Source organism: Macrobrachium nipponense, chromosome 40 (genome assembly GCF_015104395.2).
Source record: "Macrobrachium nipponense isolate FS-2020 chromosome 40, ASM1510439v2, whole genome shotgun sequence".
NCBI classification, from domain to species: domain Eukaryota; kingdom Metazoa; phylum Arthropoda; class Malacostraca; order Decapoda; family Palaemonidae; genus Macrobrachium; species Macrobrachium nipponense.
In genome coordinates, this window is record NC_061101.1 from 37,347,677 (window position 1) to 37,419,765 (window position 72,089).

Below are 72,089 nucleotides of genomic sequence, written 5' to 3' on the forward strand. Positions count from 1 at the left end.
TGCACTTCACTTTACTCTCTAAACGCAAGCACTTTCGATTCTAAGTTACGAATCGAAGGAGTATCAGAGAAAGGGCAATTTCTCTACAGACACTGCTTAGGGCCCGAAGGCAACACTGCAGGGTTAGGAGTAACCATTACAGAAGTAGCACTTCACAGCAATGACAGGAGAGCGAGCACCTCTCGTAGACATATAGCATAGCCTAGGCCACTACAGGATTATGCAAAATAAAGTCTACAGGAAGGTTAGCAGGTTCACTACCCTGACTTTGTTACTGATTAATTGCATACATACGAATCATACGTCTTCCTTACGGAATTAGACATGTTTACTGATTAATTGCGTACATACGAATCATACGTCTTCCTTACGGAAAAGACAAAGTCTCACCCTCCTTACATGACAAATCTCAACAAAGAAGCAAGACCCATACCCCTCGTACATACCAAGTGCGAATCTACCGAAGCTTTCGGTAGCCACACCCTATCTTTGCAGACAACCCCGTCTGAAACTAGCCTAACTAAGATTCAGATATTTTATGCAAAAATGAATCAATTCAAATCAATTTAAGATAGCGTATGCCTAGCCACAAATCCAAGTGAATAAATCAAAAGACAATTAGGATACTTAGCGCAATGAAGTTTCCAAAATCCTAAGACGGAGGTACTGAAAACAGGTGTTTTCAGCACCGGCGACAGAAAAATTATGAATAGAAAATGGGAATGATTCCTGATACCCGCCTCCCAGCGGCGGGAATGGGTACTAACCACCTGACTCCCACTGCGTGTGTCGTAAGTGTTTAAATTTCTGTCGGATTCGGAAAATACAGCTATATATATATCTGACAGGTAAGTTTCATGAACAAAATAGTCTGTAAAGACCTGATTTGTCTTGAAAGCTACAGATGTTGCCACTACGCTAACTTCATGTGCTTTCATCTCAGCAGTTTGAGATCCGCCTCACTACCTACGAATGAGCTTCCCTTACAAGGTTCCTAATGAAAAAGGAAAGCGCATTCTCTGACATTTGCAGAGAGGGCTTTCTGACAGAACACCCAAAGCCCTCTGAATTGGCACATAATTGCTCCGTTCTTTCCAGGTAATGCTTCAGGGCCCTTACCTGACAAAGAACTCTCTCTACTTCCTTACCTGTGAGCTCCAACATGTTTGGAATCTCGCACGATTTGGGCCAGAGCAGAGAAGGCGTTCGTTCTTCGCTAGAAATTCCAGCTGTAGAGAGCAGATAGCATTGCCCTGTCTGAAGCCTACAGCTTTGCTGAAGGCATGGATTTCACTGACTCTTTCCGCAGTTGCTAGACTAACTAAGAAGAAAGTTTTTATGGTGAGGTCCTTAAATGATGTTTCCTGTAAAGGCTTGAACCTATCACTCATGATAAACTTCAAGACTACATCCAGATTCCATGCTGGAGGGGACTGTATTCTCTCATTAGTAGTATCGAAGGATCTGAGAAGGTCTTGGGAGATCTTATATTCAGACACGTCTAAAATTCCTCTCATTGAAGACATCTGCGAACATGCTTATGTATAGCTTAATGGTCGAGGTCGAAACGTTACGACTTCTCTGAAAGTCTGCAGTGAAGAGTCTCTCATTCTCCTTTCCCCTTGCAGCAAAGATTCTTCTTCTCGGCAAATGGATAGGGACAGCGACATTCCCATGGTGGGTGTCCATGGTATGGGAAGCTGGGACAATCTATTAGGATGAAGTAATGATTGTTCTGGAACAACCTACTAAGTCCACAGCGTAGACCGTAACTGACTCGGGCGCTCTGACATCTGCCTACTGACTGCGTTCGTTAGTAAGGAAAGTTGTCCAAGCATCCGAGCAAGTCACATGATTTTTGCCTTTTAAAGGGTTATGCCGAGAGACCATACAAATTGTCTATTTGTTTATCACTGATGCTGGACGGCGAAGTAGTGAATCCCTTAGCGAGGTGATGATTCTCTTAAGGCATGTGCCCAATAGGCCAAAGTCAATTGCCTCTAGAGGACCGAGGTCCTTTATGGCAAGAGATTCCCATAGTAGTTGAATCTCAGCTAAGAAGAAAAAACAACACTATGTTTTCATTGAAGACGAAGGTGGAGAGTGAATGCAACCTACGTCTTTACAGCCGAATCAAGAGAAGGATTCTCAAGGTTCTGAACTTGTGCTTACAAAGGACTGAAAACGCTAACAGCTATTTCATTGCTGTAAGGTGAGGGGTTGTAGATGCAATGAAAGTGAATGAAAACACAGGGAAGTACTACTTCTCATGGGCTGATCATTTGGAAGTAGAGCTGGCAGGTCGGGGAGAAGGCGATGTCTTTTGTATATATCTGTCAATTCGGGGTGAACAATGAACAATTGCACCCCTCCGAATATGAGATATTTTGAAGACAAACTCGGATGTCTGAAGAAACATTCCGCATAATCGCAATGCGATAGAGCGGGAGAGTAGAAAAGACCTTCTGTTACTGTGCGGTAAACATAAAGATGAAAGAGTCCAGAATATATACTCTGTTGAAAATTCTCGCAATATCCAAGGGGATGCAGACGATGTCATTCATGTATGCGAGAATCCCCGTTAAACAGAGACATAAGTCCGATATTGTTGTACAGAGAAAAGGTTCGGGAGTCATTGGTTGTCTTCTGTAGTCCCGGCCTACTCAGTTATTGCTCACTCGTTATCCTGAGTTGCTAGGTAATTCATTCCTCGAAGGAATGCGTTCAGCTAGAATAATCGAGCGTTAAAAAAGGATCTACGTATTATGCTCGAGCAATTATATTTTTAAACGAAACGTATTTCAGTACATATAAAAAGTGAGGTGGTGTTGTCGTGACCATACCATAAGTATTTAAAATCGAAACTAGGTAACTCCTGGGAAGATGCAGACAGTCCCGAGTTGCAGTTCCATTTGGACCAAGTCGTCTCGATCACAAACCGTAGACTTAACTATGGTATGCGACAGAATCATGTCTCGAGGGTATATACGTCGATATTTGTAGGTTTCTGTACAACGACTTCCATCCTAAATTCTTTTCCCTTCGAGGAATGAGAATAAGGATTGGAAATCAATAACCTTCCTTCTCTAGTCAAGAGAGTGAAGGAGAAGTCTTCCCCTAAGAAAAGCTTCAATAGTAAACACAGAAACCCCGAAGACGAAAGTTCAAGACAAACTGGATGTTCGCGTTCGTTCTTGTGTATTCCAGGGTTTAGTCTTCTACTGAGAGATATTCTTACTTCAGTATCAGTTCTTCTTGCACACGCTAGAAATCCCAGGAATTCGAGCATTCGGCGAGGTTCCCGATTATCGTAAAAACAATTATCGAGGATTCTCGATATTAAGTCTTGCATGGCCTTTTGGGCTAAGGCAGAGGAGACCTCATTCACTGACTTTTGTGCTGAAAGAGGCACATAAAGCAGGTCCAATGAATGGGCGTCCTGCTGTTCAAATACTTCCTGGCTTCGAGAATCTTGACGCCTGGCGTCCTGGCGTCCAGCCTCTCGACGCTCGGCATCCTGGCGTCTAGAATCTTGACGCCTGGTGTCCTGGTGTCCAGAATCTCGACGCCTAGCTTATGGTGTCCAGGTTCTTGATGCTCGGCGTCCTGTTGCTCAGAATATTGACGTCTGTTGTCTAGGTGCTGAAAACCTTGACACTCTACGTTCCCAAAAAGTTAAAAAAACTCGAAAGCTCTGAACACTCCTCTGACGAGTTGTCTAATTTCTGAAGTTCGACCAAAGCACTTTAGTTCTGTTCACAGCTGTTCGACGAAAAGAATCCACAAAACTCGAGAAGTCCCCTTGCGCTGAAGAAGAAGGTAATTCCAAGGCCAAGAGCTTCTCTCGTCTCATACCATACACTCGACTGGATGCTAACCTTGCTGGGAAAGGGGAAACGAGAAAACTGCTATTTCTTCTTCGTTTGCATCCAGTTACCCATCACCTTTAGAGCTCTCTTGGAGGAGGGAGACAAAAACCCCTCTTTGTAAAGTTTGTCTATTAGAACGATTTCCAAGCGTAACTCTGAAGGAGGGAATGAGGTGTAGCTGGAATAAAGCTCTCTGGGAAAATCTCATTACAGACCTTTACAAGTCTTTTCAAATCTGATGAAGCATGTTGTTCCTTTGAATCCTCTTCGTCTGAAACAAGCTCTAAGGTACTCACAGGAAAGAAATGGGACGTTATCAACTTCCCTTCCTCCTGAATGTCCTCGAATATAAGTAGCGACGTCTTGCTGACGTCCGGCGTCATGATGTATATGATCCTGACACTCAAGCTATTGACGCTCTGCGCCATGATCCTCTTGACGTTTGTATATGATCCTGACATCCATGGATCTTTGATGTCCAGCGTCATGATGTTTATGATCCTGACGATCATTTATGATCCTGACGCTCAAGATCTAGAAGGATTGATCCATGATCCCCTTGACGCTTGTATATGATCCTGACACCCCTGGATCCTTGGTGTCCAGTGGTCATGATGTTTATGATCCTGACGCTCAAGACCTAGACGGTCGGCGCCATGATCCCCTTGACGTTGGGATCCTTGGTGCCCGGGATCATGCTGTTTATGATCCTGACGTTCAAGATCTAGGCGGTCGGTGCCATGATCCCCTTGACGCTGGGATCTTGGGTGTCCTGGATCATGATGTTTATGATCCCTGACGCTCTAGATCTAGACGGTCGGAGCCATGATCCCCTTGACGCTGGGATCTTTGGTATCCCGGGATCATGCTGTATATGATCCTGACACTCAAGATCTATACGGTCTTCGCCATGATCCCCTTGGTGCTGGGATCCATAGTGTCCGGGATCATGCTGTATATGATCCTTCATCATGTTTATGATCCTGATGTTTAGGATCTTGATGCTCGCGCCATGATCCTCTTGACACTCGACTCTTCGGTGCCAGCCGCCATGATGTTTATGATCCTGACGCCCAAGCTCTTGACACTCAGCGCCATGATGAGCTAACTTCTTTTTGCTTGCAGGAAGCCAGACCTTCATGTGTGAAGAAAGTTTTTCTGCATCTGCTGAATTATAGTCAGATTCGGAGCATCTCTCCGCATCAACCAAGAATCATCCGGAAACGAAGACCAACCCAAGGAAGGAGGAGGAGGAGCATGTACAGAAGGCATAAAAGCGTCTGACATCTGTCTATCCTCTACTGAAGCAGATGGCCGCCTGTGCGACATCTTACTGCCTTACTGCTTTCGACAAAAGGACCAACCGTGTCCGACGTCTTTCCGCCTGCCACCGAAGCAGATGGCCGCCTGTGCGACATCTTACTGCTTTTGGTTGGGGAACTGACATTCTCCAACCTCCCTTTGTCTTCGTAATCGGACGAAAATCGCTCCAGACTGCTGCAATGACTACATCCTGGCAGTTCTTGATGCTTGGCGTCAGCCATGATCTCCTTCTTATGAAGGGTCTAGATTTCGAAGTCTGACGCCCGCCCCCATCTGGGTACTGCATCGTCACGCGACGAAGAAAACACTTTAACCTCGCCTTTCCAATGGCGAGGATGAGCTCCTGGGGATCGTCACAGGTACACTCGAGGGGACGGCTGCTCGGGAGCTAAAATCTCTCGTCTCTCTTGTCGGTCGACTTTCCTTTTCACAGAGGTTGGTGGGCTTGGAAGAGGTATAGGACTAGGAGCACGACAGATCCGAGCCGTATCAACAGAAAAAAACGTAATAATTTTACCTCGCCTTTCTATGGCGAGGGTGAGCGTCCTGGGGATCGTCAACAGGTACGCTCGAGGGGACGGCCGCTCGGGAGCTAAAGCCTCTCGCCTCCCTTCGTCGGTCGACATTCCTTCTCACAGGGGTTGGTGAGCTTGGAGAGGTCTAGGACTATGAGCAAGACAGGTCCGAGCGTCGCACTTCACATGCACTTGCACTGATTATAACACTGTAACGTTGTGATTCTAAGATCTCTCACATTCGACCATGATTTCTCTCCCTGTTTCTACAGGGGATTCTAACCTTTACTAAAGGCTTGAATGGTCGCTATCATGTCCTATAAAAGTAGGTACCAAACACCTGTACAGTAGGGGGAATAGGAACTCTTACTATGAAAGCAGGATCAATAGGATCACTAGCAAGGGAAAGAGAATCGTTAATTCCCTGACTATCTCTATAAGAGTGAGACATACTACTCTTCGCTCTCCTGATCTTATTATTCTCAAGTTTTCACACATAGCAATAATATCCATCCAGTCATTTTCAGGTAAATGGACACATTACGAGGTTTAACAAACCAAGTATTATCCTCTCACTCACATTCTTACACTCGAAGCAGAGTCAGCCATGTTTGGAAAATGCAAAAGAGAGATCAAGAATAAGCAAGAGTCACAATAATATTTAAACATTCTCTTATCATCATCATTCATTACGATTCATTATCATTATCAAGATGATCGACATACGTACACCCAACAACAAGTGAAAGCCAAAGCCAAAGTGTACTTCACCAAATCAATTGCAAAAACACGGGTGTGGGAAACCGAGCAAATTCCACGATGTTCACCGAAACGGCGGCAGGGAAGATCTAAGGAATAGTTGGAATGGTTCCAGGTACCTGGGTAGAGGGCGCACAGGTGTACACCTGACTACCCAATCAGCGATTGCCGCGAGTTTTGAAATTCTGCCGTGACGTCACAGGGACTTAAGCTATATATATAACTACCAGGTAAGTTAATGTTTAAAACCTGGAATTTTCTGTTGTGCCAGGTGGCATACAGATCCACGACTGACGCCCCCACAGGTTGAAGAGCCTTTCCACCACGTCTGGATGAAGGGACCATTCGGTTCCTATCACCTGATCCCGACAGCTAGCTTGTCAGCAACCACATTCCTCTTGCCTGGAATGTAGCCGGGCCGACATCTTCTACTGAGTGGTGCCATGGCCCACTCGTGCACCTAACAACGTCAATGGTGCAGCGGGAGGGACACTAGGCCCCCCCTGCTTGTTGACGTACACCACTACTGTGGTGTTGTCGCTCATCAACACCACCGAGTGTCCCACCAGACGGTCCCGGAACTCTTGGAGAGCGAGGAACGCTGCTTGAGCTCCAGGACGTTGATGTGAACGGTGCTTGTCGTGATGCTCTCCCCGCACGCCTGCAGTCAGCAACTCCTCCAGGTGTGCGCCCCATCTCTCGGAGTCGATGCGTCTGAGAACAGTAACATCTCCGGGGGGGGGGTGTGTGTGTGTGTGTGTGTGTGTGTTGTGTGTGTGTGTGTGTGGTGTGCTAAGAGGCACTCCTCTTACGAGGTTCCCCGTCATCCAGCCACCAGGCTAGGTCCTGCCTCACCTCCTCCGTGAGGGACACGGGGAAGAAGGGAGGGTCCATTGCCTGTGACCAACACTCTTTAGTCTCCACTGAAGAGACCGCAGGTGAAAACGCCCGAGAGGGACTAGCTTCTCGAGAGACGACAGGTGACATGACCTCCACCCTGCTGAGCTGGTTGCTCCTGTAGAGACAGGAAACTGTCTTTGTGCTGCCTCCCTGAACCTGCTGATCTGCGAATCTGCGGGGAAGACTCGCCCTGCTACCGTGTCGATCAGCATGCCCAGGTACTTCATGGCCTCTGCTTGGGCTCAAGGTCTGACTTCTCGTAATTCACTACGATCCCAAGTTGCGGCAGAATTCGAGGAGTCTATCTCTGTCCTGCCGCAACTGCGAGCAAGAGCTCGCCAGGACTAACCAATCGTCGAGATACCTCAGAAGACGTATCCCTACAGAGTGGGCCCAGCCGACACCAGCGTGAACACCTGTGGGGTGGTTGAGAGACCAAAACCAAAACAAAGTGCCCTGAATTGATACACCATACCGTCGAGGATGAAGCGGAGGGTGCTTCCCGGAGGATTGATGGATGGTATCTGGAAATACATGTCCTTCAGATCCACCGAAAGCATGAAGTCGTTCTCCCTGATGGAATCAAGCACTGAGCGTGCTGTTTCCATCGTGAACCGAGTCTGGCGAACAAATCGGTTCAGGGGAGAGAGATCTATCTCCGGGTGCCAGCCCCCCCGAGGACTTCTCCACCAGGAAGAGTCGACTGTAGAAGCCTGGTGACTGATCCTGTACGATCTCCACAGCACGTTTGCTCAGCAAGGCTTGGCTTAACTATTACTGCCGAAGCGTCACGTCCTTGGTCGAGCCAGGAACGTAGGTTTGCAGATGGACCAGGCTGGAGGTGAGGGGTGGCCAAGACTCGAAGGGTAGTAAATATCCCTCCCGAAGGACGTTTACTATCCAGGTCTCAGCACTGTAGCGCTGCCATGTAGCCCAATGGCTCGCCAGGCACCCCCCCACTTCTGGCAGCAGGTGAGGGGGAACGCCGTCCCTAGCGTTTCCCTCCTCTCTTCGACTTCTTCCCAGATCCTCCTCGAGAGAAGGACTGGGAGGAGGGCTGGTTGCGATCACTCCTTACAGCATAAGTCGAAGGCAGAGTCTTTCCTCTCGCTTTGACGAGGCGATCGTCTTGGCCGCAGAGGAAGCGCTAACTAAACTCTTGGGCTTAGCCGCAGTCGTCCGAGGTTGCCCAGCCACCTTGGAGACTGCCTGGTGGACAAGACGGTCACTGTCATCAGTGTGCCGCTATTCCACCGCAGCGTCCACCATCTCTCTGGGGAAGAGAAAGGAGGAACTGCGCACCGGTCCGTTGCAAAGACCAGGGCCGCCTCACGCCCAGCCGCCCTGGTCACTCGGGTGAGAACAGCGTCTCTACGCCAGAGAACCAGGTTGGCCCACAAGTTAGCTGTCTGGTGGGCCGGGTAGGAGATGGCCTACCTCCAGACTGGCACAGTCTCACAAAACCGGGTCCCCTTCAGGAGTGATGTTCCCCAAAGAGGCCGCGGCTTTCAACACTATGAGGGACCACAGGTCGATCCAGGAGACTGCTTGGAATGCTGCCATTGCAGTAGATTCCAAAGCAAGTGCCTCTTGCTGCGAGACCAGAGGTTCTCCGACAGGAGCTGCGGCAGAGACACCCCCTGAGTTAGCCTAGCTAGCTCCGGGTTAACCTGTTTGGGCGGCAGAAGGTCCTCTGAAGGCACGTAGAAGCGCCTATGTCGCGGTAGAGGTGGAGGAAGGAGCTTGGAAGACCTACCGGACCGAAGCGAACCCTCCTGTCCAGAGATGAGAGCGTCCACTTGGCTCAGCATGCTGTCAGCCAAGGCCGATCGCGGCAGACCCGCCGTCGTCCTGGGTTCCTTCTTAGGTCCCCAGGAATGACCCCAAGCCCGATGTGGGCTCGGAAGGTGGGAGCGGCGATCCTTCCCGAGGTCGTGCTGACGAATCAGCGCAATAACCTCCACGAACGACCTCTGGACCTCAGGAATGACTGCAGTCCTGTGGAGACGGACCGTCAAGCCCGTCCAGCGAGAATGCCTCCCAAGACCATCCCCCTTCCACAGGAGGAACCACGACAGACCCCTCCTGGTCTCCTCCTGCCACTTTGCGCATACGATCTGGTCGGTCCTAAGACCATGTCAGGTTCGTAGGGCATCATGCGGGATCGTCGATCACTCCTGATCACCTCGCTCTTCCCTGTGAAGCCAGAAGTTGAAGAAGGGATCAAATAGGAAGATCCATGATGCTCCCCCCGAGCCCACCAGCAGAAAAGGTGCCGAAGGGTTGTGCTGAGGGGACTGGCAGGCGATTGGGAGAGAGGCTGGACCGAGAACGGTGGGCGACGGTCCCGAACGTCAGTAAGAGCTGCTGCTGGTCCCCCTCTCCGCCCGGTCCCGGTAGGAGCGGCAGTCAGGGGACCTGCAAAGTCCACTGTCCAAACGGTGGGAGCGAGCCTGTCCTCACGGCGCATCACACCGCTTTGGCACCCCAGCCGAGGCTGGTTCAGGTGACCGAGGGGACACTTCCTCGCCTCAGCCCACGAGCGGTCTGGGACCGTCGCGTCAACCCTGGGTACCAGCATATCGCCGCAAGAGCGATCGCTGGTCTAGTGGGAGTCGCCTGAGCGACCCCTGCCAGTCTTCCGCTCCGTGCCTGGATCCTGGCGCCGAGCGGACTCGGTTGCCTGGGTCTTGGCTGCATAGTCACCCACAGGTGACCGCAACAATTGGTGACTCTCGCGAACGAGAGGCCCGAGACGGTACCTGGCGCCGAGGCAGAACCTTTGGCGCCAGGTGAGGAGTTACCGGTTGTACCGTGTCGGCACTCCTCCGGTTCCCCTCTTCTTCTTCCTTGCGGAAGGAGAGATGGGCCCCGTTCCCGAAGGAATCGGGGGACCGGCAGAAGTCCCAATCGTCCCACCGGAGTGGGACGGACCCTTAGAAGTCTCAGAGCGAGCCTTCTTAGGGGGGGAGGAGGCAACCTTCTTCTTCTTCGGCTGTGGGGCCTTGGAAGTTGAAGGGAAAGCGGCGGCAGACGATGACGACGAAGAAGACGATGAAGACGCCGACGACACCTTCCTCTTCTTCTTCTTCTTCTTCTTCTTCGTCAGCTTCCTCAGCACCACCGTCAGGTCTTCCATCCAGGACGGAGCCGGGGCAGTTGCCGAAGCAACATGGCCCGACTGCAACCTGTCCAGAAGGCCCTGGGGTGGGAGCAGCAACACCACAGGCAGGAAGCGACAGGCGGGCGGGAACTGGTACTGGAACTGGAGCGGCAGCATACTCAGGAACAGGAGGCGGGGCAGGAACTGGCAGCATCCTCTGCACAGAGGCAGGTCCAGGGAAGAGCTCTTGGGTACACCGGAAGTCTGGGGCTGCAACAGGAGCAGCAAAACCAGGTGGCGGCGTCACAGCGGGCATCATAACCTCGGGCAGCGGCGCCTGCACAGCAGCTGCAGGGGCTACCGTGGCTACATGCTGGGTGTACACCAGGTCGCGGCGGAGCAGCGTAGCCAGTCGTGGACACCGTCGTGGTAGTCGCCCCGTGTGTTACCGGCATGGCCCCTCTCGCCAGGTGACTCAGCGCCCCTGGACCGTCATTGTCCTCTCGCAGCCCCAGCGAGTACCAGGCCCGTCCAAGATCAGCCTCCCGTGGCAAGCAGATCTGAGGAAGGAAAAGTCGGGTTAGTGGGGGGGGGGGGGGGTATCCCCTCGCCCAAGAGGGGGGGGGGGGGAGGGGGGGGGGGGGGGGCAGTTCCCACCCTGAGCGAATGGAGGACCCCGAGTACAACTGGATGTCGGGGTATCTTGCCCCCCCTCCACACTCTACTGATCAAGAGAGGAGGAACCATCCTCCCCCGAAGGAGAAGGAGCCCATACGAGGGAGCTGAGATGGGAGGGAGAAAAGAGGAAGACGTGGGGTCTGTACCAAGGGCGTAGCCAGAGAACCCTCCGACGACTCCTTGGCCAGCTTAGGTGGCTTCTTCCTCCCCCATAGCGCTCCCACTGCTCTCCGACCAAAAACACCACAAACATCACATGTCTCGGTGCAAAAGCATTCCCGCCCTCTACACCGAGTACAAAACTCATGAGGATCAACCTCAACAGATGATCAGAAGGCCCCACACTTACGGCCTTCCACACCAGGCTGATGGGGGGGCGAGGGGTCTCTCCAGGTCTTGGGAATCATAATCACTTGCAAAATTCACTGAGAATGAAATACAAAACACAGATATGTACTTACGCAGGCTTTGTACATTCACACTGAGTAAAAGAAAAAGATAAACAGCCTTCACGAAGTGAAGAAAACAGAGCATACGACTGAAGTGGGCAGAGAGACAAGCAAAAAACCGTCCATCCACTAGCGCGGCCGAAAGCAAAGTGATCCTCTCCTCGCAGTCGAGCTGACCTCCAACTGCCGGACAAGTAGTTAACTACCGAACCCCCTTGTTCAAAGCTTACGACCGGTTCAGCTGCCGCTAAGTACCTTCCTATTGTTAAAGGACCGAGGGTTTGTTTACGTATTGGAACAAAGTGGATTTTATGATGAAACTGATAAAAAACCTGGAATTTCTGGATATTTATCATAGAAAAATTACAGCGAATAGGCAAATTTTCCGCAAATAATGGGGGGAAATGTTCCCGAGAGGAATCCACTAATGGTTGAGTCCGGGAATCCGGAAAACGCAAATACGGGGGATCCACTGTATACTAGTGGCTTAAAAATAAGCCCACAGGGTCAATGACTTGTAATTCAAGCTTCAAAAAGATATGGTGTTCATTAGAAAGAAGTAACAGGTAGTAAAGGGAAATACAGAAAAAAGTCATTAGTACATACTTATTAAATGAAAAATAAAATGTTAAATCAATTAATAAAAATAAAAATTTACATAAATAATTAAAATGCAGGGGGATGTATTAGGGTTGTAATGGATTTGATCTTCACTTGAACTTATGAAGTTCCAATTGCACGACATCCTCAGGGAGACTGTTTGCACAGTCCAACAATGTGGAATAAAGGATGTCTGGAACTGAGAATTTTGACAGAAAGGGGATATTTACTGAATCTGGCACTGCAAGTTCAACAATCTCATTGTTCTCAGCAGAAAAAGGGGATCATAGGTGTATGAAATAACTTGGAATATCAAAATAAGAAAAATTCAGAAATTGGCTAGGTCAGGTTTCCACCTTGGCCAAAAGCACCCTGTGATTATCTTTGTGCCATTAATACTTTGTACTGATGATTCTCCACTACCCCACTTTTTTTTTATTACCACATGTCTCAGTCATGATGTGGCATCCATAGTATGAACAAGTGTTTCCTAACTGAATCACATTTGCAGCTCTGTCTAACTTCTTTGTCCAAAATTTAGTTAATATGCCCCAAAATCATTAAATTAATAAGAATGACACTTCTGCCAAACCAAAAGAGTTCATACCACTAGGAGATGAGTTCTTGATGATGTGCACTAGTAGAAAAAGACTACTATTCCCAATGTGTTCAAGAATATACTTGGGTACATGAAAAAATCACTAGGAATATTAACACCTGTGGAGTGTCCAATTAATTACAGGAACAGCTACTTTCTATTCTTCAGAAAAATCAAACTCCTCCATTATTGCTGACAGACTCTGAGCTAGTAAAAAAAACTTTTTAGATGAGAATTGCTCAGGATAGCTAATGCTGTATCTTCCAAGCTAACGGGTTTAAAGATACTATTAGAAATTCAATTTATTTTGCTTTGCACTCTTCATCTATTGAAAGTTAAGTTCCGAAAAAAAAAGATAAATCTCTGGATAAAAGAAAAGGCTTTTATATTACAGCTTAAAGCCTCAAAAAGAACCCATGTCTTGGTTAAATAGCAACATGTTATACAAAAAAAAAAAAAAAAAACCTGCAAAGCCATACACAAAATCAAATGATGCCAAAATACAGTTTTACCCCCCCCCGTATTCACGGAGGATATTTACCAACCCCCACCCCCAAATATTTAAAATGCAAACATGGTAAAACCTCTACAAATGCTTAGAACTCTAACTCTAAACGTCCAGGCAGTTCCCGGTTATCGGCGGGGGTTCTGTTCTCTCGGCAGGGTGCTGATAAGTGAAAATCGCCATTAACTGAAACATGGCCATTTATGGCGCTTTTGGTGCCAAGTTCGGTAAATGGCGCCGATAATCGGTAATTGGCACCTCTTTTAGGTATGTTATGGCATCATAACTCTATTATTGGCACCTTGTGGCACTGATACTGAAACTTGGCCCGTTATGGCACCATAAATTCCCATCCGACAGCGTTTAGTCTGAAAGTATGAAATACAGTAATGAGTGAATATTTCTGTGAAAAATACCATGAATGGGCAAATTTTCCATGAATCATGTGCATATATCTTCCACAGAGAAATCCATGAATCAGCAAGTCTGCGAATCCAGAACCACGAATGGGGGGGAGGGAGAGGAGGACTACACTGCCTGGTACTGCTCAACGTGAGGTTGACACAAAAGCTTGGGCAAAGGAGGAATCTCTCCCGGTGGCTCTAAGAGCACAGTTAGCAGGTTGGGATACTAGGAGCCGACAGAATCATCCTGAGATTTGGGGGTGATCAACACTTCGTTGATCTCCCTGCAAATCAGACAAAACGAAGGGAAGGCGTAGATGTCAAGGTTGTCCGACGGGTGCTGAAATGTGTCCTCTGCAGCGGCCCATAGGTCCGGCACAACGGAACAGAAGACCTGAAGTTTTCTGTTGTGCTGGGTGGCGAACAGATCTATGACTGGACGCCCCCACAGATCGAACAACTTCTCTGTGACGTCCGAGTGAAGGGGCTGCTTTGTCCCTATCACTAGATTCTGGCAGCTCTGAGGCTTGTCTGCCACTGCATCCCTCATGCCTGGAATGTCCCAGGCTGACAGTTACTGAGTGAGCCACTGTCCACTTGTGCACCTCCACTGTCAACTGGTGGAGCATTAGGGATACAAGACCCCCTGCTTGTTGACATATGACACTACTGTGGTGTTGCTCATCAGCACCACAGTGAGTCCCATCACTCAATCCTGAAACTCTTGGAGGGCTACAAAAGCCACCTTGAGTTCCAGGATATTGAAAGTGCTAGTCATTTCGGTTCTACACCCCTGCATTCTGAAGTCAGCAACTCCTCCAGTTGTGCCCCCATCCCTTGGTCGATGCACCTGAGAACAGAGTCATGTCTGGAGAAGGAGTATGTAGGCATACTCCTATCAAGAGGTTCCTGTCGTCACGCCACCAGTCTAGATCCTCTCTCATCTCCTTTGAGAGATGAATGAGAAGAAGGGATTGAGGGTCTCGAGACTGGGACCAATACTCCTTCAGTCTCCACCTCTGCTTGGGGATGAGATCAGACTCAAGTTTTACTACTACAATCCCTACATTGCAGCAAATTCTAGGAGTCGATCCCTGTCCTGAAACAACTGTGAGCGAGAGCTCACCAGGACGAGCCAATAGTTGAGGTACCTCAACAGACATATCACATGCGAATGAGCCCAAGCTGACACTAAGGTGAACACTTGCATGAACACCTGAGGAGTTGTTGAGAGCCTGAAACAGAGTGCCCTGAATTGGAACTGTCTCCCCGAGGATAAAGTGAAGGTACTTGCAGGAGGGAAGATGGATGGGTATTTGGAAATATGCATCCTTCAAGTCCACCGTAAGCATGAAGTCATTCTCCCTGATGGAGGCAAGCACAGAGCACACTGTCACCATCATGAGAAAGTCTGGCAAACGAATCAGTTCAGGGGAGAGAGGTCTACGACAGGTCTCAAGCACCCTGAAGCTTTCTCCAGAAGAAACAAATAGCTGTAAAAAGGCCCCGTAGACATGTTCGATACGACTTCCACAGCATCTTTGCTTAGTAGGCTTGCACTTCTTACTTGAGTGTGAGATCCTTAGACGAACCAGTAACATACTTAAGGAGACAGACTAGAGAGTAGGTGAGGGGTGGCAGAGACTCAAAGGGAAGTAGATATCCCTCCTGAAGGACATCTACTACTCAGGTCTCAGCTTCATTTAGCTGCCATGTTGCCCAATGGCTCAATAGGCAACTGCCCCCTCCTCCAACAATGGCAACAGCTGGAGAGGAATAATGCCCCTAGTGTTTCCTTTTCTTCTTCTCCTTGGCCCCTTTTCCAGATGGGAAAGCAGACTGAAAGGGGTGCGATTGCAACCCCTTGTCAAAGGAATAAGAAGGCTGTGTGTTCCACAAGCACCCTTCAAAATCTGGGACTTCCTTAGGGGTCCCGAGGAAGAGGTAGCCTTTTTGGGGTTAGGCCCAGGGGCACGAGAAGACCCGGATGTCTTGGTCACTGCCTGGTGACAAGGCTGTCTTTGGCCTGGTGCTTGTCCACCGCAGCATCCACCAACTCCCTAGGGAAGAGAGAGGCAGAACCCAGTAGCCTTCTGTTCCTTAGGGTTACTGCCCACTCAGGATTGATGCACTTGGCAATCTGATTCAGGACAGCATGCCTCCTCTTCAACATTAGGTCGCGCACAGGTTTGCCATCTGGTGGCCAGGTAGGAGATGGCCCTACCTCTAGACTGGCATAATCTCCCAAAGGCCAATTCTTCCCCAGGAACAACAGCTCCTGAGGAAACAGTATCCTTAGATACTGTGAAGAACCACAGCTATAGCCAGGAGACTGTCTGAATGGCTGCCATGGTGGTAGCCTCTGAGTTCGCTGCTTCTTGCTGAGAGAGGGAGATCCCATCGGCAGTAAGATGATGCAACAAAAGACAAGGGCCAAGACAAAGATTGTCCACCTGGTTGATCACCCCTCCAGCAAGCGGAGACCACAGCAGCCCCACCAAAACCTTGGGTCCCTTCTTAGGTCCCCAAAAGGATTAGAGGCACGAAGGACAATCCACAGAGGAGGCCGTGGCCACTTCCCCGAGATCATTGTGCTAATGAATCAGCATCATGATCTCTGCAAAGGTCCATTGTACTTTGGTGGTGTTCCTGTCCTGAGGAAGAGGCCCCTCAAGTCCTTCTAGGGTGCGATCCTCCTGATCTACTCTCCCGGCAGGAGGGAGAACCCCGACAGACCACTTGGATCCATCCTAAACTACTTGGTTGTACGACCTGGTCGATCCTAAAACTGAACCAGTGATGTAGGCCTTCATTGGCGAACACTGAGGAGAAGGCTCCTCAGAATCCCCTCAGTTAGCATCGTGCCTCCCAGTAAAACCCCAGGAGGTTGAGGCAACAGGTGAGGAGGATCGGGCACTCCCACCTGTCTTGCTGGCAGAACCAGTAGACAAGGCGGGCCACGCGCGGTCACTAACAAGTAGTGACGACAGCAGCGAGGGTCTGGGAGGGCGCTTACACCTCAGCAAAGCGCTCCCCTGAGGAGAGCGTAGAGGTTCTCACAAAACGAGCGAGTGCTTGCCTCAACTATGCCTGATTGATTGCGTGGGAAAACGCTCAGAGGCAGGAAGGAGGCCGAGCGAACTGCTGGCTTGGCGAGAACATTCGCTGTCCTCGCACCCCAGTCTTCTATGAGGTCTGAACCTCACGAGAAGACTCACGAGGGACCTCCTCGCTGTCTCTCCAGGTGTTCGTTCCAGTGGGATTGAGATACTAGGCTGGGAAATTGACCGAACACTAGCAACAGGAAGGGGTGGGACACCTGCATGACTTCTCTCTTTCTCTCACCGTTCCTGAACTGGGACAGTGAGAGGTCTCTCCAGCACCACATCTAGATGCTCGCGATTCCTTAGAATCTTGAACACTTAGAGCGATTCTTAGAAGCAGAATACTCCTAAAGCTGGCAACAGGGACACAAACTTAAGTCTGCATGCCAGCGGTACCCAAAACCCAAAACACAAGACCCCTAGGTTAAAGTGTTTCGGTTCCCCAACCCGAAGGCTGGGTCGAGCAAATGAAATCCACGTTTCCCCTCCCCTGTGGAGGGAGGTAGCCCCTTAAGAATCCCATGATGGGACTGCTGGTGGTGGAGGGGGAGACAGCCTTCACCTTCTTCAGCCAACAATGAAGATGAAGGCAAAAGTCGATGAGATGACGGCAATGACACCTTCCTAGACCTCTTCTTTGACTTCATTATCTTCTTCAGGATGGTGTCATGTCACCCATCCAAGAGGGAGCAGTACAGTAAAACCCCCGTATTCTCGGATTTCTCTCTGGAACATATACCCCAATTATTCCCAGAAAATCTGCTTATTTGCTTCAGAGAAATATCTTCAAATTTTTTTTTTTTTATCAATTTCACCATCATGAAATGTACTTTTTGTTATATAACTATTAAAAAACCAGTTATAATAATTTTTAGTGAGTTTTTCTTGAGTTTTACCCAATAAAATAGGCAGTTTTAAGCATTTTTATTAGTTTCAACTATTTGCGGGTTCTAGCTATTTGCGGGGGGATCTGGTACCTATCCCACGCAAATATGCAGGGAACACTGTAGACATTACTGGAACACCCAGGATAGCTGGAGCAGAGATTCTCTTTGTGAGGCGCATAGTAGTCATATCTAACGAAAAGGATCTCCTGTCACGCCCAACAAGGGGTGACAAATCATGCCCTCACCACCCACCAAGACACAATCTCCCCCCCCCCCCCCACACTATTATTAGTAATACCAGAATAAGAGGGAGAGCAACCAACCCTCCTGGAGGAGCTACTCATCCTGGAGCAAAAGTCCTCCATGAATACTACACAGACTATACAGGAAGCCTTTTCTGCTCCCGCCTCCCTCATGCGAAGAAACACACCCGCACTGGCAAAAAACACCATATCACCACCCAAAAATACCACAATATAAGAGAATACCACCAGAGATGACAGCATGAGCCTTGCCTCTAGTAATAATAATAATACTAGCAGTGACATCACTGAAGTCACTAGCCAATCAAAATGCAGCCCACCGTAATGTCACCCAGCTGCGAAGATCTGTACAATTGCAACGCACACGCCCTAGACACTAGCTTGAGCCAATAGCCCAGGCACTAATGAAAAAGCGCCAACATGAAGTGCATCCCCGCTGCACCGCCAGTACATAAGCAGATGGGCTCACCTTCCACATTCAGTCCTTCCACAACCTCCGCCTAGAAAATGTCTGGAGCCCCAGATGAATCGTTGGCCTTATTCCATAGAATAGCTGAAATTCAAACTGAACTTTAAATTTCAATTAACGCCCTAGGCGTTGTAATAAAACTGTCACTGTTTCCTCGTATTTGACATGCCAGCCTTCGGTGCGTTGCTCACCAGTTTAATCAACAAGAAAACCCCAATTACAAAAATAGAGAAGAACCTCTATAAAATTAATGCAGCTGATGCAGCAATAATTTCTAATAAAACATGTTTAAAAGAGGGTTCACTTCCATCATATAATAATAGTAATAATAATAATATAACTGTAATGACAAAACGATGCATATAAAGAATTCTTTCCCTCATCTTTCTTTTTAACTCTACTTCAAAGGCTCGAAGCCAAAAGCTGTCAAATATGTCAAGTATTGTGACAGGAGGGAGAGTGTTGCCGATTAGTGATCAATGATTTTTTAATTCTCTCTCTCTCTCTCTCTCTCTCTCTCTCTCTCTCTCTCTCTCTCTCTCTCTCTCTCTCTCTCTCTCTCCGTACATATGAAAATCTTCACACACTCCTTTATTTCTATCAACCATTTAGTATTTCTTTTTTTAAGGGTAATGTATTAAGCTAACTTTTCAATGAAATTACTGTAACTTTCATTTCATTTATAAGTTAAGTATAAGTTGAGTATATCTCAGTTCAACCAGACCACTGAGCTGATTAACAGCTCTCCTAGGGCTGGCCCAAAGGATTAGATATTTTTACATAGCTTATTGTGAGATCCGAACCACATCGAGAAATAAATTTCTATCACCAAAATTATAAAAAGTTAGCTTCATACTTATGTAAAGACAACTCTCTCTCTCTCTCTCTCTCATACTTAGCGTAGTGGTAGATCATTTATAATTTATCCATTTTCACCTTTATCTTCTAGAACTTTAAAGGCCCTGTTCAAAAACAGACACTAACTGGGAGTTTGTATTAGTCCAAATAAAAAGCACTGTTCGTTCATGAAAAGGAATTTCAGAAACAAAGAGAAAGGGACAGAACAAAGAATTTCTTATAAATGGTTGAGAGACTCTAAATATAAATCGGTTGGTTGGAAGAGAGAAATACATTGTGCATATGTATTCACACACTACTATACTTTTACCAACCATTTATTTTCTTTTTAAGCTAACTTTTAAATGAAATTACAGTAACTTTAATTTAATGTAAAAGTTAGCTTAATATTTAGGAAGCATGATTAGGGTCATATTTAGTTTTCAAACTCGAGAATTAAGCCTTTATTAGCATTTTTAAAGATCATGCCAAACTTAAGCAAAAATTCCCCTTGCATGAGGGGGGGTCTGAAACCTAACCTTGCTTAAGTTCGGGGTATTAATGTACAGTAGTACCTCGAGATACGAAAGGCTCAACTTACGAAAAATCCAAGTTACGAAAGCCAATACGAAAAATTTACTGCTCTACATACGAAAAGTTTTCAGATACGAAAGGTTGTTGCTATAAAGTCCCGAGATTTGCCCGGACCACCGAGAACAATTTTAAAACTCCCGCGCCGCCAACTGAGTAAACTCGCCACCATCCTCCCGCTCTCCCATTGGTTCTGATGCTAGTCACCCCATAAGGTCCTGCTCTCCTATTGGTCAGCATCTACCCCTTGTGCTTTAAGTATTCTATAGGTAAAAGGTTGCTGTAAATTGAAAAACTTAGTATTCATGCAATACATTTAATAAAAAAAAGAAAATTAGATAAAGATAGAATAAAGAATAGAAATGAATGGTTATTATACTGTTGGTAGTTTCAGTACTTGAAGAGAGATAATGAAAATTTATGGCTTACTGTGTAAAAGTGATTGCTTGGCGATCGTATTCGATACTCGTAAGTGCTGGATGTAAACAGACGTTTGGAAGCTTTGTTTTTTTGTTTTGTTTATTATAGTTAATGGTTACTTAATAATTATTTGAAATGAGTACATGCAATACATTTAATACAAAAAAAATGTGAATTAGATATCATAAAATATAAAATAAATCAGACTGCCAACAAATACGCATTTTTTAGAATTCTTCTTCTGTTTTATTATTACGTTACGTATACGTACTGCGTATGTTTCATTATAGCTGTCAGTAACTCGGTATCTCCGTTAGGTAAAGTAAAGATAGAATAGAAATAAAGAAATGAATGGTTATTATACTGTTTGGTGGTTTCATTAGTTGAAGAGAGATATTAATGACAATTTATGGCTTACTGTGTGCTAGGAAAAATGATTGCTTGGCGCTCGTTCGATACTCGTAAGAGGGTATGAGCTGAGAATGTAAACAATCGATTGGAAGGTTTGTTTTTTGTTTGTTTGTGTATTATAGTTAATGATTAATTAATAATTATTTGAAATGAGTACATACTGATTATTTATACATTTTATTGGCATATTCTAAGCTTTTAGCTCTTAGGTTTAGATGTCAGAATCATAGACTAGGCTACAGCAGCAACGGTAACATAGGCTAGGCGTTATTGCTAAGGGACATATGCTAAAGTCCTAATATATGCAGTAAAAATGGGGTTGAACAGTTGAACATTACATGCAGTTGAATATTACTCAAGTATGTACAGTATTTTGCCTTTTTGGAGTCATATTTCTTCTGTCGTAACCTAGAACATGTGTTTTAGGCCTGGAAATATAAATTTACTGGGTGTTTTTTGGAGGGCTTGGAACGGATTAGCCATTTTACATGTAAAATGTGTTCCAAGATACGAAAAACTCTTGATACGAAGGCCGTCTCGGACGGATTAATTTTGTATCTTGAGGTACCACTGTACATTAAAAAAAAGACAATTCTTCATCTTGGACTTCTCTGAGCACTGGAACCATTTGCTGAATTATATACATACAAGAATCAAAATAGATTATAGAAAATTAAAAAGATAATATTCACATCAGCACACAAAACAAATTATTGAATTATGGCTATAACTATAAACTACACTTCACAACTTACCATCAAGCATCTGGCATCCTCATCATCACTAAATGCCATCCTGTCATCTATATTGTATCATCAAGTGTTTTCCCTCCATGAGTAAGGAAATCCTCATCATTAAGGTTGAACATTGACTTTCTGAAACAACAAAAAGATACTAGTACTGTATTTTTTCCTCCATCATTTCCATAAAGAAAGAAAATTTAAGTAATTCCAGTGTCCTCACTCTAGTTTATTTCCACAAAATATATCAATAATATTGTTTCAACTTTTAAAAATTAAAATTATAATGATAACGTACCCTATTAGCATGTTTGGTCTTCACAGCAGCCAATCTGAGAGCTATTTTCTTCTCTGGGTCTAAGGTTGGGTCATTCTCACCAATACGCCTATCCACAAATAAATTACTTTTGTGACGAGTTTTATATTCCTGCAGGAGTGTCTTCTCTCGCTGAAATCAATCATAGTAATTAGTGAAAAGGAAAAATTATTATTTTACCTTTAAAAGTTTTTATTTCAACAATAGATTAGCCACCAAAGAGGAAGTACATTAAGAATTACTTTATGGCAATACATTAAGAATTACTTTATGGCAAAGCTGGTGCACAGCCATTAAAACTCTTGAACAAGGTCGTTAGGCAATAACTACCGTCCGGTAGGTGGGGATCTGGAGTTTCTTATCTTGCAAAGTGCTCGGAATTACAAGAAACCAAGCAATCGGCGAGCACTCGAAATTCCAAGGAATTCAAGCCCTCAGTAAGACTCCCAAATCTCGCAAGACGATCATCGGGAGTAGTCCCCTCTCGATTTCTGAAGAAGTCAAGGAGGATCAGGGACAGAAGCAGTCTTAGATACAAGCATCTAAGAACTGGATCGAGAGTGCAATTAACCCTTAAACACCGACTGGTCGTATTGTACGTCAACTAAAATTGTCTGTTGGGTGCCAAGTGGACGTACAGTACATCAACTACAAAGTTTTTTTTAAATATTCGCGGAAAAATAGTTATAGGCCTAGTTTGCAAAAGATTTTAAATCAAGCGCCTTGAGGGATGCTGGGAGTTCACGGATCACGCTGTTGTTTTGTTTACAAGCATTACCCAGCCACCCATGCGCGAATTTCTTTCTTCTCGCACTACAAAGCATCAGCGACACATCGTCAGAGAGCAATTTCTTGACGGATTCAAACGAAATGGTCGAAAAATGCAATTGTAAGCTCAAACCCTTACATTCTAGTAACATTCCATCATTTACCTTCATTTAGCAAAAAACGGGAAGTCTCTAGCACAATATTTCGATTTATGGTGAATTTTTAAAAAAACTTTTTCCTTCCCTCTGTGTGCGGTAACTCTGCTGAAAATCTCAGAATTTCTTTAGTTACCTTGTCATAATTTTCGCACCGTTTTCTATTAGGCCTTACATAAAGTGTTATTAGTACATGAAAATGTCCGCAATTTCTTGTAGAATAAAACAAAAATAACTCATGTTTGTAGCTTTTATCAGTTTTGAAATATTTTCATATAAATCAAGACAAGTGCCAAAAGTTAAGCCTGCGGTCAACATTGACTCGACCGAAATGGTCGAAAAATGCAATTGTAAGCTAAAACTCTCACATTCTAACATTCAACTCATTACCTTCATTTTGCAACAAACGGAAGTCTCTAGCACAAAATATTTTTATTTATGGTGAATTTAAAAAAAAAAAAATTTCCTTCCCTCCGCGCACGGTAAACTCAGCTGAAATCTCAGAATTTTCTTTAGTCACCTTATCATAATTTTCGCACCATTTTATATTAGGCCTTACATAAAGTGTTATACATGAAAATGTGCGCAATATGATATTGTTAAACTACAATAAAGTTTTGTACATACTTACCTGGCAGATATATACTTAGCTATAGTCTCCGACGTTCCGACAGAATTTCAAATCTCGCGGCACACGCGACAGGTAGGTCAGGTGGTCTACCTTACCCGCCGCTGGGTGGCGGGCGTATGAACCAATCTATCTCTCCAGCCAGATTTTTTTTTCTTTCACCTGTCTCCTGAGGGGAGGCTGGGTGGGCCATTAGACGTATTATCTCTGCCAGGTAAGTATGTACAAAACTTTATTGTAGTTTAACAATATCAATTTTTTGTACATGAACTTCCCTGCCAGATATATACTTAGCTGATTGGCACCCTTGGTGGAGGGTAAGAGACAGCTAAAGTAATAAGGAGAGATAGAAAACAACTGATGTTGTAGGATATAAATACCTTGGTTCTTACCTGTTCAGGCAGAAGACTTCATTGATACTGTCTCTGAGTCTGCGTTGCCTGGAGAGCTACAGCTAGGACGTGACCTGATGCTGAAAGACTCTCGGATCTACCACTGGGATATATGATCACTTTGTGTGGTAGAATCCAAGTCGGATCCTGTTAAAGGGAGTCGTCCCTATCTTAACAGGTCCTAACCACTACTACTGCAAGGAGCCACACTCATCAGACCACCTAACCAAACTACTAAAGATTAGTATTACGATCTAAAGAGATGCCTTCGTGCATCCTCTTTAAGGCAAACAACAACAACAAATACAAGGGGGAAAAATTTATGCTACTAAACAGGATGAGTTCCAGCTCCCTGCCCAGCACTGAATCCGCAGATACGTACGGGCCCAAGGCGAAGCATTTTTCGTAAGTGATTCTCACATCACGTAAGTAGTGGTTCGCGAACACTGACTGACATCTCCAGAATGTTGTCTCCATCAGATTCGCACGGACATATTCTTGTTGAAAGCAAGAGAAGTTGCTATGGCTCTTACTTCGTGTGCTTTCACTTTAAGAAGCCTAAGATGTTCTTCTCTGCAGGATCCGTGTGCTTCTTTGATGAGGCTTCTCAAGAAGAAGGACAATGCGTTCTTCGACAATGGACGAGTAGGCTCTTTTACTGAACACCACAGGACTCTCGGTTGGCTTTCAGTTGCTCTTTTCTTCTAAGGTAGTATTTCACCATTCTCACTGGGCAAAGAGTTCTCTCGGGTTCTTCTCCTACCAAAGAAGATAACCCCGAATCTCGAAGTTCTTTGGGCCATGGACTTGATGGGTTCTCATTCTTTGCAAGAAAACCAGGAAGGAAAGAGCAAATGAGAGAGTCCTCCTTAAAACCCACATTACCATCAATCGCCTGAAGCTCACTCACTCTTCTGGCGGAAGCTAGAGCCATCAAAAAAACAGTCTTCCTGGTAAGGTCTCTGAATGAGGCTGAATTAGGGGGTTCAAACCTAGAGGACCCAAGGAATGAAGGACTACATCCAAATTCCAGCTAGGTGTCTTAATAGACTGCATTTTCGTTGTATCAAAAGACCTAATAAGGTCCTGTAGGTCCTTATCTTCCGATAAGTTGAGGCCCCTGTGCCTGAAGACATTCGCCAACATACTACGATAGCCTTTAATCGTCGAACGACTAAGCCACATTCTTGTCTTAAGAATAAAAGAAGTCTGCAATTTGATTCACAGAGGTACTGGAAAGAAAGGAACTTTGTCCTCTTGCACATCTTCTGAAGACATCCCACTTTCGACTGGTACACTCGAAGGTGGAAGACCTCCTCGCTCTAGCGATTGCTTAGCAGCTGCTGACGAAAAGCCTTTCGCTCTGACCAGTTTCTGGACAGTCTGAAGCCAGTCAGACTGAGAGCGGGGAGGTTTTTTGTGGTACCTGTCGAAGTGGGGCTGTCTGAGTAGATCGCTCCTTAGAGGAAGCGATCTTGGAAATCACCTAGCCATTCAGCACCTCTGTGAACAATCTTGTGCTGGCCAAAAGGGAGCTATCAAAGTCATCCTCGCGGAATCTGACTCTGCGAACTTTTTTAAAGTCAACCCCAGAATCTTGAAGGGTGGGGGGAAACGCGTATACATCGAGTCCTTTCCAATCGAGTAGGAGAGCGTCTATCCCTATTGCTCCTGGATCCGAGATGGGCGAGCAATACAGATCCAGTCTTTTGTTCTTTGAAGTTGCAAACAGGTCTAAGAGAGGCCTGCCCCACAACTTCCAAAGGCTCTGGCAAACATCTTGGTGCAGAGTCCACTCTGTGGGAAGGACCTGATCTTTACCTGCTGAGGAGATCTGCCCTTCCCTTATTCCTTTCTCCCTGCACGAATCTGGTGAGAAGTTTTATACCCCTTTCTTCTGTCCACGAGAAGATCTCTTGCTGTTTCATACAGAGAGAAGGAATGCGTCCCCCCCTGTTTCCTGATGTATGCCAGAGCCGTGGTGTTGTCCGAGTTTATTTGCACAACTGCTCCTGTCACATCTGACTCGAACTCCTTCAGAGCAAGCCACACGGCTATTAGTTCTTTCCTGTTGATGTGCCAGGAAGACTGGTCCCCCACCCAGGTTCCTGCACCTCCTTGGTTCCCAGAGTCGCCCCCCAACCTGTTTCCGACCGACATCGGAGAACAACACCATGCTGGGGTTCTGGGATTGAAGAGGCAGTCCCTGCGAGAACTTGTTGGGATCCGCCCACCATGCTAACTCCTTCTTGATTTGAGAGAAATTGACAGGGAGGAAACTTACAAATCCTGAGAAGGACGACTCCAATTCCGATGAAGAAAGAATTGGAGCGGTCTCAGGTGCAACCTTCCTAGGGAAACAAATTGCTCCAGTGAGGAGAGCGTCCCCAGCAGACTCATCCACTCCCTCACTGTGCATACTTCTTTCCCTAAGAAGGTTGTTACTTTTTCGAGTCCCCGGGCTATCCTCTCCTGTGACGGAAAAGCCGAAAACTCAAGAGAGTTCATCTGGATCCCAGATAAACGTTTGCACTGGCTTGAGCGGGAATCAGACTTGACTTCTGCAGATTGACCAGAAGTCCTAAGGAAAAAGTCAAATCCAGGGTTTTCTTCAAGTCCTTCAGACAACGATCTCTGGAATTGGCCCTTATAAGCCAATCGTCGAGATAGAGCGAAATCCTCACCCTTCTAGGTGAAGCCATTGTGCCACATTCCTCATGATGGCCATAAAGACTTGGGGGCCGTGGAGAGGCCAAAACACAGGGCCCTGAATTGGAAGATTCTTCCCCCCATCATGAATCTTAGAAACTTCCTCGAGGAAGGATGGATTGGTACGTGGAGTAAGCGTCCTGTAAGTCCAAGGACACCATCCAGTCCCCTGGACGGAGTGCTGCTAACACCGAGGCACTGGTCTCCATCGTGAACTTCTTTTCGACGAAGAAGTTCAGGGCGCTTACATCCAACACGGTCTCCATCCCCCTGAGGATTTCGGAACTAGGAAACAGGCGTTGTAAAAGCCTGCCGAAAGATGATCTGCCACTAGTTCGATCGCCTCCTTTTCCAGCATCTGATCTACCGCTAGTAGGAGGGCTTGATTCATGGTGGGTCCCTGTATCTGGCCGTCAACTCCCTCGGGGTATTCGTCAAGGGAGGCCTCGAAGAGAACGGGATGAGATAGCCCTTCCTCAAAATTGACAGGGTCCAGGCATCTGCGTCTTTCTGGGCCCAGACTTCTGCAAACTGTAAAAGCCTGGCGCCTACAGTTGTCTGAAGGACTTGAGTCTTACTTGGGAGGTTTGATTGACTTCGTAAAAGTCCTCCCTCTTCTATTTGGTTTCCGACCTCTGAACGAAGAGGATCTAGAGGTAGAAGCCCCTCGAAAGGGTTCCTGAGAGGTCGGCTTAGCTTTCTTCGTCTTAGTCTGGAAGGTAGGGCGCGGCTTCCTTGCAGACTGCACTAGAAGGTCCTGCGTAGCTTTGGCAGAGAGAGCCTTCGAAATGTCTTGAACCAGGTGTTTAGGAAACAGCTGCGTAGAGAGAGGGGCAAAAAGCAAAGACGATCTCTGAGCATGTGAGACAGACTTTGTTAAAAATGAGCAAAATACTGATCTTTTCTTCAAGACCCCTGCTCCAAACAGTGAAGCTATTTCGCTGGCCCCATCCCTCACCGATTTATCCATACAGGATAAGACACAATTCAAATCCTCCAGAGAAAACGTGTCGGTCCTTGAGTTTTCTTGGCTAGGACTCGAGGGACCAATCGAGAAAGTTGAAAACTTCCAAGACTCTAAAAATGCCTTTTAGAATGTGATCTATTTCATTCATTGCCCACGTAGTTTTGGCCGAATTCAAAGCTGATCTTCTAGTGGAAGACGGAAGGCCCAGTCCCAAGGGTTCTCCTGTCTCTACCAAAATCCTGTCCGTCCTGAAAGCTTTGACGGAGGGAAGGCAAACATAGTTTTCCCCGCTTCTTCTTTAGTACGCATCCATGAACCGCAAACTCTTGAGCGCTTTCTTCATAGAAAGAGTCGGTTTCATTCTACACACGAAGATCCTTTCGTTGCTTTCGCTGTGGAGAACAACAGAGTGTGGAGGAGGAGGAGCAGTAGGGCTCAAAGACTCTCACCGAAATCCTGAAGGAGAAGCTCTGTGAGCTTCTTGTACGAAGAAACTGTTGCCGATGTATTAGTTTCTTCCTCAGAGGCTTCCTGGTCTTCTTGAAGAGGAGAACGAGGATGAGGATCCTTATGAGAATCCTTTAGATGATTTCCTAGCTGGGGTACAGTGCGATGAAGGAGACAAAACGTTCTGAATGGAGGAAGAAGATTCCAAAGTAGAGAGGCGTACAGGAGAACGAGGAGTCGTAAAAGAAGGACGCTTATCCGAAAATTCTTGTCTAATCTCGCATTCCTTCCTAAACGCAGACAAACTCTTAACAGCAAAAGAGGAAGGACTCCTTTCCCTAGAAAGACCATGTCTATCCCTAGGGAAACTACGAGAGGGAGAGCGCCTACTAAAATCCTGGCGCCGATCGTGAGGAGAGCGGCTACTAGGCGCCGAGCGCCTATCTGTCACAGGGCGCTTAGGGGAATCCTGGCGCCTACCAAGCGGCGAAACGTTGCTAAAAATAGGGCGCCTATCAGGAGCAGGGCGCTTGAGAGGCTCTTGATGCCTACGAAGCGAGAGCGGCTGCTATTGCTCCGAGCGCTTAAACGGAACAGGGCGTTCGGCGAGATCTTGGTCCTTACCAAGGGGAGAACGTCTGTAAGGCTCCGAGCGCCTAACAGAAGCAGGGCGCTTGAGGCGTTCTTGACTTCTAGCAAGAGGAGACCGATCAGGAGTAGGGAGTCTCGAGAACGAAGAGCGCCTACTAGGAGAACGAAGCAAACGAGGATCAAGGCGTCTTTCTCCAGGAGAACAGCTACTAAAAGAAGGACGCTTACCAGGAGCAGGGCTCCTACTAGACTCTTGATGTCTTACAGGGGGGAGGAACGAACTCCATGCGATAGCGCCTACCAGTCACGTTATCCGAACGCCCGACGACAGTAGTCGGAAGGAGAAGTGCGCCTACTTTCAGAAGGGGCATTCCCTAGGTTCTGAGAAGGCGAGGAGAAGAAAGATGAGACGGAGACGACGAAATAAGTCTTCTATGACCTGAGCGACTCTCTCTTCTTGCACGAACTCTAGAAGAAGGAGAAACAGAAGGGGCTGAGCGTCTACCCGAGGCAGGAATCCGATCTGGGGAAATATCTTCATAGTCCAAGGAGCGCCTATCCAGACGAATGGAGTCTCGACACCTCCGAGCGGGAGTGGTGTTCCTCTCGTGAAATGTTACGATGTGTAGAAGTATCCTCAAAAGAAGGAGATCGCCGATTACAAGGAGAGCGCTCTTCCGACGAAACGCGCCTCGAATCTCTTGATAGGGAGAGACAAATCCTTCCTTCTACGCGATCTCGATGCCAAGGAGTCCGCCAAGGCTGTGATCTGAGCTTGTAGGCCCGCTAGCACTCGAGAAGGAGAGTCCCCAGGATCTTCTTCCGAAGCAAGCTCAGCGCGAGGAGCGGGAGAAGGAAGGAGGGCGATCACTGGATCTCCTAGGCTTCTTTGCTTGCAAGGAAGCTACATCAGAAAAGTCTTCTGGGCTGGACGCTAACGTACCTGAAGGGAGCCTCCGCAGCCCTCTTCAACAGCGTGACGCCTCCTTAGAGCTCCAACCACACTTCGGCGAAGGAGAAGAGGATGACGAAAAACACTGACGAAGAATATTCTTCTTCTTACGATCCAAGGCAGCCTGGGAGCGAACTTCAGGATCTGCGAGGGGGACGTCCTGACCGGTGGGGGTCTCTCCCTAGCCCTCCTGCGGCTTTCGACTTTCCTCCTCCACTGGAACTGGGAGTCTGGAAGAGGTCTAGGCCTGGAGGCACTAAGGAGCCGGTCAGACGCACCTCCACATCACTGGGTACACTGCACTTATCATCACTGACACTCTTACCTTGATCAGTACGAAGATTCTTGTCTTCCTTAGAACACAAGGAAGCTTTTGAGGCCGCCGCACTTCGAAGACGAATCTATTGGCTTCGGTGCGGGGAGCAGGAGCTGAGACCTGGGAGGAAGGTTCTAAAAACTAAATTAATGTTAGTTTCATTCTACTCATTCTCGACCTGCATCGAACTCCTTGAAGAAGCTTTACGTACCCTATCCCGCTTTCAAGTTTCCTAATATAAGAAGAAAGAGCCTTATATTCATCTTCGTTCAAAAACCTCACACTCTTGACACGGGTTACTAAACGAACATTCATTCCCCCTACATTTAACACAGAAAGTGTGAGGGTCAACCGCAGCTTTCGGTAACCTCACCTTACATCCATCGGTCAAACATACTCTAAACAAAAACCGGAGTTTTGGAAACAGAATCAAATCAGACATTCTACAGGAAAATCCAGCACAAAGTCAATAACAGTCCACAATCAGCGTATGCCAAGCCAAAATAGAGCGAATACGTCACCAAAATGTCCAAATCAATCTCCAGGCAAGCGAGAAATGAAGAATATATCGGAATGAAACGACAACAGTTGTTATCGCTTCAGCGACAGAAAAAAATCTGGCTGGAGAGATAGATTGGTTCATACTCCCGCCACCCAGCGGCGGGTAAGGTAGACCACCTGACCTACCTGTCGCGTGTGCCGCGAGATTTGAAATTCTGTTGGAACGTCGGAGACTATAGCTAAGTATATATCTGGCAGGGAAGTTCATGTACAAAAATCATGCACAATACAACAAAAAATTACTCATGGTTGTAGCTTTTATCAGTTTTGAAATATTTTTATATAAATCACAATAAATAGAAAAAATTCGACCTTCAGTCAACTTCAACTCAACCGAAATGGTCGAAAACTGCAATTATAAGCTAAAAAACTTAGTTTAGTAACATTCTATCAATACGTACCTTCATTTTGCAACAAACGGGAAGTCTAACACAATATTTTGATTTACGAATTCATGCATCATTTTGTGATAATATTTTCTCTGTGTGCTTTGATCGTTTTACAATTGGATGTATACCAAAATCATCGCATTTAGTGTACAATACAATTAAAAAAATAAGTCATTAGCTTTAACATTTTGCTCACAGCGCAATTTTATATATGAAATTTTTTTTTGCGCTGTGATAATATTCTATTATTATACATGATAATTATTTTTTTTTTTTGTTTTTTTCATTTCTGATGGTTGCATACTAAACTTCAGGCAATGACGAAAAAACGGAGCCAAAGTTAACTCTTAATCTTAAAAACTAAGCATGCTATGATTTAAAAAAAAAAAAAAAAAAAAAAAAAAAAAAAAGTTTTATGCTTCGACGCTAACTCCCGAACACCGCCGGCATACGAGACACTTAGTAAATAGAGGCTCGGCATTTAAGGGTTAAACAGAATGCGCACTTGAGGCTCCCAACACGCAACACCCCATAGGAGAATGCGAATTGGATCCAGCCCCCAAGGCGGGAAGAGCCACACAGAGAACCACTGCCTTCTTGGAGAGAGACATTCCCTTAGAAGTTCTGTAGAACTTTCAAAGGGAACCTTTCCTGCTTCTCCAGATTTTTGAATACCCCAGAATCAGGACACCAGGGAATCCTGCCAAGCACTGACGAGCACTCAGCAAGTGCTAGCAGTAGAACTAGCAGAAGAGACGAAACGTGTGTCTCGTCCTTTCTCTCGCCCCGTGCCTGGATTGGGATGGTTGAAAGGTCTCTCCGTCAGCAGTTCAGGATGCTCACGAATTGTTAGAAACATGAGCACTCAGAACAACTCATGAACGAGCATCCAACACAGCACCCGTCTAGAGGCAAACCCCTAGACTGGTGATAGGAATGCAAACTGAAGCCTGCACTCCTCCCACAGCTCCAGAAACACAAGAGCCAGGGATATGTGAATCGGTTCCCGAACCCAAAGATTTGGGAAGAGTTGACAAGAGATCCCATTTGGCTTCCTCTGGAGGCAGCCCCTTAGAAATCCTGCAGGAAGACTTCTTAGGGAGAGAAGCTGCCTTCCTCTTCTTTGGCCAAAGGGGTAATCCAGTTTCCAGGGACCTCCACGAGCCTCAGAAAAGGAAGGAAGGGCAGTGGAGGACAATATTTCTTCCTCAGGGCTTCTGCTAACGGATATGATCATACATCAGCAGCATAGGCAGAAATCACAGGGCAGCTGGGAGTAGAAGCTGCCCCGTGAGAATTTGTGTAGGGCAAACAGAAGCAATCTAACATGTGGCACAACAGGGGTACAGCACACACACAAGGGCAGTGCTGCAGCATTTTGGAGTGTCACAGGTACACTCCCGAGGGTTATGATCAACCAATACAGTGAGATATCCTACAATCTAATGCTGTGTACTATGACTGTTAACTGTCAACCTAAATAAAAAAGAAAATATTATTATAATAAAGGATACTCCTCTCGTTCCGAAGGCCCCTGAGAATAAGTCACCCAATCGACCAATGGGGGGGGCCCTGGGGGGGGCCTCCGCCCGACAAACGAACAAAGAGGGCAAAGGAGATAATTTCCTGAAGGAGAAAATACCAAAAGATAGATATGTACCGGGAGGAAAAAACGGAGGGCGAACGCTTCAAAGTTTCCTCCCAGAAATTCTTAAAAGCATAAGCCGCAAATAACTACGTATTCAAAATAAATAAAATATAGTCTCGCCCTAATATAAAAAAGGTGTAAGGATGTGATAAGGGTGTATGTTACACCCTTGCCGCCAATCCCAACAAACACACTCTGAGGTAAGGCAGCTTGCAAGACTATTATCATAAAAAGTGAGTTTGAATATTAATAAATATCAAGCAGGGTTGAATATTAATATCAGACCCATTATGTGTATTCAATAAAAAAGAAAATAACAAAAGAAAGATGGCATCAGGAAATAGAAGAATAACGATGGTCAACAAGAGCTCACAAAAGATACATCGTCATTGGAAGATGGCCGAAAGCAAAGTGGAATTTTTAAATCCGGGTAGGCAGGTCTTTCCGCCTACCAATCGGTATTTACCACCTAACTACCTTGTTCAAGAGTTTTAATGGCCATGTTCCAGCTTTACCATAAAGTAATTCCTAATGTAAAGGACAGTGGGTTTGTATATCATGTACAGACAATTAGACTTCCTTATATGAATTTCTCACATGCAGTAAAACTCCATAGAAGAATTAATGCAAAATCTTCAAAACTACAGTATGTACTCCAAAAATTTAGTATACAGTACAGGCAATCCACAGCTTACAACAGGTTCAGCTTACGACGTTCCCGAGGTTTACAACGCTTATGCATATTTATCAGGAATTATTTCCAGGTTTACAACGCATGTTCCAGGGTTACAATGCCAATCTGGCAGAAGAGATATGTATGTCTCCAAAAATGCAAAATAATCAATATTTGAAGTTTTTTTTTTAAGAAAAATGCTATTAGAATGCAGTTTACATAGTTTTTAATGCACCCAAAGCATTAAAAAAGGTGTTCTTAGGATTTTTGATGATTACCTGGTTTACGAAAATTTTCTGCTTACGGCGCGTCTCAAGAACGGAACCCCTGTCGTAACCCTGGGGACTCTCTTAATACTGTATATGTTATACAATTGTGTGTGTACATGGAAAATTACAAAATCAAAATACACAAACAAGATAGCAGCCTAACATGAGAATACAGTGCGGCACTTACTTTTTTCAGAGCTTTTGCTCTTGCTATTCCAGGCAAACCTCGGTCTTCTTCCTTTTCCTACCCAAAACATCATGTTTCGATCGATTAACATGGATTTTTCAAATGGGTTTATCTTTTCAGCTGACTGATTTTGTGCCTTTCCTCCAGTTTTTGGCTTGAATTTGCTCTTCTTGGCCATGGTCTCAAGATGAAAACCTCAACCTGATTAATTTTAGAACATAAGATTACAGCATTATTGTACTTTTGTATAAAAACAATTACAAACAAAATTTTCCTTGGTGAAAAACCTATTAGTACAATGAATTGCAAATAACTAGTCTTTTTTAATACAAAATGCTGTCACTGATTATCAATTATACAATAACAAAAACTTATTTAAAAGAGCATTACAGTACATAATGGTGGCACTTTTGTATATAATGCACATCACAATTTTTGAGCAACTTGTATTTTTTCCTAGGTATACAATTCATAGCCTTCTATGTAAGAGCACTTTTCAGCACAAGCCAAAATTGGTTGCTGAAACTTACAGTAGTAACAGAGTAGTTGATGGGTGAATGGGGAATCCCCCTCCCCTGCTGACTTTTCGTCGTTCATGCACTTTCCATCAGGTGCTAACTGGGACATGTGAAGTAGAATTTTGATAAAATGCTCTGGTTTGTGTACCTTGGAAACATACAAATTATACTTTAAAAAAATCTGTGATTTGTTCCTATGGAAATATTAATCATTACCTTTTAGTATGTAAGACTTACTCCTTCAGAGGTAAAGGAGTCTCTAAACTGACTGGCAAGTTGAATCTCCAACCAGAAATGTCACATTCCCATTCACAATATCAAGTAAGGATTCTGTGACCCTTAAACCTCCTACATGACCTTACATAATGGATGCCAGATCAAACAGAGCACTGAGCCCAAGTGAATTTTGACTGTATTCTCACTCATTTAGACAACTCTTCAGAGAACAAAGTGCAATCCCTAACAGGAATAACATAGGTCAAAAGATAATAGCTCTTTACTTCCCACACAGGAATACATAACTGCAGAGCCTATCCCTAAAGGCTGTACAAAACAAGAAGTGTGGATATATTGCAAGAGTGGACAATAAGTACCTACACATATGCTCACACCTCAACTGTTATGCTAACTGGAATGATTTGTCAAGATTGGGACTGGAGGAACAAATGGGTACCTTTTAGCTGCACCTCCCAGCCTAAGGTGAGAAATATGCTATATGCCAGTGTTGTCCAAACATTTTCACTATTGTACCCTTTACTACCTTCTCCTATTGTTACGTAACCCCACCCCCTTCGCCCACCATGGCTGACCAAACTCAGTTTTATTTAGGATAATCATGCAAATAGTATGTATATTAATTATGAAAAGACTGCATTATAGGAGTGTTGATCAATAAATTCAAATTTATTACACACAAATAAAAAATGATGATCTAATAACAAAATGCTAGAAAATTACTTACACAACTTAATGTGAGATGTGAGGCTGATGTTCACTGATGGATGTTTCTGTTGTTGTGTGTGTGTTCCATTGTTTGTTCATGTACCCTCATAATCTATGTTGCAGGGTACGCAGACCCCAGTTTGGACAACACTGGTATATGCAATGGTAAAATGGATACAGAAGACCCTTTAGGACCAGTGTGCAAGGTTGGGATGAATTTCAGTGTTTCACTTTTAAGATGTCTGGGGCTTTATTTAAAACTAGGATGGCAGTCCAAGGGGGAAAGGTTCTCTACCCTTACCCAATCAGGTAGGGCCAGTGCTGTTTAGAATAAGGAAGGAAGGGTTATGATGCATCTCTTGTAATCTACATGACTTAAGGCAATCTAGGTCACCCCCAAATCAGATACAACACAGGGTACAAGGTTAGGTTAGGTGAAGGAAGGTAAGACAGTCCCAATAAGATGCATCAGTAATTGGACTATAGTCTGTAAACATTCGAAGATCACTAGGATGGGGTGAATAAGGAATTTCCCAGTTGACAAACATCGCACTAATGTATAGGCTTAGAAGAGCCTACTTAAGTGAAAATTTTTCTCAGTACAGCCATGAGTTTCAAACTGGCACCAAAAACACTTTGGTTCCATATATTTTCATTAGAAGTCTAATTTTGTTTTTAAAAAACAAAGATATAGCATAATACTGGCAATGCCAGACTTGAGTTTCCATAACACAGTCCACAATACATGGTCAGCATTGGGCTATTAGGTCAGCAGTCACTTTAGTGGCTTAAAACTTACCAAACATCTACTAAAGAGCAATCACGCTCGCCAGCCGCCATTGTGGTAAGGCTGTATGGAAGACCAAAGCGGAAACAGCTCTCCCCATCTACATCTCCTCTCAAGCCAAGTAGTTACAATATTTTAAAATAAACCTGCTTTAAATTTTTGAGATGCAACAAGCAGGTCCCATAACTGAAATTGCAAGGTCATAGCTCATCCAGCTGAAGCAACATAAGTTTCATCTTAAAAAAAACTGCTAAAGGGAAAATAGATGATTAAACTGCTTGAAAAAAGATACGTACTACTGAACACACCCACATAAAACTTAATTTTTTTGTTTGTGTATAAATTCAGGCACTGTTGGTGTTGTTTATTATTCCCACAAGTACTGCAACGAAAGCAAATAAAAGCCAAACCAAAATTCCCATAATGCTACTCTTAAGAAAATTACTTATAGTAAATGACAGGTCTCAGGCAAACATGAAAAGGTTAAGCATTGAGGGAAAGATTCAAGTGGCTAAATAGACATGACTTCACTGCTTTTCCTACCTGGTCACACCCTAGCCGTTTATGGTGACAGCATTCTTCAAGTGATACGATTATTATTATACTTTGAACCATTACTGCATTTAGGACTGAAAACATATAATGACAATTTGTCGAAAATTGCATTTTCCTAACTATACAAACCTGAGGTCCTTTAACAATAGGAAGTAGCTAGCGGCAGCTGGGACAGTCGTAAGCTTCGAAGAACGGGAAGGGGAGAACGGTAGTAAACTGCTTGTTTTCCGATCGTGCTCGCGCCCGCGCGCCTGAGAGGTGAAGAATCGCTTTTGCTTTAGGCCCATGCAAAAATTTGCAGAGTGAGGGGTGGCATGAGGTGGGACTATATGTAAAGGACCTCAGGTTTGTATAGTTAGGAAAAATGCAATTTTCAACAAATTGTCATTTGTTCCGATACGTAATACAAACCCTCGGTCCTTTAACAATAGGAAGACTCACTTATTGTGGGAGGAATCTGAGTCTTTTTGGTGAACAGACTGGGTCGTCAACAACCTGGAATGCCTCCCTGGTCGTAAGAGCGAGGGAGGGATCCAAGCCTCTGTCCGATTGATCGGGGTGTGCACCGCAGGATCAATGGTCAGACCTCTAGGCCAAGTACTAAGAGAGAGGCAAGCGTATCTCTTCATACCAGCAAGCAAGAACTTGTTCCTGTTTTGCAAGAGACAATCATAAAATTATGGGTTTGTCTCAAGTTGGCATCCACTTCCTCCCCCTTGTTGGAGGAAGTGGTGGATATTTACTCCTATCCCTACTGAAAGGGATAGGATGGTGCTCTATTGAGTAGCTCACCTGCATCTCGTCCTTACCCAGCAGGGTGACGACCGTATCCCTCTACCCACAGGTAGAGGGGAGAAAAGATGGGAAGAGGAGCCAGTCACACTCTCATTCACTCATCCATTCTTACAGTCACACCAGGACTCGATGCTGTTCAGCCTGCGAGGTCTGGGTTTGCTACACAACGTTGAGCAGCCACCACGGGTCCCAAGGAAAAGATACAAGGACCTGTGGGCAATATCCCGAAGGTAGAAGGAGGTGCATGTGGTCTGGTTGGACCAGACCCCTGCCTTCAGTACCTGCGCCACGGAGAAGTTCTTGCGGACAAAGCAGCATCTCCTTCACATCGAAGGCGGTGAAATCCATTAGGGAGGGGATTGTGAAGACTCGAACCGATCGTTCAGAAGGACTGAAGTGGTCCGATACTTCGCTACGAAGTTCGGTATTCAAAATCGAACGTTACGGATCCCCATCCCCTGGATGCTTGACTTCGCAGGAAAAGTCATGCAGTTCCCTCAGAGGAAAAGAAGGGAATAGTTGCATGACCTATCCCTCTTCTCTACTTCGGTGATGTCCAGTACCCATACTGATCTATCCGTCTGCAGCGAAGTGTCTCGCATCCTCCTATCCCCATGCAGCGAAGTTCTTCTCGGTAGTGGATAGGACACCGCCACTCGATGGTGGGTGTTGATGGTATGGGTACTGGGACAAGCCATTAGGACGAAGTAATGATTGATCGGATTCACCGAACTAAGTCCACAGCGTAGTTCGTAACTGACTCGGGCGCTTTGACAGCTGCCGACTGACTGGTTCGGTAGTAAGGCAAGTTGTCCAAGCATCCGAGTAAGTCACGTGACTTTCGCCCTTTAAAGGGTTATGCCGAGAGACCAAACAAATAGTGTATTTGTTTGTCACCGATGCCGGACGGTGAGGTGATTATTCTCTTAAGGCATGTGCCCAACAGGCGAAAGTCAATTGCCTTCTAGAGACCGAGGTCCCTGAAGGCAAGACATTCTCATAGTTGTTGAATCTCAGCTAAGGAGAAACAACACTATGTGCCATTGAAGACAAAGGTAGACATTGAATGCAAACCTATCGTCTTCACAGACGAATCGAGAGAAGGATTCTCAAGATTCAGAACCTGTGCTTACAAATGACTGAAAACGCTAACCGCTATTTCATTGCTGTCCGGTGAGGAGACGTCGTTTGCAATTGAAAGCGGGGCGCTTTTCAGTAATGAAAACACAGGGGAGAGCTGCCTGAAGAACTGCTTCTCAATGGGCTGAACATTTGGAAGTAGAGCTGTTTCAGGTCGGAGAGTAGGAGATGTCTTCTGACACATCTGTTAATTTGGGGTGAACAATGAACAATTGCACACCTACGAAATAAGAGATATTTTGAAGACAAACTCAGATGTCTGCAAAATCATTCGCATTATCGCAGTGCGATGCAGCGGGAGACTAGTACAGACTTCTGTTACCGTGCGGTAAACAGAAAGATGAAAGAGTCCAAGAGATATCTCTGTTGAAAATTCTCGCAATGTCGAAGGCGATGGAATCGAGCGTCACAGCAGTAGATGGTCCTTCATTATTGCGAGAAGCAGTTAACTGCCGTTCTCCCCTTGTTCGAAGCTTACGACCGTCCCAGCTGCCGCTAGCTACTTCCTATTGTTAAAGGAACGAGGGTTTGTATTCGTGTCGGAACAAATACTTACTTCGAAAGGAAAGTAGAGGTCTTTAGCTCCGTTTCTCACCAACAACAGTCGCGACTGATGCCCATCTCTGATGTCAGGACGGGTTATAATGTACTTTTTTTGGGGGTTGTTCACGTTGATCGTACATGGTCCACTCCTGTACCATGCGGTTTTTTTACCCTAACAAACCATCAGTACACAGATACCTGCCTCTGTCAAGTCCTCACCAGTATTAGGCTGGCTAGCTTAGGTAGCTAGGTATAGGCCTACCTATGGGAGGGGATAGTAGGTAGGTAGCCTAGTTACCTACCTTGTAGGTTGTACTAGGTATAGGGCTAGCTAGTAGTAGTAGTAGTAGTTATGGGTCGAGGCAATGCCTTTGCAACGGCGCCTCTCAATCTTGGGTATTTTTTGTGTATTTGTTTTGTTAGCTCTTTCCTTTTTCCTCTTCTTTTTTTTTTTTTTTCCACATCAAGTATGGATGGTTTCTTTTCTTATTTCGGTGTTACCTGAAAATAGAAATCTTCCAACTACGTCACTTTCCTTCTCTTCATAGGGTTGTTGTAGCCCTATTGCTTTAACACGTTCTTCTCTATAAGTACCACAGTATAAAAGGAAAATGACAATTTGTCCAAAATTGCATTTTTCCTAACTATACAAACCTGAGGTCCTTTTACAATAGGAAGGTACTAGCGGCAGCTGGATAGGTCGTAAGCTTCGAACAAGGGGTTCGGTAGTTAACTGCTTGTCCGACAGGCGCGCGCGCGCGAATGGTAGGTAACAAATCACTTTTGCTTTTGGCCCAAGCAAAAACTGCAGAGTGAGGGGTGGCATGAGGTGGGGCTATGTGTAAAAGGACCTCAGGTTTGATAGTTAGGAAAAAATGCAATTTTGGACAAATTGTCATTTGTTCCGACACGGCATACAAACCTTCGGTCCCTTTTACAATAAGAAGACTCACTTCTTGGTGGGAGGAATCTGAGTCTTTTGTGAACAGACTGGTGTTCGCCAACCTTGGAATGCCTCCCTGGTCCGTAAGAGCGGGAGGGATCCAAGCCTCTGTCCAATTGATCGGGGTGTGCACCGCAGGATCAATGGTCAGACCTCTGGACCAAGTACTAGAGGAGGCAAGCGTTATCTTCTTCGTACCAGCAAAACAAGAACAAGTTCCTATTTGCAAGAGGCAACATAAAGTTATGGTTTGTCTCTTGTTGGCATCCACTTCCCCCCCCTTGTAGGAGGAAGTGGTGGATATTCGCTCCCATCCCTAGTGAAAGGGATAGGATGGGGCTCTGTCGAGTAGCTCACCGGCATCTCGTCTTATCAGCAAGGTGATGAGCGTATCCCTCTACCCACAGGTAGAGGGGTAGAAAAAGATAGAAGAGAAGCCAGTCACTCTCTCATTCACTTATCTATTCTTACAGTCACACCAGGACTCGATGCTGTTCAGCCTGCTAGGGTCTGGGTTAGTAGACAACGTGTTGAGCAGCCACCACGGGTCCTAAGGAAAACGATCCAAGGACCTGTGGGCAATATCCAAAAGGTAGAAGGAGGTGCCAGTGTCTGGTTGTACCAGGACCCCTGCCTCAGTACCTGCGCCACGGAGAAGTTCTTGTGTAACTCGAGGGAGTGTACTTCCTAGGTCATCTTGGTGCTGACGAAGAGTCTTCAACACTCAGCCTGGGATGTCGAGTTTCTTCAGAAAGCGCGGTCGCGCTTTCAACAGGACAAAGCAGCATCTCCTTCGCATCGAAGGCGGTGAAGTCCATTAGGGAGGGGATTTGTGAAGGACTCTAACCGATCGTCAGGAAACCGAAGGGTTCAGAGTCTTCGCTACGAATTCGGTACGAAATCGAGCGTCACGAATCCCCATCCCCTGGATGCTTGACTTCGCAGGAAAAGTCATGCAATTACCTCAAGAGGAAAAGAAGGGAATGGTCGTATGACCTATCCCTCTTCTCGACTTCGGTGATGTCCTGTACCCATACTGGTCTATCCGTCTGCAGCGAAGTTGTTGTTCTCGGTAGTGGATAGGACACCGACACTCAATGGTGGGTGTCGATGGTATGGGTACTGTGACAAGCCGTTAGGACGAAGAAAAGATTGTTATGGAACAACCGAACTAAGTCCACAGCGAAGTTCGTAACAAGACTTGGGCGCTCTGACAGCTCGCCTACTGACTGCGTTCGGTAGGAGGCAAGTTGTCCAAGCACCCGAGCAAGTCACGTGACCTTCGCTTAAAAGGGTTATGCCAAGAGACTAAACAAATAATTTGTTCGTCCACGATGCCAGAAGGCAAGGTGATGACTCTCTTAAGGCATGTGCCCAACAGGCGAAAAGTCAATTGCCTTCTAGAGACCGAGGTCCTTGATGGCAAGATATTCTCATAGTATAGTTGATTCTCGGGTAAGGAGAAACAACACTATGTGACGTTGAAGACGAAGGTGTACAGAAAATGCAACCTACGTCTTCACAGCTGAACCGAGAGAAGGATTCTCAAGATTCTGAACCTGTGCTGCAAAGACTGAGAACGCTAACCGCTATTCATTGCTGTCCGGTGAGGATCGTAGTTTGCAATAAAAGCGGAGCGCTTCCAGTAATGAAGACAGGGAACTACTGCCTGAAGAACTGCTTCTCATGGGCTGAACATTTGGAAGTAGAGCTGTCAGGTCGGAGAGTAGGCGAGTCTTCTGACATATCTGTTAATTCGGGGGCGAGCAATGCAATTGCACACCTACGAATACGAGATATTTTGAAGACAAACTCAGATGTCTGCAAAAATCATTCGCATTATCGCAGTGCGATGCAGCGGTTGACTAGTACAGACTTCTGTTACCGTGCAGTAAACAGAAAGATGAAAGAGTCCAAGGATATCTCTGTTGAAAATTCTCGCAATGTCGAAGGCGATGAAATCGAGCGTCACAGCAGTAGATGGTCCTTCATTATTGCGAGAATCCCCGTTAATCAGAGACCTAAGTCCATGATTGTTGGGCAGAGATACGGTTCGGTAGTCAATCCAACCAGGGGAGAGAGAGACGTAACCGACCGTGCATCTCCGAGACCTAGCTGATACTGAGCCGCTATCAGGCAGTTCAATACGCAGTAGCTCTCGGTGACCGTCATCCTGAGTTGCCAGGTAATCCCATTATTCCACGAAGGAAATGCGTTCGGCTAGAACCATCGAGCATAAAGAATACGCTCGAAGCAATATATTTAACCGAAGCGGATTTCGGTAAATACAAAAGCTGATTTGGTGTTGTCATGACAATACCAAGTATCTAAAATCGAAACTGATAACTGCTGGGAGGTTGCAGGCAACCCCGAGTTGCAGTTCAATTAAGATACAATTCCGTCTCGGTCACAAACCGTAGAGTTAAACTACGGTATGCGCTACCCCACGGACAATTTCAACTGTTAAAAGAATCATGTCGCGAGGGTAATATACGTAGTATATTTGTAGGTTCTGTACCACGACCTCCATCCTAAAATCTTTTCCCCTCGAGGAATGAGAATAAGGATTGGAGATCGACCGCCTTCGTTCTCTAGTCAAGAGAGTGAAGGAGAAGTCTTTCCCAAAGGAAAGCTTCAATGGTGAACGAATACCGAAGACGATAGTCAAGCCAAACTGGAAGTTCCCGTCCGTTTCTTCTCTATTCCAGGTAAGCGCCTACTGTGAGATACTCTTCTTTCAGCAGCAGTCTTCTTCCAAATGCTAGAAATTACAGAATTCGAGCAATAAGCGAGGTTCCCGATTATCGTGTAACAATTATCGGGGATTCTCGCTCACTTTGGACCGTGGTCTCGCCTAAGTGTTTGGAGATCGAAATAAAAACTCGAACACTCTGAGTGCGCTAGAAATTCCGTTAGAATTCTAAGCACTCTGCGAACCCCCACCGAATTCGTCAAACGATATCGGCTGGTGGTCCTCTCGATTCCCGTAGAAATCGAGAAAGGGGCAGGATCCCTCCTCAATGACCGGGGCTTACGTCAGGTAGGACCCGAAGGTCCCCCCGGTAGCGCAGCCCCTAACGTGGGATCTTACAGAGAAATCTCTGTAGGATCCCTCTTTCCTCGTAGCCGTAAGGAGAGAGGGAATGGGGGAGGAATTGGATACTGGCTCGCCTTCCCAGCGGAAACTAGCAGTTGGAGAAGAAAAGGAGCAGCCATCGCCTTACGGCGATGGCCTCTCAGAGCCTGGGGAAAACGTATCGTCAGGAGAAACGTTTCCGAGGAGGGTTACGAACTCACTACTGTAGGTAAGTGTCTGCCGCCACTGTGAACGTCGTCTGGGTGGGGCTGATCGACACCTGACAGGAGAGAGCCGATACCAGCTCCGACTCATTCCAGTCCTCGTCGAGGTCGAAACCTCAGGAGGACCGAAGGGGTATTTAAATACGGTGTCCAGAAGACACGTAGAAACGCCTCTGTCGCAGTAGAGAGAGGTGAAGTAGCTTGTTCGACCGGCTAGAACTGAGAGAGCCTTCTTGTCCGGAGACGAGAGACTACCTGGTTCAACACCGTCGACAAGCTCCGATCGCGGCAGACCCACCGTCGATTTGGGTTCCCTCTCGGGCCCCACCCAAAACGACTCGAGCCGAGACGTGGCTCTGCTGGTGGGAGCGCGATCTTCCCCGAGGGTCACTGTGCTGACGAATCAGCGCATAACTCGGCAAAGTTCCTCTGGATCTCGGAAGTCACAGCATCTTGCAGAGTGGGACGTTAAGCCCTTCGAACAAGAGCATATTCCGAGAACCTCCTCCTAAGAAGGGGGAAACAGCGACAGCCCTCTCGGTCTTCCCCATCCACTTGCGCATACGTCCTGGCCGGTCCAAGAAAACCGTGCCTGGCACGTAGGGCGTCGTGGTGGGATCATGAGGGGCGCACCCTCACGATCACTCCTCAATACCTCGCTCCTCCCGGTGTAACCCGAGGAGGTTGAAGGTACGGGAGAGGCAGACCTGACGCTCCCTCGTTGCTCGCTGGCAGAACCAGCAGGCTTGGAGGGCATGCAGGCGATCGTCAACCCGCGGGTGGCGATCGAGCTGCAGGCTGGTCGAACCGTCTCGCTGTGGAGAACGGCTGGACTGAGCACAGCGGCCCCGATCTCGAGTGTCAGAAGAGCTGGTGCTGGTTGCCGTACCCGGTCGCTTTCTGTGAGAGCGACGGTCAGGCGACCTGCAGGCTCCACTGTCCAGTGAGACCGGTGCTTGTCCTCACGGCACGTCACGTCGCTGGTTCCAGCCGTGGCTGGCACCAGGCGAATGGGAGGACCTCTTCCCAGCCTCAGCCCGTGGTTGGTCGTGGACCGTCACGTCCACCCCGGGTAGCCAGCTGTTCGCCGCGAGAGTAGAGAGCTGGTCTGGTGAGAGTCGCATGAGCGGCTGTCACCAGTCTTCCGCCCCGTGCCGTGAACCTGACGCTGAGCGGACTCAGAGGTCTGGTTCCTGGCTGCACGGTCGCTGGTAGGCGACCGTACACTCGGTACCTCCCAGCGAACGAGAGGCCGAGACGGACCCTGATGCAGTGGCAGAACCACTGACACCAGGCGAGGAAGTACCGGTGTTAGCCGGTACCCCTCTGGTCCCCGTAGTCTTCTTCCTGCGGAAGAAGAGACGGGCCCCGCTCCGAAGGAGCAGGAGGACCAGCGAAGGAACCCTCCCAGTCCCCACCGAGGTGAGACGGGTCCCCCGAGAAGCTCCCGAGGGAGACTTCTTAGGAGGGAGGAGGCAACCTTCTTCTTCCTCGGCTGTGAAGCCTTAGAAGTCGAAGGGAAGAGGCGGCAGCCGACGACGATGAAGAAGATGAAGACGACGACGACGACACCTTCCTCCTCTTCTTCGTCAGCTTCCTCAGGACAGACGTAAGATCTGCTATCCAGGGCGGAGCCGGGGCTGCTGTAGCCGAAGCCACAGGGCCCGGACGCACCTGTACAGACAGACCAAAGTCTGGGGTAGTACCACCACGAACAGGGACGACATCAGCAGGTATGGGCATCTCAGGAACAGCAGGCACAGCCAGCACAAGCATCGGTAGGGACAGCCAGCGCAGCAACGGCAGGGACAGCCAGCGCAGCAACGGCAGGGACAGCCAGCGCAGCACTGCATGACAGTCAGCCCAGAATCGGCAGGTACGGCAGCAGCACCGGAAACACAGGAAGTGGAGCAGCAGGCCAGCAACATCCTGTACCGGCGGCAGGTCCAGGGGCGAGCTCTAGGGCAGCGGAAGTGTGGTCGCTGCAGCGTGGCAACCACGAGCGGCGGCAGCACGCCCCCTCTCGGTACGGCGAACGGCACTTCACAGCGGCTGTAGGCAAGACGTTACCACGTGAGGCGAGTACACCAGGTGAGGAGGGACGTCGTCACCTGGTTGCGTGGTCACCACTCCATGGGTGACCGCAGTAGGCCAGACATAGAACCGCAGCCCCTGGACACTAGCACGCCCGTGCAAATGGAAGGACGCCCATACCTCACCAAGTCCACCCTCGTGGCAGTAGCACCTGCGGAAATAACAGTAGTAGCGATTAGTGGGGGGGAAGTCCCCTCGCGCGCGGGGGGTTGAGCCCTCTCCGAACGAGTGGAAGACCCCTAATACAATTGTACATCGGGCACCGAGCGCCCTCCCCCGCGCTCGACGGATCGGGCGAGGAGAAGAACGCCGATACCTTCCCCCCCCCAAGGGGAAGGGCCATCTGTAGCTGAGCGGGGGGGGGGGGGGGGGGGGAGTGGGGGGGGGGGGGGGGGGGGGGGGGTTCTCGTTCCCCACCCCCGCACAGTACCCATGTACCCAACAACAATATAAGAGCCCGAGAGCAATCGTGCCATCGGCCCGAATGCAAGGGCATACGGATCAATCCCTGACTGAGCGGAACTTGAACCAAATAAATATTGATGCAATCAATAATAAGGAATAAAATGAAAATGCATCTTGCATTACGATTCACTTCACAATGAATAACGGGCTCGGATCGAGCGCATTGCGCCCTCGGTACCGAGCGCAAGGTAAAAGGATCCATTCCTTACCTTTATGGATCAAGGTTTATGGAAACCTTGATCCATAATGAATTGATGCAATCAAAAAAATATATGAAAATGAAAAAGAATACTGCGCTTGCGATTTCACTTCATACAAATAAAAAGGGGAAGGATCAATTCCCGGGAAATAGCGGAAACATTGATCCCAGTAAACAATGCAATCTCAATAAAAAATGAAAATGAAAAAGAACTGCACTTGCGATTTCACTTCATTCAAAATAAAAAGGGAAAAGGATCAATTTCCGGGTAAGCTCGGAAACTGATCCAAAATGAGTATTGCTACAATCAAAATAATATATGAAAATGAAAAAGAATACTGTACTTGCGATTCCACTTCCATACTGAATAAGTTTCCGTGCCGAGCGCATTCGCTCGGCAACGGGCATACAGGTCAAAAAAAATATAAATGAAAAGAGCACTTACTTACGATTTTCATCTACACATTTCCAACCCAAATATACGCTCGGAGCGAGCGCTCCCGCCCTCGGCACCGAGCATACACAATACGAGGATCATTTCTGGGAAAATGAATTCCCGCACTTACGCCCTTCAGTCCCGGCACTCGGGTAATCGGAGGGCGTGGTGAAACCAAGATCCTTTAATTCACAATTGAATTCAATGGAAATAAATATGAAATGATTGTACTTACAATTCAGTTTCACTAGATAAATAGAAAAAGAAAAACACAATCATGCGAAAGCAACGACGATGAAGCGGGCAGAGAGCGATGATACACGTCCACACGCCAGCAGGCCGAAAGCAAAAGTGGTTTGTTTACCTACCAGTCGCGCGCGCGCGCCTGTCGGACAAGCAGTTAACTACCGAACCCCTTTGTTCGAAAGCTTACGACCTATCAGCTGCCGCTAGTACCTTCCTATTGTAAAAGGACCGAAGGTTTGTATGCCGTGTCGGAACAATGAAATATGTTATTGTAATGATACAATTAAGTTTGTTCATACTTACCTGGCAGATATATATATAGCTGTATTTTTCCGAATCCGACAGAAATTAAACACTTACGACACACGCAGTGGGAGTCAGGTGGTTATACCCATTCCCGCGCTGGGAGGCGGGTCATCAGGAATCATTCCCATTTTCTATTCATAATTTTTATTTCCACTGTCTCCTGAGGGGAGGTGGGTGGGTACTTGATTATATATATCTGCCAGGTAAGTATGAACAAACTTAATATGATATTGTTATAATACAATAAGTTTCATACATACTTACCTGGCAGATATATACATAGCTATCGACTCCGTCGTCACGACAGAAATTCGAATTTCGCGGCACACGCTACAGGTAGGTCAGGTGATCTACCTGCCTGCCGCTGGGAGGCAGGACTAGGAACTATTCCCGTTTTCTAATCAGATTCTCTCTTCCACCTGTCTCCTGCGGGGAGGCTGGGTGGGTCATTAATTGTATATATCTGCCAGGTAAGTATGTATGAAACTTTATTGTATTATAACAATATCATTTTCATACATTCAACTTACCTGTCAGATATACATAGCTGATTGACACCTTTGGTGGAGGGCAAAGAGACAGCTAGTTACTGACTAGACAGGTAAACAACATATGTTGTAGGTATTTATAGACCTTAGTTTCCTCTGTGGTTCTAGACGAAGGATTGACTTCCTAGCTATTGCATAGGAGTCTGCTTCATCTCAAGAGCCTTAGCGAGATAGTGATCTGTGGCCAAGAGTTCTTGTGGATCTGTCGATGGGGTCTCTTCCACTTACTCGACAGAATCCTAACTGGCGTTTGTCAATGGGAGCACATCCGCTTATATGACAACACGCACTTATTTAAGGAGCGCAACACCGATCCCGATCACCTGTTCCTAACATGAGGGTTCGCGCTAAATTGAAAGAGAGTTATCCCCCAAACTCCTTTCAAACCTCCAATAAAAATCATTGAGTTAAATAAATTCAACTCCTTATTAAAGGATCAGTGTCGGCTCCTTATCCCAGCAACGTATCGCTGATACGTATAAACCAAGAGAGAAGAATCTCTCGTAGGTTAACTTGAAGTCCTTCGTGTAATGAGAAGCCAACCCATAATTGCATCTCCTATATGTTAACGCTAATGTCTTCCTGACATATTGTTACGAAAGAACAAGAATTGCAACAGCTCGCACTTTAGAGCTTTTTAGATTCTCAGCTGTTTGAAGGTATCATCAAGTCACTATTGGAAATGCTCTAGAGATCACCATTGTTTCAAAGAAGACTAGGACTTTCTTTGACTGGATCTCCTCTGGATGAAGCCTAACGCCTGGCTTGCGCCTGGCTGGCGCGAGGAGTATCCTGTTTAGAATACTCCTGCGCCTGACAGTCGTTAAAACTATTCGATACTCCTGCCGTCTGGAAGGCGCATCTTGCTCCAAATACTCCTGGCGCTGTTAGGAGTATTAAGCTCAGCATACTCCTGGCGCCTGGCAGGAGTATGCGCTCCGATCTCCTGCGCCTGCCAAACAGGAGATCGCGCTTCGAATACCCTCCCTGGCGCCTGGAGGAGTAACGCGCTTGAATCTCCTGGCACCTGGCAGGAGTATCGCGCTCGAATACTCTGCGCCTGTTAGGCAGTATAAGCTCAGGATACATGGCGCCTGGCGCCTGGCAGGTATCAAAGCGCTCGAATACTCCTGTCTTTCAGTAGGCGCCTGGCGCCTGGCGGTCAGCGCAAGCAGCCTCGATACTCCTCGGCAGTAGGCGCCTGGCGCCTGGCAGGCGCAAAGCGCCTCGAATCTCCGGCTTTAGTTAGGCGCATTAGTTTTCAGAATACTCTGGCGCGTGGTAGGAGTATTAAGTTCCGAATACTCCTGGCGCCTGGGAGGAGTATAAGCTTCGGAATACTCCTGGCGCCTGGGAGGAGTAACGCGCCTGGAATACTCCTGGCGCTTGCCAGGCGCAGAGCGCCTCGAATACTCCTGGCCTTTAGTAGTCGCATTTTGTTCAGAATACTCCTGGCGTGTGGTAGGAGTATTAAGTTCCGAATACTCCTGGCGCCTGGGAGGAGTATAAGCTTCGGAATACTCCTGGCGCCTGGTAGGAGTAAAAAATCTAGAATACTCCTCCTGGCTCCTGGGAGGAGTATCGAGGTCAGAGTACTCTAGGCGCCTGGCAGGAGTATATCTTCCCGAATACTCCTGATCTATGGAAGGCGCATCTAGTTCCGAATACTCCTGTGACTTGGCGGAGTATCGCTCATGGAATGGCCTTTCGAATGGCAAGTATATTGCGCTTAGCGGGCGCTATACTCCTATCAGGAGTTCTCTCTTCTCCAGTTGGCTCTTGTTGCTTGGATGAAGATCTTGGCCTAGAACGATCTATAGTAAAGTCAGGCTCTTTGCGCCTACTTGGCGCCTGGCCTCCTAGTTGGCGCCAGACGTCTTGCAGGAGTTACTTCCTTTCTCACGTCTCGCCTTCCTAACGCATCGCTCCCCCCAGAGATGGCCGCTTGTGCGACAACTCCCCTGTAGGGTTCGTCGCGCCCGACAGGAGATCGGTATTTGGATCTCTTCATCAGAAGTCTATCATCCTTTTTACGAGTATGATCTTTAGAAAGTACTCCTACTAAAGAGCTAATTGCCCTGCACATTATCACAATTTAGTCCGCTCCATCCCGTAGACAATAGGAAAATCTCAAAATTCCAAGAGACAAGTCTTCCTCCGAGGAGGATCCTTATTGCATACTTCCGTTGCTAACGAGTTCTCCTCCTACATGTTGACGAGTTTTCTCGTTGCAGAAGCTTCCCTATCCTTGCCCGAAGGAAGGGAAGGAGCTTGGACTTTAAGAGATTCTGAGCTGAAATTGGTTGATTTCTAGCTCTTGAATGTATCTCTCTGAACCTTTTTGGGAAGTAGTTTGAGCCCTTCTCGCATTCCAAAGACTCTGTCAGTAAAACGTTTAAACCTTTTCTTCTTCTTTGTAGATGACATTGGTTTCACTACATTACCCGACAACGAAACCTCTATCTAACAGCGTTGATCCAGAATAAAAGGCTTTAGTTCTCTGCAACCTACTATGCTGGCCAGAACCATTGCCGAGTCGTCATAGAATTTGATTCCAGATTCTAAAGCCCAAAATTTCACTTGTCCTCTTGATCGTTTTAGGACCAAGAGACATTGATTAGGAGCAGTTTTTTCATCTTTGTCGGACCACGGAATCTGAGGGCCCAAATTAGGATCCCATTCTAGTATAAGATCTCTTAATCTTATCGTATAGAAGTATTGTATAAGATCCCGAAGATCTTATTCTCTACTATCTCTAATATTCTTTGTCTAGACAGAATATATCTTGTCAATGTGTTTCATGATAGCATAATTACCAAGGGATTCTTCCCTCTGAAGGAAGAAAATCCTTATGTAGTTTCACAGAGGTATCGGAAGAGGACAGTTTTCCCTTTCTAATCTAGCACGATCTGCAGCAACTCTATGTCTTTTCACATATTTAAAGGAATTATCAAGCTTCCCCTTGAAAAATCCTCTCATTCATTTTATTTTTTCTTCTGTCAGTCTGCACGCAGACGACTCAGAGTGAATACGGTTTTTTCAGGTCCAATATTTATATAGATTCCAATCAAATCTTCTTAGAAAAAACCTTCCGACACATGCTGAAAGAAGAACGTGACTTCTGTGAATCCAACCTTTTATTGCCAAATGATGCATTCATCTTCTCATTAGATGCCCATTTATTTTAATATGTGTTAAGAATATATCAACTAGGGAAAAAAAAAACTAAAGTGTTTATTCCCCTCTTAAAATTTAAAGATGGCGTATCTTGCTACCTCTCTTGTTTCGAGGAAAAGGAAGCAATCTATAAGAAGGTCGTTCATTCTTCTGCCTTGCGAAGATATCTGTGAATATTTTCCGCAGTCTGACAACTCATTCCAATGAATGTTAAATCGTGCTCTGCCTAATTAAAATTCTTTATTATCCTATCACATTGTGGTAACAGCATTCATCTAGGAAACTCTTGTAAGGATAGTAGGAGCGCTGTAATTAACCACGGTGTGTGCGTAAGGCTTAAGCGTATCGTTATCTTAAGGTGAATTTTCTACTACATTCTTTCCTCGCCGAGGCAGAGAGATATCCTTAGCAAAAACGAATACGATGTTATTCATGTTTGCCTAAAAAATTCCTCAATTCGTGGTTAAGTCCCTGATTTTATGGGGAATATACGGTGAAGCATTCGATCCTTTAGGAGAGAAAGATGTAACCAACCATTCACGACCGAGAACCGGATGGTACTAGATTGGCTCACAATTACAGCCGTGTCGTTCACTGCCTGGCTGCCTTCATTCTGAGTTGCCAGTTACTCCTTTCAATGAATGGAAATAATAAAATTATTCTCGAGTCTAAGAAAACTCTCAATAATGCAAATTTTAGGCAAACAACCTTTGTTAAATACCGAGGCTGAATAGGTATTGTCGTAATAAACCTTTTAAGCGAAGTCTTTACTAGTAAAATCCTTTAAGGATATGACAATCCCGTAGCGAACCAGACAGGCAACTATGGTATGCGTATTATGACTTGTCCTTCAGTAGTCATATACAGCAAGCCTTCTACGACACTCTTTCCTTTCTGACATGCAGAGAAAGAATAGAAATCTTACTCTCTTCGTTCATTTCGTCAATAATCCCGAATGAGTATTAGTCGAAAGATATTGCAAATGACAACCGAGGATCGAAGAGAATCTCTCCAGCTTTTATTATCTTGGAGATAAGTCCGTATTTTACGCCTTTCTTATCTGGAAGAGCCTCTAATCAATGAATGAGAGCTCGTACGAATCTTGTTCAACTTCCAAACGATTGCCCCTCTTTCTGTAAATGGTTGGTTGCAATCTATTTTGGAAGGAGGAGTGATTTTACTATCCTCTTACTAATACTGAACTAATTCTCACAATTCTGCTCTATCTTCCATTCTCAATTTGGGGCAAGATTGAGCAACCGAAGGAGAGCGCTTCCTTTCGAAAGGTGAAGGGCTATTCGCAGTATCGACTCTAACCTGACAAGGGCTACGGCAGCCTGTGCTACATCTTGAGTCCCTGCCTGGAAAAAACGAACTTGCTCTAGCCTTTATTGCAATAAGACGATCCTGACAAGGGCAACGGCCGCCTGCGCGACAACTCCCGTCCCTATCAGGAAAAGCCTTGAATGTCTTTCACCCTTCGTCTGGAGGACTCTCGCGGTTGTCAATCTCTTCTTGTAGGAGAGAAAGTCTGGCGCTAAGCAGGAGTATCTTGCCTAGAATACTCCTGGCGCCTGGTAGGAGTATCAGGTCCGAATACTCCTGGCGCCTGGGAGGAGTATCATGCTCGTCGGAATACTCCTGGTGCTTGGCAGGAGTATCGCGTTCCGAATACTCCTGGCGCCTGGGAGGAGTATCGTGATCAGAATACTCCTGGATCCTAGAAGACGTATCGCCCTTGGAACGTTTTCTTGTTGGAAAGTTCCGAGCATCTGAAAGGCGATCCTCGCCTGGAAAGTTCTGTACGTCTGGAAGGTTATTTGAATCTGGAATCTTCCGCCTTCTGGAAGGTTCCGCTTGTGCGGAAGGTTTTGTTTTGTGCGGAAGGTTCCGATCTCTTGTATATTTGTTCTTGCTTAGAATTCGACAATACTTCCATTTTCGACATAGCCCTCCCTTTCTTCTGAATGAGAAAGGACTTCCATTTCCGATGAAGATCCTGGTTCATCGTGCTTCAGGCGCTTTGCGCCTCGTTTCAGACGCTTTGCGCCTCGTTTCAGACGCTTTGCGCCTTGTTTCAGACGCTTTAGGCGCATTGAGCCTCTTTACCGGAGTTTCATGTCCAAGGAGCTAGAAGCTTAAAAATTATATATATGTGTAATCACTAAACGAGGTCCATATAATTCATTCGATCAACCAATATCCTTTAATATCTAATTCGATCTCTCAGAATAGATATATTTTCATATACATGTACCGATGAGGAATTTATTGAAATAACTATTTTTAACCCCCCATGGGATAGAGCCCCCCCCCCGTCCAGCTGTACGGGGGGACGAACCCGGATAGGGCAATGCCTCTACCGCAACCTTTCTCCGTCTCTTCTGAGGTTCCGATAGCCAGACGAGAGTATCTTGCATTTTCATTTAACTACGCCGTTGAATGTTTCTTCTCCTTATTCGTTAAGACGATAATAATAAGGGAACACATTGAATTAGGATGCCTTTACAATGGCTATCCCTGGCAGTCTGGGACGTTCTACAGAACCTGCCGAGGGACGCCTGATCGGTGGGGATTCTCCATAACCTCCGTACGGCTTTCGACATTCCTTCTCCTCTGGGCCTGTGAGCTTGGAAGAGGTCTAGGCCTGGGAGCGAGACAGAGCCGATCAGACGCACCCTCTAATGCAATGGGGAACACTATAATCACTTCTTACCTTATAATAGCTCGTATCTGAGCTACATTCCTTTATCTACAAATTGCAAATGAATTTGTAGTTTCTGTGAAGTAAGAAGGTGATGAGGAAACAACACTACTAGTACTGTTAATATTCTAACTGCTTGTCAGAACGAGGGCTATTAAAGCTTCTAAAGAAAGCATATCTAGTTCTATGTTTTCTGACTTCCTCAAATAGGAAGTTACCTTATTTTCCTCAATCAAATTCTAACATTTATTACACTTCATCAATGAATAAATATTTATATTTCCCTTTCTTGCAAACTATGTATTGTCTACCGAACACTTCGTAGTTACACATACTCTTTCTTCGAAAATTTCGAAGTTAATTCATTAAAAGTTATTAAACAGTTATTCAAAAAGTTATTAAAAACGTATGCCAAACCAGCGATCCAGTACTTCCCTGTAAAAGTCGGCCCAGAAGATCGATGGCGATGAAACACGAAAATCAAATCAGGAGGGAAAGCAAACATATGTTTACCTTGCCAGCGACAGAGAGAATCTGATTAGAAAACGGGAATAGTTCCTAGTCCTGCCTCCCAGCGGCAGGCAGGTAGATCACCTGACCTACCTGTAGCGTGTGCCGCGAAATTCGAATTTCTGTCGGGACGACGGAGTCGATAGCTATGTATATATCTGACAGGTAAGTTGAATGTATGAAATGTATCATTACAATAACATTTTGTTCATGAAACTTACCTGTCAGATATATATATAGCTGAATCCCACCTTTGGTGGTGGGAGTAGACAGAATAGAAGATTTTAGGAAACAATATATATGCAGATAATTGATATCTGATTCCTTACCTGTTAGCATAGCTGACTTCGTGGTTACTGCCGCGTAGTCTGCTTGTGCTACTAGAGTGCCAGCGAGGTAGAGACCTATATAGCTGGTGCACTCCAGATGATCTGTCAACAGGGGCGAGACCACGACGTGACTAGACCATATTGACCATACCATGAGGGCTAAGAAGTAAAATAAAATATATATATAAAATATATATCACCACCTGACCCACCTAGCCAAAGTTAAGGTGTGTTAACTAAGGCTTAAGAGTTAAGAAGTCACCGTTGTCGGCGACTCAACTACTAAATTAAGAGCTCTTCCTAACCATTTTCTACAGGATAGGATGAGTGGTACTTCTTGCCCCAAGATTGTGTCTGCAGACACGTATGGCCCTAGCGAGCAGCAGATTCTCATATGCCATCTTCACATCTCGCAGGGAGTGTGAATGAACACAGAGTTGCTTCGCTAAAACATGGTACTCAGGATGTTGCTGAGTGCCATGCTCTGTTGAAATGCTTCCGAGGCCGCGCCCTCACCTCGTGAGCATTCAAATCGAAAGATTTCAAATCTTTGTGCAAACACAAAGAAGGAGCTTTTTTGAAAGACCTCCTTAACAATAAAGCCAAGGTGTTTTTCGATATGGGCAAGTCTGGTCTTTTCGGAACACTGCAGATTGTCCGTACGACTTCGACTTTCTTGAGTTTTATGAGATAAACTTGAGAGACCTGACAGGGCACAGGACTCTCTCTGGCTCCTGCCCACTAACTTGTGCCATCCTTGCTTCCAAGCTCCTGGCCCCAAGGACAAACCGGGTTTCCATTCTTAGGCCATAACGAAAAGCTTAGAGAGCACACCGCCTTGTGTTCTCTAAAGCCAAAACTTGTGACGATGGCTTAAAATCTCACTAACCCTCTTTGTCGTATCTAGGGTGGTTAGAAAAATGCCTTCCTGATCACATGCAAGTTAACAGGTAGATGTTCGAATGCTTTGACATCAAGAACTTCAGACTATGTCTAAGTTCCAATTGAAAGCTTCGATCTGGACATGCACAGTCAGTCCGTCTGTACTAACGTCAGGTGACCGACCAGTCAGACGAATCAAGGACAGCAAGGCTGTACCCTGAAGACCATAAGGCACTATTCTTCGCTGAAGGATGAGTGTTTGGACTGCCTGCCGGGCGATTCAAGCTAAGCAAACCTTGGGGGGTGTATCACGCAACCAAAGTCGTTAGCGAATCAACTCCTGAGCCACTCCTGACTCGAGCTTCTGGTGCCAGGAGAAAGGAGCGAGGAGCAAAAAGGCGATTCAGTCCCGAAGGACGAATGCCTGACAGTCCAACCTGGTCTCATGTTAAACGATCATCGGGGTGTAAAAAACGCAACCGACTTCGTCAACAAGAAACTCAGGGCTACTATATGTCTCCTGATCTCGCACGAGTGTCTGACTCGAGAAAACAGGCGAGACAAAAAGTAGATGGTGAGCGAGTTTCGAGATTTCACAGAACTCAAAGATCGTGAAGGGCTTTGTTGTTTGACAGAAGCAAATCTCTGAGCCCAAAGGCCGTCAAACAACATATTTGCGTATTCTTTAATAGTTGTGACTGCCAGCTTATCCCATTCTTCAAACGGAAAGGGAAGACTGCAATCTTATGCTGTCAACATCTCGATAGTCTGAACGTAGTCAGACTCAGAGCGGAGAGGTTATAGGTACCTTTCGTGTTAAAGGAGACCGACTCTCTCGGAAAAGGTCCTTGGAAGGACGTGACCTCTGTGAATCTAGGGTCTTGAAGGCCACATGGGGCGATTAGCGTCATTGTCGCTCCCTGTGATAATATAAATCATCTTATTACATTTCCTAAGTGATTGAAAAAGGGGAAAAGAGACTAAACATCCATCCCCGTTCAATATCATAGGATGGCGTTTAATGTTACCGCTCCCGGATCGAGAAAAAAGGGAGCAGAGAAGAAGAAGCCTCTTCGTCCTCAAACCTAGCGAAGAGATGAATGAAAGGACGTCCCTAAAGTCTCCACAACTCTCAACATACTTCTAAAGAAAGATTCCACTCGGAAGTCAGTAGTTGCTGCCTTCGATCGAGACGATTCGAACGACTTTTGCAATCCTGTAACGAACCTCTAGAGGATCGTTCCATTCTACGCCTGTTGTTATAATAGGCTCCTTTCTCGTAAACCCGAACCTGGGACCCACGAGAGAAGATACTTCCTAAGATATGAGAGAGCTGTGGAAGATCAGAGTTGATATGGACCATGGTTCCAAAAACTCGTTTCGAGGACTGGAGGGACGACTGAATTGCTTCCACTTCTTTCAGATTATGATCCAGGACATCTGAAACCCTCTCCAGATGTCCGGCACCTTCTTTCTATCACCTCAAGAGATACTTAACGCACCGAGAGATGTTCAGAATCATTCCTAGATCTTTAATAAAATTTCAGTTTCCCGGTAGGAAAAAACTGTAGAGGTCTGAATTGCAGTCTATTCAGGGAAACAAACTTCTTTAGGAGGAAATGGTCCCCAGCAAGCTCATCCATTCCCTCACACAGTATGTTTACTTCCTAATATGGCTGCGCTTTGCCTAAGCAAGAGAGCATAATAATAGTGCAATGTTGTGGTAGACTCGTATCCGTATACCGTGCGGTAACGAGCACCGAAAGGAGTAAGATATCTCTGTAGAACATATTAAGGCCAAACGAATGCAATGTTTATTCATTCATGTAAGAAATCCCCTCAATCTTAGGCTAAAGTCCGTGGATTGTAGGGCAGAGATACAGTTCGTCAGTCAATCCCGCAGGAGAGAGAGAGACGTACTGCCAGCACGAGATACGGTTTAGTCAGTCAATCCCGCAGAGAGAGAGAACTTAACCTACAGCGCAATCGGAGAGAGAGATTAACCTACAGCGCATGACAGCGAACGAGTTGGTACTGGCTCGTTGGACTGGAGGAGAGGAGTCAGAGGACAGTGACAGCAGCAGCTTACGATCGTCCGTCATCGTCGTCTCTTAACTTTATGCCTGGGTTGCCAGCTACCCTATTCTATGAAGAAAAAGGTCCGTTATTTTTAGCATAAAGAGACTCTCAAGCTGGTATATTTAAGCGAAAACAAACAGAAAACGCTAAATATACAGATGCGTTTGTGCGTCAGAACACTACCATACAACGGTAAAAGATAAATCGGAAACTCCTGGAAGGCTGCAGGGAGTTACGATTAAATGTCCTTAAAAGGACCTCATAGGACCTCTCGGTTGCCATCCGAAGAGGTAACTACAGCAAGCGTATATGACTTGAACCAACCAGAAATAAAATAACGCAAGGCAAAATATGAAATTATATCACAATAAAGTTTGTTCATACTTACCTGGCAGACATATATATAGCTGAATTCGGAAATACAGCTACATACATATCTGACAGGCAAGTTTCATGAACAAAACTTAGGAGAATCGAAGCAGTCAGCTCAAGCTTCTTATGTTATTGGACATAAGCGTTCATTGACGTAGTCTACAAGTCTATTTCTTGTACGAGTCTGCGAATGACGAATGAGATCTCTTCCGAATCTTGTCAATAAGAAGCTTATTCGCTTACGCAATATCAAGTTAATGAGATGTTTGTCAATGAGAACTAACCCATTTACGGGACAAAGAGATATTTTGTCAATGAGGGGATACCCACTTACTTGACAAAACGATAGTATATTGTCAATGGGGGAAAGTCACTGAATTGATAGAAAACGTAATCCAGGAAGTCCGAGCATTTTATTTTCCGATTCCCGTCTCAAACGAGGAAGGGGCAAGAATCCTGTTAAGAGACTGGGCTTACGTCAGGTAGAACGACGATGTTCAATTCGGCAGCGTAGTCCCGACTAGGAACTAACAAAATCTATCATCTGAAAAGCCGCCCTTTCAGATGGGCTAAAAGCTGGCAAAATTATCCTGGGAAGAGGAAGAAACTCTCCAACCAGCTTCCTCTCCCGTATCACAACTAATGCCTGCTAAAGCTTAAAATTATTGGCAGTATGGCAAAGGCAGTCCTGTCTTGCGCTTTCCTGAAGAGCGTACTTTTGATGAGTGCCTTTGCAAGAATCCTACTGAACGTTGCCGAGAGTCCTGACGTGCAGGACATCGAGCCTTTATACCCGTAACTGCCTTATCGCAAAGTCTTGACTGCGTAGTGGCAACTTAAATTTATTGGCAGAATGGCAAAGCTTGCGGTAGAGCAAACGAGAACTTCCCTTGAGCTTTCCTTAACTCCATCCACCTATGCGAAAAGCAATATTAATTGACAGAGACCTCTTGAATTCACGAAACCCGATGTCTTGCTGGGTTTCGAAGAAGAAGTTGTCTGTTCACTTTAAGCTTACTCCGAAGCACTGCCTACTTCAAATTCTTTGCAGGTGAGGTAGACGGTATCATCGAAGGTAGAGGTAAAAATTCTTTAAGCCCAAATCTGAAACAAGAGCTTGAAGAGTTCAACAGAAACGTTCAGCCAGGCGACACACTTGGCGTGCGGCTGGAGCAGCTCGGCGTCCACTGGAGGCGCTGCTCGCGGCCATTGGAGCGCGCTCGGCGTCCACTGGAGCGCGCTCGGGCGCGCTCGGCGTCCACTGGAGCGCGCTCGGCGTCCATTGGAGCGCGGCTCGGCGTCCACTGGCGCGCACGCTCGGCGTCCACTGGCGCGCGCTTGGCACCCCGCACGCGCGCCCCTGGCTTGGGCGTCCGCTCTCAAAAGCTTACTGCTACTATGACTTCTTTGACGTATTTCTCGGTGGAAAGACGGACACGAGTTCAGGCGACGTTCGCCTTCTTACTTCTCACTGAAACGCATAACGAGAGAGAGAGAGAGAGAGAGAGAGGACGTGAAGCGTCCCTCTCTCTAAATGCTTCTATTTAGAGGGCGCGAGTCCATCCGAAATCTCCAACCCTGCGCGGGTAGGACGCTTCGGAGGACGAGAAGCAATCTCAGGATTCGTGCACGTGCACGCACTTAGGCAGTCTGGGGATTTTCATCAGAAACTGCCGAAGGCACGCCAGATCGTGGGGGTTCCTCGTAACCCTCCTTCGGCTTCGATGCTCTCTCCCTCGTTCTGGGAGTCAAGCAGAGGTCCCGGCCTAGAGGCGAAACGAGGCCGATCTTGACGCCACCCTCCACTACACAAGGGGTATCACTGCACTTCTGCACTTCACTTTACTCTCTAAAGCAAGCACTTTCGATTCTAAGTTACGAATCGAAGGAGTATCAGAGAAAGGGCAATTTCTCTACAGACACTGCTTAGGGCCCGAAGGCAACACTGCAGGGTTAGGAGTAACCATTACAGAAGTAGCACTTCACAGCAATGAAGGAGAGCGAGCACCTCTCGTAGACATATACATAGCCCGTAGGCCATACTACAGGATTATGCAAAATAAAGTCTACAGGAAGGTTAGCAGGTTCACTACCCTGACTTTTGTTACTGATTAATTGCGTACATACGAATCATACGTCTTCCTTACGGAATTAGACATGTTTACTGATATTGCGTACATACGAATCATAACGTCTTCCTTACGGAAAAGACAAAGTCTCACCCTCCTTACATGACAAATCTCAACAAAGAAGCAAGACCCATACCCCTCGTACATACAAGTGCGAATCTACCGAAGCTTTCGGTAGCCACACCCTATCTTTTGCAGACAACCCCGTCTGAAACTAGCCTAACTAAGATTCAGATATTTTATGCAAAAATGAATCAAATTCAAATCAATTTAGATAGCGTATGCCTAGCCACAAATCCAAGTGATAAATCAAAAGACAATTAGGATACTTAGCGGCAATGAAGTTTCCAAAATCCTAAGACGGAGGTACTGAAAAACAGGTGTTTTCAGCACCGGCGACAGAAAAATTATGAATAGAAAAGGGTGGGAATGATTTCCTGATACCCGCCTCCAGCGGCGGGAATGGGTTACTAACCACCTGACTCCCACTGCGTGTGTCGTAAGTGTTTAAATTTCTGTCGGATTCGGAAAAATACAGCTATATATATATGACAGGTAAGTTTCATGAACAAAATGTCTTCTACTGTATTATGGCACAAAGGGCAACAGGTGTTCTCATTCTGGTGCCTTTTTGCTATATTTAAATTAAGAGAGTTGGTTCTGGCTTTGAAGAGAAGTACTGAACCAGTAGAGGTTGTCATAAATTTCTTCATCTTTTATTTCTCTTTTCACGTTTTATATATGTTCAGTCACTTTATTTCCAAATCTTTCCACCTCTCTGTGTCCCATACTCTGGCTTTGTCCTTTATTTCTGTTCTGGACATTCCTTCTAATTTTCTTAAATTTATTTTAACTTCATGCATGTATTTTTTCCACTGTTTTCCACCATTTTTTCTTTCCTTTTCTTGCATATCTGTAATTATTTTCTTCAGTATCTCTTTCCGTCCATTTAAAGTATTATTTACTAGCTTATCTTCCCACTCATAATTCTACTTTTCATTGAGAAGCTCCTATCTCCCCCCTTAATGTGGCTATACTGTACTTCTACATGTCCCTAATATTTTCCTATATACCCCATTCTCTATTCTTTGTAATTTTCTATTTCTGTGTCTGTAAGATTAACTTAAAACATTGGTTCCGTATAAGACTGATGGTAGAGCTATGTTTTTCCAGAATGTTTTTTTTACCCATTACCTAGAACTTTGGTTGCAGCTTTTTTTCTATCACGGAGTACTAGGTTAGGTTTGGCTAACTTCTGTGCTTTATTCAACATTTCTTTTTCTGTAGCTTAAACAGATTTCTAGAATCATTTATCTTTATTCCTAAATAAGTTAATGTTCTCCCTCCACTTTCTATGTTCTCTATCTCTTCTGGTTTAGCTATCTTTCATAATTGAAAATAGGTAATGATGCTGCTTTTCTCTTTATTTATTTCTAGCCCACATTTGTTTCCTATATCTATTAAAATCTTTATGTTTATTCTTGCATCTTCTAGGGTAGAATATCACAGCAGCCAAGCAGGCCACCTACAATCAACACCTAGCCACCTCCGAAAAAGTACATTATAACTCGTCCTGACACCGGAGATGGGCATCAGTCGCGACTTCTTGTTGGTGAAAAACGGAGCTAAAGACCTCTACTCTCCTTTCGAAGTAAGTATTTTCTCCAAAGTTAGAAATTAAGGCCAAATTTTAAGATTTAAACAGAGGGTACTGAAAAGGGTGGCCTACTGCAGTGGAAATCTCACCAAACGCTTTGAGAAATTTTTACTTACAACTAAAAATGTTTCGAAGATTGACGCTATCTGATGTTTACGGAGTCGCTTGTGTCAACAACTTCCCATTTCATGTGCTAAATCTGCACACCACTTGTACCCATAGACGGCGGGGCAATTTTCATCACAACAATAGGTAAACCCACCCTCTTAACCAGCACTTATTCGTACTTGATTCCAAGGGGTAACTACGGCATTCTTTGCGGCGTTTTGCGCTCTTCAATGTTTATCAGTGTTGTCAATTGGTATGTGTGTACCCTCCAAACTAGGTATAAGACTTACACAAAACCGGGGAAATAAGTGAAATTAGCGTATCTATTTGTAGTATATATACATATTAGAGCAATTTTATCATTACTGCATACTATGACAACTAGAATTCATCGAAACAGTTTTGTAAATGCATCGGCGTATGTGTGACGCCTCCACTAGATTGGCAACGATGAGCCATTTTTCCTCACGTCGTCTGCTCGTAAGTATACATCCGAAACATTTGTAATTTTGGGGGGTTTAATTTGGTTGCAAAAAGGGATAATGGACATGAATTAAATAAACATTTTGAAGTAGAGCTAAACTAAATATTGAGTAAAGTAAACAATTAAGGGAATAAAGCTTTGCATCTCATAATCAGTGTTGTCCGTCTGCTGCTCGAACTTTGTTTACGGAGTGAGTGCTTAGGAAACACGAACAGCAATGTGGTTCGAGTGCACTGTGGAGTGAATTAAGTCCAAAATGTGTATAATTACAATCAAATAAGCACTGTGGAGTTTCAGTTGTGATGGCAGTAAGGATAAAAACCACTGATTACAAGTAAGAATGAATTCAGTTCCAACCATAACCCCGGGAATAACAAGTTTCATACTTTCACTAATATAGGCAACAAAATGTTGTTTTATTGTGCTGATTACAACTGCAATCTTGAGTAAGATCAATAAACGTTACATACATACGCTAACATTGTTCAAATGAGTGCTGGGAAGGCTGGGGAAAGATGGTGGCCGTCACTGATGAGACCGTCCATGCAAAACGTAGCCGCCATATTGGATTTCAAACTGCCTTGAAAACATATTTTACGAAGAGCTCACATGCTTATTTTAATTGCGGTATGGGGCTTTCATATAGCACAATAAATGTTGACGAAACTTCAGTCTTTTAAATGGTAATGCTTAGAGCTGCAATTGTATTCATGTTTCACCAATTAAATATCGAGTGAATAAGACCCGTCCACCGTGATGAGGTAGCCTGTCGTGTATTCTACCCTAGGTATAGGTATTAGCTACTTGCTAGAACTAATCCATCGTCGGCGAGAAAAAGTGTCCTATCTTTACTATACTAGGCTAGGTCATTTTCAAGTCCTGTCCCTTCCTCCTCCATTTTCTTAATTACTACCTAGTAAATACCTACTAGTACTAGGTAGTAGTATATGTCATTAGTTTGAAAAAAGAAGTAGTAGAACCTGTGCAACCTTGCCTAATCCCACTAGCTAGTAATTCCCATTTCCTGTTCGACTCCCTCCCCTAGGGGTCTATTATTGTGCTATCCCCTTCATATTATATACTACTAGTAGTAGGTATAGGTAGTAGGTAGTAGTATTACGTTAACTAGGTACTGCCTCTATGATTTTTGGATGTAGGTATTTTGAACTGTTTCATGACTTCTCGTTTTACTGAGTCAAATGCTTTACTGTAATCGATAGCTAGGTATTACTATTAGGTATAGGTAGGAGGTAATGGTTTTCTATTCCTGTAGCTCTCTTCTACCTAGTACCTTGTACCTACTAGAAGGCTACATTAGCTAGGCAACCTACGAATACCTAAGCAATACAGATACAATACACTTTAAATATTAACTTGCCCCTAGGTAACATATAGGTACTAACCTTTCCGTATTTGCAATTCTTTCCCTGGTAACTAGCTGCCTAGATAACCGTAGACGTACAGTAACTTCGTCTCCGCAGTCCGCACACGTTAGGCTGGATGGTAGGAGTAGGAGTAGTAGTAGTAGTAGTATTAAGAGGCTCTACTCCCTTCATAGCAGCTCTCTCACATTACTTTATTTTCATTCTTCTGGTGGATACTGCATAAAGGTAAGTTTATCATATTATCAACGTATGCTACGTAATAAAGTAGAAACTTTTCCAAACTTTCATTTGTCCCACCAAGTTCTTCTATTCTATGTCTTTCCTATAAGTATCCACGGTTTAAATTTAATTAACTTCTCTTTCTTATTCCTTTTGTCCAATATTTTACTGTTTCTCTTAATTGCCTTCGTCTCTGATAAAGTTGACTAAACATATACCGGCTGGGATTAATTACTTCTCTGTTTAAGTTCTATTTCGTTAATACACATAATTATGTCGTCTTGTGTTATTACACCAGTTCAACAAGTATGACTTTCGTAAACCATTTTGTTAACACGCATTATCAACGAATTTTTTAATATGTCTCCATCTATATACTATTTATCCCGTTTCTTTATTATTCAAACTGCATCGAACATCTACCTTTCGCCTAAAAGTTAAGCTACACAACTCGTTTAACCTAATAGCAACTACTAAAGTATATTCTTAAGTTTAAGGGGCATATTGTGTCATCCATCTCGTATCTTTTCCTAAAAATAAGTTCTAAATTATTTAACCTAGCCATAATGGTTAAGATTGACCTTTTTATCTATTATCATACCAGGATTCTCTTTGTATATTTATATTTTCTACTGACTACTTTTCGTCATACTGTAACCAGCTCATATATATTTCTTATATTTTTTTTATTTAATACGTTTTATTCAGATCTACATTGATCGTATTCTTTAATTTGTATGTAGCCATTTAATATAGAATATGGTTTATATGTTGGACTATAAGTAACACAGCGAACACCAGTTTATCCTCCATAGCTCAACTTGCTCCATGCTAACTATTCGCAATCTCTTAGGAATCCGTGTACAATTTCCTGAAGTACTGTAGAATTAGTTGTCCATTTTTAGAAGACAGAAAGGCCTTTTTTTAAAGCCTATCACCCCAATGACTCATGAATACTAATTCCATTTCAATGTTTCATCATTATCATCCTACTGAAGCTTTTGCTTATTACATTTTTCGTTAAGCTGGCCACTTTTTAAGGAAACAACTGTCAACATTCCTTTAGAGTAACTTAATGTACTGTTCACAGTCAAATACACTTTAATCCTCTACAATCTTTATGTGATTTTTTTCTCGAGATCTCACGCATCAGTGCTGTTCTTTTCACTTAAATTAGTTCTTAACTTCTTTCTTCCTTTGTGACTAATTCATATTAGTAACCGATATTTTCAGGCATATAATTTATTTTTCTTTAAATGAGATTATAGTCCGTCGTTATCAACATTATCGTCATCATATTATCATAAATGATAGCAGCTCTTTTAAACAGACAAACCGTGAACTTCTTGCTTGTTTCGTCTAAATTTTCCAGTCGTAGTTGTGGAGTCTGGTTCAGATTTTTGACATGTTTTAACATTTGTTATATGATTGCCATAAGTTTTCGACGCGTTTTATTACACACTTTGGATCATGTCAAGTCAAGATTAACGAATCCACTCTTTTTCAAAACAATACTATATGCCTCTTTGATACACCACACACACACACACACACACACACACACACACACACACACACACACACAATATATATATATATATATATATATATATACTATATATATATATATATATATATATATATATATATATATATATATATCAAAATAGTATCATATTTTGAAAAATAGTGGGTTCGCTATAATCTTGACATGATCCTAAATCAATTTTTATACATGGGCATGAACCACTTCTTTTTCCAACGATAGTTACTTTGTTTCGTGCGATTCAAGCAGGTAGAGCGGATATTTTCTTTAAAAAGGGACGAAGAAACCTGCATAGAAACTTTTAGTAAACTATTTAAAGTTAAGAGAGTAAGATTGGGTGGGAAAGGGAAGTAAAATGAGAAGATGAACGAAACGTGTTTAATGTGTGGAACTGACGCTGGAGTCAGACTGGTCGATCAGTCCCAGAGGAAAACAAAAAAAAAACAAAAAAAAAAAAAAAAAACAGGTATGATGTGTCTTTAGAGATGACAATTTTAAGGGGGATTTTGCTTCATTTCCTTGAGCGAGGGGAATGGTGAACACACTGCTACTTTTTATCACACCATAAACTACGTGAAGTAGGACAGGAAGTAATTTTTTTTCTTTTTTATGCAAGCTTCTCACACTTGCAAGCTTACGACCCTCACAGACTCTAAAAAAAAAAATCGTCTGGAGGGGGGGGAAAGCCGTAGGGGACGGTTTTCGAAGATGATAATGGGCAATTATTGATAGACGTTTATCAAACGATGTTTCCGGGAACGTTCGGAAGAGTTTATCCAACGTGGTACCACGCCTCATGGTAAAGTTCCAGTTCATGTCTTAAAGTATATTCCATTCCTAGAGAAAATCCCTATTAAATTTATGACTAAAAAAAGATCTTTAAAACAAAGCACGTCATAGAGGTCATTACATCAATATTTGAATTTTCTGCATAACAAAAGATATACAAAAGGCAAATAAACCACTTAACGAGAGATAGAGTTACGAAATAAGGTCTTTTTGTACATATCACCTGATTAAAAAAAGAAACATGATTCATAAATTACCAAAGAATATCTGTTGAATATATATATATATATATATATATATATATATATATATATATATATATATATATATTCTAAAGAATTCTCAAAGTACACAAACTTATACGTGTCACTTATGCTGAGAATAGGATTTTTCATTATAATATAAGTCAGTAATCTGCATATTCGCAAGTTGAAAGAATTAGGCTAATACACTTTAATTAACTTATAAATGATCGTGGGTCTTCAAAAGAAAAAAATGTATAAATATTCGTAATAGCTTACATATGTGTGGAGTTGGACTTGTTAAACCTTGATGATTTACTCCGCACAAACAGTGATTTATTGTTACAAAAGGTTATTTACAATACAGCAAAATGTGGGATCATGTCAAGATTTTAATTGATAACATATTACAATAAAATAACGGGGTTAATCCGAATTTACTACGGACCTGAATAAGACTAAGATGCTGTAATATAAAGGAAACTCACACGGTATCACATAAAAACTATTGTTCAGGGATAAAGAAGAAGTTTCTAAAATATTACGAAGGAGCCGTTACACAAATAAAATTTCTTTGAGCAACATAGCAGTGACTTCAGTGAATCAACCTTGATAAAGACGAATGGAAAATTGAAGAAGTAGTGAGGTTAATTAGGCCACGACTAACAAGGACAAAGCAATGAGACGATAGGCAGATCAAGACCGAGAGCACTTCTAGTGAAACTCAGCAATGAGAGGGAAAAGTGGAACATATTAAAAAGTGCCAGACTGCTAAGGAATGCAAAGAAGGAAATTTACAAGAAAATTTCTATAGTACCAGACATGACTGCTAAAGAAAGAGAAAAAGATAGCATATTAAGATCTGAATTAAAGAAAAAGCAGGAAAACAAAGGGAAAAGATGGTTCATAAGTAAGGGAGAGCTGAAGAGAAGGGAAAACTTTCTGACGACTAGAATGCTCTACAAAGGAAGTCCAGGGAGCTATAAATAGAAACAATAGAATTGTTAGAAGTGTAAATGAGTTAGAGGTAGGGAAATATAAAATAGAAAGAAATGTAAATAATTTAGAGATAGGGTGTAATGATATTTTTAGGAGTGTAAATAATTTAGAGTTAGGAGAAAATAGAATATCTAGTAGTAATGTTAAGAACTCTGAGGTAGGAAGTAGAAGAAGGGAAATTAGTTTAGGGCAGGTAGGTGAAAGAAGTAACTTTGAAACAATTATAGACTATTAGGCCTAGAAAAAAATAGTTGTTCGCAAATGATAGGTAAATTGTTAGATGGTAGAAGCACTTCTGTAAATAGAGAAAGTGAAAAGATAGTGAGCAAGACAGAAGATACATCAAGAAATCTTGAAATAAAGCTCATAAACAGCCAAGGACTGACAAAAGCAAAACTAATCGAGCTAGTGGACATAACAAAAGAAAACACAATTATGTGCATCACAGAAATACACCTTAAACCGCAAAAATTACTATTCCCAACAAGCATCAGAGTGGTAGACTCAATGGGAGATGAAGACGACACAACGGAGGAGGTTTACTGATAATGTATAGAACCAAAGGATGGCAAAAGAAAAGTCAGAACACAAAGACATTTTAATTGTAAAGAGTAATTATAGAATAGCAATATTTAACCCAATTCTAGTCTACATGTCAACCAGTGATAAAGAAAGAAATAAACGAATAATAAGCGCCTTACATGTAGCAATAGAGAAGTCCACAGACCAGCCTGTGATTGTCCTTGGGGATATCAATGGGCATTTAGGTTTCATAGGGACACAAGAACTTGACCAAAATGGAAAATACGTTATGGACCTAATGGAAAAATACGACCTAACGCTAAGGAGAGATAACCTGGAGTAGAAGAGATCAGAACAGCACTATAAACTTTGCCCTAGTCAACCAAAATATGTATAAAAACTATGAATGTATGGAGATAGATGAGGGAAAATATGAATAATACCTATCAGACCAACACCTCATGAGGGTCCAATTCAGAATGAACACTAAAGTAAGGAAAACATCCAGAAATGAAACAAAAGAAATCAAATATTTGAAAGTTACAGAAGAGTCTACTAGGAAATACCTTGAATATACAGAGTATAAAGTAAGCCAACAAGACAGAAAAGGAGATCTAACCCAGTTGGAAGAAACAATGAGTGAAGCTAAGTTAAGTTAAGTACAGCTTAGTTTTACCAGACCACTGAGCTGATTAACAGCTCTTAGGCTGGCCCGAAGGATTAGATATTTTTACGTGGCTAGGAACCAATCAGTCACCTAGCAACGGGACCTACAGTTTATTGTGGGACCCGAAGCACATTATATCGAGAAATGAATTTCTATCACCAGAAATAAATTCCCCTGCTTCCTCATTGGCCGAGCCGAGAATCGAACTTCGGACCACCGGATTGGTAGCCGAGCGCGAAAACCACTCGTCCAACGAGGAACTTACAATGAGTGAAGCAAAAGCAAATAACCTAGAGGAGATAATCAAAAGAAGGTTAAAGACAGGAAAGCAAGAAGAAATAGAACCAGTATGGGTCACCTATGAAATAAAGAAAGAAATAAGCCAAAGAAGGATATACGTATAACAAATTAAAAAGGAAAGCCACAAGAATAAAAGAAAAGAGATACTATGAAGAAGCATATCTTAAACAAAAATAAAAAGTACAGATAATAATAAAGAAAGCCTATGAGGAATATGAAGATAAGGTTAGAAATGAGGTAATGAATGATAAAAACAGACACAGGAAAACCTGGGAATATATAGACATGCTGAGAGGAAAGGCCACATCAGAAAAAGAATGGACAAGGATATACGACGAAAATAAGCAAGAGATGAAGGAAGAAGCCCTAGGGAAAGAGCTGGTAAAATTCTGGAAAACAATATATCAAAAAGAATAAAACAAAATAGGAGAGATATGGAATGAAAGCAAGAAAGAACAGTACAAACATGACATGGAAGAAATAGTGAAAAGATTAGGACAGCAGATGAAATACCATATATCTTTAAGAGAACACATGCATGGAGTGTATGTGTTAGGAAACAATAAGAGTCTGTCTAGAAATAGCTAGGGAAAACTTAGTTAGGAAAACCACTGGTAGAATATGTATAGTGAAAGTAGAGTGATGAAGGATCTACCAGAAGTAAGGTAGAAAAGGGAGTAGATGTGTACAGCATAAGTCTGCACGAATAGCAGTTTCGTAAACCAGACCAAACATTGGCACTTGTTTGGGAAAACAGTAAGGTGCTAACCTCACCAGAAAAGTTGAACTTTGACTCCTTCAGTGGGTGGTTACCGTCGAGGGACGAAACCAATCAGACGAATCTAGAGGTGGCACCGGAAGTAATGAAAGCCATTCATGAAGAAGTAGGAGGTGTCCTAAAGGACATTTGAGGAGGAGCTAATTGAAGTAGTTAGGTCGAAACTTCATTTGAAGTGCCAGAGAAAAGTAATCAAGAACCAGACCTTATACGGGAAGGCTGTGTTCCTTCTCACTCTGTTCCAAGTGTAATGTAAAGTGTGTAAACTGTGTTTATTCCAATTATAAGTAATTTTTATAAATAGGTGTTTAACTTGCCCAGTTTCCCAAAGATATTCAACCCCTGTTTTAAACATATAAAGTACTCCTGAGAGACTTAGTGAGATAATAAACTAAATGTTCCTACAGAGAGAAACTCAACCGTAACTAGTGATAGATGGTTAGCCCATATGACAAATAACCTTTCAAACATTACCCGTAACAACGAAAATAAGAAGAAGAAGTGAAAGAATAAGAACTCGTAAGTACGCCACGCAACATAACGAAGAGAATTAAAAATAAAGACAAGCACAACAAAAGTGGTGAACAGCGGTAGTGGGATTCTAAGTGCAAAAAAAAAAAAAAAACAAAAAAAAAAAAAAAAACAAAAAAAAAAAAAAAAAAAAAAAACTAATATAAAAACACACACACACACACACACACAGTGGAAAAATTAAACAGAGTGGAAGATATACACTGCCAATTAAAGAGCGCTAATACTTAAGCATCAGAAAACATACAAGAAAAACCAGGCACGAACTTTACAATTAAAAAGAAGAAATTCCGAGTTCAATAACTCGAAGAACGAAGAAAAAGAAAAAGGGCAACGAAAAAGAATGACACTCCGAACGGCATAGACATAACAACACGATTCTGCTGAAAGGGCGAACGAAACTGAGCAACGAAACAGTGAAATCCTAAGAAGAATACTGAACTAGGATAGCCGCATTCCTAAGCCATCCAAACTCGACAAAGGAATCGCAAAAACGCATTAAGGCGGATAAAAGAAGATTGATACAACGCAGCGAGGACTGACGACGAATTTCTTCAATCAACCTGTGAGCGCTAAACTATCTAAATCCTGAGATAGCGCCCATTTATTTCTCCATACATCGCTACGATTTTTTCCCCATGGACAAGGCGCACTGGACTCCAACATTGGTGTGAATGACGACAGCGCGCGGACAACGCCACAACAAGTGAAACAGAGGCAGAGCCGGACGACGACGCAGAAGTGATCGGCAACAAGCAACAAGAAGAAAAGTTTAAAGTATCCTGATAGATTAACGTCTGAAAATAAATCAAAATAGAAAATTTATCACACACTGCAGTAATATAAAAATGTTTTTTTATAAAATAATTAATAACAAGTAGTTTTGAGATAAAATTTTTCTTTGCCGTAAAGTTGCAAGATAAAATAATTTTTTTTTGCTTCATTGATTGTGATAAATCTAGAACAATAAAGATATTGTCATTCAGTTCACAAAGTGCAGTGGTGTGAATAAGGAATAACGGCATACACTAATGTTAATGTTTTTCCAGATTGAAGGAAGGAAACACTAGGAAATAAGATTAGATAGGAAATCTAGGAATCGCAATAAGGAAGACAGACTCAGTATGAAGATAATGTAAGTACAACAATGCATCTATTTTTTTAAATTGTATCTAGTCTAATGCTGTTGATATGCATAAAAACTTTAACGAAATTATTACTAGGTTACAAAGAAGCAGAACTCCCGATCTGAGTCATTATAGCCTACGTCCAACTCCTGACAGACGCTCGAGACTAAATACTCAGACGAATAATTTCCCACGACGATCGCATAGCGAAAGTCCAACCAGAATACCGAGCTCGACAGTAGCAAATAGACCCACGACTAGTGTGATTGTTACTAATCATAATAACATTCCTAACCCATTGCAAGTACAAACTAGGTACTCTAGAATGGCACAGGCCGCCGTAATAACACAGGCTACACGCTTTTGCGGTAGGGTAGAAAGGGGTCATCCTGACAAAATTAAGTTAGAAACATATACAGTATCTCAGTGGATAACAGAGACTGAAAGTCGAATTTCAGCTAGTGGAATTACCGATGAACGCAAGAAAATAGATGAAGCGTTACTCTATGTTAGTTCCGAAAAGGGGGATGCACATCGCACTCTCACGTCCCCTAAGTTTCAGGAGATTCCGACCTTCGCTGAATTTAAGAAGGTGTGTCTAGAATTGTGGGAGCCCATTTATCAAAAGGATAAATGGTATAACCTCTCCCGTTTCCTTCATCAGAAATACGAAGGGGATAGTATCGCAAACTTACATACGGACATCGAAAACGCAATCCGTAACTTAACCACAGATTTGAAACGAGCCGGCGTAGTTATTAGCGATCGTGATGCATTTAGTCGTGACAAAAAGGATTTAGTTAGTATGCAAGAGATTTGAATTACATAGTTCATGGTATAGTATATGACGCTATCGGGAAGAAGAAAACGAGTCTTTTAAGAAACAGGATCCTGATCCTAAGCAGGATAGTCTAGCAGCTTTAGATTTATGGAAGAGAAATAAATGTAAAAAGGGACTAAATCTGGCAAAAGAATTTACAGGTTTTGTAAATAATGGAAACCCTAATAGGAATAGAAATAATTTCCAGGGAAAGACAGATAGTGTCCCAGACAGATCTAGAAATATTAAGCATAGACAACAGGGAAACAAGATCCTAAGAATAATCCAAAATATAGTAATGGTAAATTTTTCCAAGCAAACAAGAATAGTAAAAAATAGGCCTCAACAGTATAGAGGAAATCCAAACAATAATAATCCAAATTCATTCAGCCCAAACCACAGTCAGAGCTCCGGAGATAATCGAACACAAAATAACAAGCAGGAACAAAATTGCGCAAATTGTGGTTATTCCAACCACACAACTCAGAATTGTAGGCGACCAAGGTATTGTTCTCATTGTAAT